We start from the raw sequence: 67,692 nt of genomic DNA on the forward strand, positions 1-67,692 counted from the left end.
TCCTCTCCTGGGGGGACGGAGAGTGCGAGCAGACTCTCTCAGGATCTGAGGTCAGGGCTGGGAGAGCCCTGGGCAAGTACATCCAAAGTTGTCCCTCATTTGGAAAACGAGTCTTTCATAGCCTAGAACTAAGCTCTGCTGGAGCCTGTGTCCCTCTGATAGGGAGAGGCTTGGCAGGCTCAGAGCACAAGCGCCAGGTGGTCCTGGAGTCTGGTCACAGGCTTCTGACGGGAAGGTCGAGCCCTGAGCAGTTCAGGGGCTTGTCCCCTGCAGTGACTCTGACCCCGTGTCTCCGCTCAGCCCGCTGGTCTGAGGAGGCCAGCGTCTCTGTGCTCGGTGAGACCTGTGCGCCTGCTCTGGGGTCCTCCTGTGTCTCCTGTCACTCTCTGGGACCCATCCTTCGAAGCCCGCAAACGTACCACAGTGCCACTGGCCTCCCACTCCCCGAGCAGCCCCCAATGTGTGGAAGCCCAGTTAGCGCTATCGACATGGGGCGTCTCCACAGCCGGAGCCACCAGGGCCTTGGACACCGGGCTTTGCCGGAGAGGACGCAGCCACGGAACGGCTGCTGGGCAGCTCTGATTCTGGCCTTGCTGTCCTCGGTGCTCCTGTGGGCCTCCCCTTCAGACCTGGGCGTGGGAGGGGAGAGGGGAGGCATCGCAGCTGGGGGTCCCTGTCTCTTCCCTAACCCTGCGTCATAGACACAACTGTGGGTTCAGCAGCGAAGCCGCAGAGTGGGAGTTGGGATGAAAACAGCTGTTTTCCCCGAGTTTTGGAGGGAGGGCAGCGGGGCGATTTCAGGAACCCTGTGCTATTTCTTCCCAGGGGGATGTGGGGAAGGGGGATGCAGTGAGATGCTACGTCGGGGGCCACGACCCTCTGCACCTCAGGGCACACAGGGATGCTGTGCGCGGGGCAGCTCAGGACGGCTGACCGGACAAGGCGCCACGCCCGCACGCGCGGCTGCACGTTCAAGGTTGTGCGGCAGGAGGAAGAGCCTGAGGACAGCATAGGACAACGCTCCCGGAGATCTGCAGGAGGCTCCCGAGAAAGAATATAGCCCTTAACTGGTGAGGAACGCTAGAGGCACTTGTGCAAGGGAGCAAGGACGACTCAGGACAGAGTGTCTGGTAAGGCACCACGTGTGTTTCCAAAAAACAGACCCGACCGCTATGCCCGGACACACCCAGAGCACCCCTGGAGGGCAACGCAGCAGAGGGGTGCGAGGTGGCTGGGGCTGGGGGGCCATGCGCATGTTTCCTGGTTTTTAAGTTCGCTTTTTCATTTGGGATATTTGCACATCCACATACAGTTGTAAGAAATCATACAGAAGGACCCGGTGCCCTCGAACCCAAACACCTTGCAAGCCAGGATTCGACACTGACACAGCCCACCAGTCCTGCCCAGATTCCTCCTGGGTGTGCGTGCGTGCGTGTGACTCTGTGATTGTGTCTCAGGGCACGCTCACGCGTCCACCCCGCAGTCCAGCTACAGAACCCTCGCACTCTCCTCCAACCCACGCCCCTTCCGGAGCCCCCACATCCACGTGCCATCCCAGTGAGGGTTAGGGTTTCAGCACAGGGATTTGGGGCAAACACAGGTGTTTGGTCCTTGGTACTAGAGTGGAAGGACCCGTTCGTTTACCCGTTCGCTGGAAAGACCTTGGAGTTATTGCTGATGTTTGACAATTATGAATAAAGCTGTTGTCGACACTTGTGTACAAGCCTCTATGCAAATGTAAACTTTTATTTCTGTGGGATAAATGTCCAAGAGTGCACAGTGCCGAGCATACTGTCGATTTTATTTTATTTTAAAGATTTTATTTATCCATTTGACAGACAGAGATCACAAGTAGGCAGAGAGGCAGGCAGAGAGAGGGGGGAAGCAGGCTCCCTGCCGAGCAGAGACCCTGATACAGAGCTCGGTCCCAGGACCCTGGGATCATGACCTGAGTCGAAGGCAGAGGCTTTAACCCACTGAGCCACCCAGGTGCCCCATACTGTCGATTTTAAAGCATTAATAATGGAAAAGAGGCCATGCAGAAAACAGACAGGATGCCCTCACATGTCCTGCCTGGAGGAGGGGCTCGAGCAGGGCAGGGGTAGGGAGCTGCTGCCCTGCCTCCCTTCCCCCCATGCCCGGCCTGCCTCCCCCACAGACTCTGCCACACGTTATCCTGAGCATCTCTCGCCCTGACTCACGTTGGAGGATTTGCTGAGTTCCTCCTCATGCGGGCACCTCGCTGTGTCTTCATCATCAGGTAGGCAGAGGGCGGCCCCGGTTTTTCCGCGAGTCACTATGACCTCCCATGTTTACACTGTGCCCACCAACTGCTTGTCCCCAGGCCGATTCCTTATCTCTGGCTCATGGAGCAACACGGGTCCGGAGCTACCTAGCCCGCAGGCCGGAGGGCAGAGGCCAGGCTGAGCTCCCAGCAGTGACAGGTCTGGACCCCAAAGCAAAGGACTCGGCCCGGGGAGGGCGATGAGACTCACGTGCTTGCCGGTGGCAGAGCTCTCCCGCCGGCCGGACCCCCCCACCGCGAACGTGTCCTGGGTTTGCCTCATGGACTGCTCCCTCCCATGCTGACTGACCGTGCAACCAGCGGAGGTCGCGGGGACGATGGAGCAGGGTTCCCGGGGTCAGGCGTAAAGGACCTCCCGACTCTGCCTTCCGAGGGGAGGCCGCTGCCGTGTGGTGAGGGCGCTCCCGCAGCACCCCCCGCTGCCCGTGTCAGGGCACAGAGGCCTCTTGTGGACGCCAGCGCCGTCTGGCTCTCCAGACGTGAGGACTGCCTGGGGAGCAAAGGCTGCGGCCCTGGGGAGTGCAGTCCCTGCTGACATGGTGACGGAAGCCCCAGCTGGCGGCCTCCGCCCTGCTGACATTCAGCGATGGTGCAAGGTCGTATTTCTCAGTGGCGTAAGCCAAGCGGTTTGGGGGAACCTGTGCCCCAGTAGAAGCTGATCCAAACCCCCGCCCTTCTGGGGTGACTTTCTGACCCACAGGCGGGCTGCCCTCCATCGTGTGGGAAGCGCATTGGAAAGCTTTCTGTCTGGCCCACCCCCGTGTCACGACGCGACCTTCCCGTCCCGGTGGTCTCAGGGTCCCCTGAGCGCCCACCAGACCGGGCTCCGGAGAGCGGGGGTTAAGCGCACAGATCTTGGCTGCCAGCGCCACAGCTGACGAGCCGGAACCTCAGGTGTGTCCCATGGCCGATCCAGGCCTCCGTGTCCCACCCCGAAGCGGAGGTGGTAAGGGCAGGCCAGACGGCTGGGATTGCAGTGAGGATCTGCCCACACAGGTCACGTCCCTGCGACTGTGCCCCAGTCACGCCAGGAGCGCAGCAGTTGGTGGCTGAAGGGCGGCAGCCCAGGTCCTGGGGCTGGGGACAGACCAGGGGCTGAGGCCTCCGAGTTTCACCCTCCCCGCTCGTGTGCTCGGGCCATGTGGGCGGCAGGTGAACAGAGTGAGGTGCTGATTGATAGTCTGTGCCTGGCATGTCCGTTCCACGAAGAAATGGAAGGCAGGGAGCCCTGAGATGAGCGTGCCAGGGAGGCCTCCCCTGGAGGGCCCTGGGGGTGTCTGGGCGGGGCTGCCGGCGGAGGGAGCACAGATCCGGTGCGGCGGAGGACCAGCGAGGCAGCTGGGGCACTGCAGATGTCCATGCCAGCAACCTTGGCTTTTAGTCTGAGAGGCGGTGACCTGATGGGACTCTGCTGAGACTCTGATGAGTCTGGCTATCGTGCTAAGAACACACTGGGTACGGCCGGGGAGACCAGAGGCGGGCGGGCCTCCGGGGGCTGGCGCTGCAGCTGTGGGGCGTGGGGCAGGGTGCTCAGGCCCCCGGACGGATGCAGTCTGCAGGCATAGCCCGTAGGACTTCCCTCCGACCAGGCGTGGATGGGAGAAGGGAGTCAGGGATGATTCCGTGTCTGGGTCCAGGGAACTCGAGTACAGACTTGCCATCCCCAGGGGGAAAATTCCAGGGGAGACAATAGGAGCTGCAGACATGTGGGGTTGGAGACGCCTTCCAGACAGAGGATGCATCTGGACATGGGGACAGGACTCAGGCCCAAGTGGTGTCAGGAGAGGGGCCTGTGGAATCGCCAATGTTTGGGAGATAATTAAAAAACCTCGAGATGCGTGAGGCCACTTGGTTACCTGCTTGTCACCAAGAGCCCTTTGGAAGAAGCCCTGTTTATCCAGGAGTTCAGACCAACCTCGGGGCAAACCTCCAACCTCACCTGCATTCTGGGGTGATGGGGAGCTGTCTGAGGTATGCAGGGCTCCCTGTGGGCCACTGGGGATGGGCCAGATGGGGGCACTGAGTTTCTGGGACCCATACCCACCCACACCCTGCCCATCCCCATCTCCCCTGACCTGCTTCCAAAAGATCCGTCCTGCAGACTAGAAAGGGAGATGCAGGAAGCCGACGAACCCACACCTGGGCCTCTGTCCCTCCCGGAGCCACTTTCTCCCCGGGCACGGCAGCACGGAAGCCAAGCCCCGTGGGCTGCTGGGTGCCCGTCTCCGGGGTGGAAACCAGCCCCTCTCCCCGAATTCCCTTTCCTCTCTGTCCCTGCCACATGCAGCATTCCTAGTCTGTAACGCAACCCTGTCGAGGGCTTCCTGAAAACCGATCTTGATACAGACATGGGGAGAATGACGATGAGACCCAGCCAGGGCCTCACCGACCCGGACACACGCTCTCAGCAGCTTCACATGGGGCTGCAGCGACGGCTTTCCGGCATGGGTTTCATTGAAAACCTACTTATGAATCATACTTGTAAGCTCCAGACTGAATGGGAGGGCGGTGGAGGAGGAAGTCTCGGAGCTCCCCTCCTCCCACAAGGCACCAAGCCTGCAGCAGCTCCACACGCGGGGCCAGTCTCTCCAGGAGGGGCCTGACTGCCAGCAGAACAGCTCGGCCACAGCGAAAGAAATGCCTGAAGCCACTTCCAGGAGCATAGCAGGGGCACAGATGTGAGTTCTTAGTAACCAAACCCGCAGCACGGGGACCCACGGGCAGAGGGATGTCTCAGCATCAAGGTCCTCCCTCCAAGGGTTCAAGCCCCGCTCTGGGCACCCTAGGGGGATCTGCACGGGGATATGAGCCCCCAGAATGCCTGGCTTTGAAAATCAGTGAGACTTCCCTCTGGGAGAGCTGGAGGGCTCCAGGAATGTAAGACCCCAGCCCCATAGTGCCAAGGTCCTATGTCAGTCAGTCCAAGACCCTGCACCAGAGACAGGGGATTGAAAGGACATCTATTTACTGACTCATTTTTGGACATGTGCCGGGGGCACAGGGATCCAGGGGAACTTTCTCTAGGAGCGGAAGTGTGGCCATCAGCATCTTCTCATCTGCCTTCCCCATGGCGGGTGCCGGCCTGTGCCTGCTGTGACCCGGTCTGTCTCCCTTGCCAGCACGGCTCGTCTTACCCTGGCGTTCTCCTGCAGATCTGTCCCGTCCAACCTGCCTGCTTCAGCAGACACCCCTCCAAGGCAGTAGTGGCCCCCGGGACCCATGTTTGGCTGAAATCCACCCATGGGACTAAAGTGACAAGAGTATGGCACAGTGTCAGCTTTTACTCCCTGAATCACTAGAAACAGCGACTCTTGGATCTTCCTGGTCCCTGCATTTCTTAGTAGCTGCCATTCGGGCTGGGGTGCTCAGCTTTGCGTCTGGGAACGTCTGTCATCTCACCCGTTAGAGACCGTGAGCCTTGGTCTGACGAGCACACAGGGAGACCTCTTCCTTAGACCTCTGTGTCTTCCTTTGGGGGATGGAGTTTAATTTCACAACAGGATTATTGCTTTAGGAGTGAGTAAAGGAGAGAAAGTGAGCAGACATGACAGAGGGTGGGGTGTCTGAGTATAGGGACCCCTAAGATGGCCACATCCTGACCTACAGAACCCGGGAATGCCTCCTCACGGAGCACAAGGCACAAGGGCAGCATGATTCCATCAATGACCCCAGGCCAGAGATCATGGATGGCCACGTGAGGTGGGGCACATGTGGCCGCAGGAGAGCAGGCAGGGGCTCGAGGGATCGGGCCAGGATCCTATGGACACCGGGAGCACCAGGAGATGGAGGAAGTGGCAGGACCCCTCCCGCCCCCCAGCAGTGTCCCTGGGGAGCACGGCCATGCTGACTGACGCCTTGAGTCTCCTAAGACTCATTTTGAATTCTTCACGCTGGAACCGTGAGAAAACAAACTGGTGTTGTGGCCGATCCCCCAGTGTGTGGCCACTGGTGACAGCAGGACTGCAAGGGAGCACCCCTGGCTTTGAGTGTGGCCTCTACCTCTTGCTGGTTGTGTCACGGGGGATGAGTTGCTTAAACCCTGATCCTGTTTCTTGGCAGGACCAGCCTCAAGAAGCAGGGCCAGCAGCCGGCCGGCCCTCAGGGGGCAGAGCGAGTGCTTACAGGTCCGCGGTCTCCGGCTGAAGATCAGAAACAGAGATTCCTGGAACAACGGCGGAGCCAGTAGGGTCGGCTCTGGGAGAGGGGCTCTTGTCTTCCAAGGCCCTGTGGGGAGGGGGCTGTGCCCCGCTTCAGCTCCCACTGGACAAGGGCCCCTCTGAACGTGGTCACGAGTTCCTGCAGCGGCCCTGTCCCGGGGGCTATGGACACCAGGGTGAGCCCGAGGGACAGAAGGAGCCTTGTCTAGAGTGGCACCACCTCCCTGCTTGACACCGGCCTCGAGCCTTCACCATCTCTGCTCTCCTGGCCCCTGGGGCCTGGTCCAGCCCACCTGGCTCTGAGGGTCCATGCGGCCCCTCTTCCGGGGAGGAGGCAGAAGGCAGGCCGTGTTCCCTGAGGCCCAGGGTCTGTGGCTTCACCCTTCCCTGAGCATTTCCCGGACTCTGTAACCAGCGCCTCACAGAGGCCCCCGTGTCCGATCTCACTGCGCATGGTGGGGCACCCGGGCTTACCCTGGCCTGCTCAGAGCTCGGCCTCTTCTGCATCCAGTGGGGGCAAGCCTGGCCTCGCATTTGCACACGGATCAACCCGCAGCCCAGCTGACACAAACACACAGCACTGAGCTCCTGGGCGGAGACAGGCCCAAGGTCTGAACCTAGAACTCTCCTACAAATTCAGCCTGAGGAGGCCTCTCAGAGCAAGGCAGGGAAATCATCACCGTCCTTACTTTCCAAATGGGAAAGCCAAGGCACAGAGCGGGCGCGTCCCCTGATCCAGGTCACACAGTTGTCCAAGGGCCGAGACTCACAACCGGCACGTCCAGCCTCACTGAAATGTGTTCTCTGCCTGTCTGAGAGAAGGCGGGGTCCACCCCACTCAGGGCCCGCCAGGACAGTGGTTCCCCAGACAGGCCGGTGTTCACATCGGTCACGCGACTTGTGCCTGGGACCCCGTCAGCCTGGGGGCTGGAATGAATGGGCAGAGGCAATCGCAGCGTGGGAAACCACCCTGCAAGCTGGCCTGGGTGGGGTCCGTGCTCTCATCCCCTGTGCTGTTCAGGAGGTCACCTACCTGTTCAGCCAGTGCCTACTGGAAGCAGAGACCCTGCCCGGCACCGCCCCGCCCTGCCCGCAGTTCCCTCCTTTCCAGTTTCTCCAGGTGGAAGGCAAGGCAGGGACCTGCTGTCTGGCATCTCGGCTCACTGCTGTGTGCAGGCAGCCAGGCTGGGATTTCTTCCTCAGGCGAACAGAACAGACGCCTGCTCCCGGTGTAAGAAAAGCTCCCCCAGAGGGCTGATGGAGGGGCAAGGCTGGCACCAGTCCCCCAAGCCCCCAAGCCCCCCCGGAAGCACCCACAGCTCTGAAGCAGGGTCCAGCAGCTCATCAAACGGGTCTCAGGCCCCCCTTCTGTGTACCAGAAACCGAACCCTTACGGACCGTAGGTCTGATCGGGAGACAGAAACCACACAGAACTTTGAACAGGGAAGGTTTAGTATAAAGAATGATTAAATCTACTAAGGCAGTGACGTTTAAAGAGAACTTTCAAGAAAATCCTAGGGTGGAGGGCAAATGCCCAGTGTAAACAAGTTCAGTTGAGATGCATCTCCTCCCCCAGGCTGGGATTTAGACCTTGTTGGAGATGGCCCCCCGGGGGGCGCACAAGTGTGCTGGGCCGCCGGAGCCAAGGTGCGTGGTCACCAGGCGAGCAGGAGGAAACCCTTGCAGAGGGCGGGCAGGCCCAGGCCGGCAGGTGGCTGGATCTCATGGGGTCGGACACCGGGAGCCATGGTCAGGGCTGTCTCCTCACGGCACCCCCGCAGCCATGGGCAGCAGGGAATTCAGTGTCACTGAAACTGGAAGGAGAAGCCCCCTCCTCCGTGCAGAGTCCTTCAAATTTAACAGCAGGCTGGCAGCCAAGGAGAGACGTCTGCGGGGTCCGGCCTGCCGTGGCAGGGCAGGTCGGAAAGAGGAAGAGCACGTCTGCAGCCGGAAGTCAAGAAACAGCTACCGGCGGCTCCGCTCGCATCCACGTCCCCCCTTGCATTGTGAGGATAAGTGGCAGTAAGCGGAAGAGGTCTGTGCCGTGACGGACACGGGTGCGTCTGGGCAGTGTGGCCGCTTGGGCCCCCAACACAGGAGAGACGCGGTCATCACGGGCTGTTGGCGTCGAGCCTTGGGCCGCCCCTGGGGGCGACGGGAGAGGAGGACACGCCGAGCACGAGGCTCTTGCCATTTCCGACGAGGGCTTGGAGGCTCCCGGGGGCCCCAGCAGAGCCGGCTGGTGGGCTCTTCGCGCCCCCTGGGGCTTCTCCCGGGGGCCGGGGCTCAGAAGACCCCGGGGAGCAAGCGGTGGGGCACAGCGGTGGCGTACCGCTCCCAGTCGCTGCCGTACTTGTTGGCACAGCGGTGCTCGTCCCGGAGGCAGCGGTGCGTCAGCAGGACGGCCATGTAGACGATGTAGAAGTAGGGCAGCAGGTGGCCGCCGCCGCAGGCCAGGCAGTACGCCAGGCTGCCCATCAGGTCGCCCGTGTAGTTGAGGTGGCGGGCCACGCCCCAGAAGCCCGACACCAGCAGCTTGCTGTGGTGCTTCTGCCCGTCGGCCGACGTGTACACGCACTCGATGACCTTGGGCTTCTTGCCCCAGATCAGGCAGCGGCCGTCCGTGCGGCGGAACAGGTCCTTCTGATGGTTGGCCGTCCGGAAGATGTAGTAGCCGAGCAGGCCGAGCAGCAGGACGCCCGCGGCGTAGGGGGTGGACAGCTGCACCGGGTGGTAGACTAGGTACAGGCCCTGCAGGGAGATGGAAGCACGGCCTGGGGTCTGACCCTGCTCCGCCCCAAGCAGCTTCCCCCACTCCGTGTGCTGCCGGGAGATGGGAAGCACGGCTGGGATGCAACCCTGCTCTGCCCCGACCAGCTGCCCCCTACCGTGTGCTACGGGGAGACGGGAGCATGGCCAGGGTGCGAACCTGCTGTGCCCCAACCTGCCGCCCCCGCCCCATGTGCCGCAGGGAGACGGGAGCACAGCCTGGGGTGTGACCCCGCTCTGCCCCGACCGGCCGCCCCCCACCGTATGTGCTGCAGGGAGACAAAAGCATGGCCGGGGTGCGACCCTGCCATGACCCCACCGGCCGCCCCCCAACCCCGTGTGCCAAGGGGAGACAGGGAGCACGGCCTGGGGTCCGACCCCGCTGCACCCCCACTGGCTGCCCCCCATCCCACGGAGCACCTGAGAGAGGGCCTGTAGTTGCCAACAGCATGGGGACCGAGCTCTGGTGCTGCCGTGGCTCTGCCCAGTCCTGTCTGAGGGGCTGCTGCCCTTGTTTTCCAGAGATGTCAGGGCTTGTGCTCAAGGCCGCCTCCCCTAACTGGTGTGAACCCAGGACTCTGTGATCCCCAGGCCGGCACTTCGACACCTGAACCCCATGGGGCTGGGGCTCTCCTGAGGACTCTGAGCCCCTTCTGAGCCTCCCCGTCTGTCTAGTCGTCCTCCCGTCCTGAGTTTTCTCACCAGTAAGACTTAGCAGGGGTCTGTCCACCTGTCTGTCTGGAATGTTCTCACCCCCAGCCTCGCCACTCTGCCCTCAGCCTGGCTGTGGTTATTTCTGGAGGTATCTGCCAGCCACCCAGGCAGGTGGGGGCTCCCCCTGGGCCCCGTCTCGGGAGCCGGGACTCCCACTACACCCCGAAGCACCCTCCCACCCCACACCAGGTCGCCTGTTCCCTGGGCTTTCCCTGCAGCCGGGAGCCCAAGGAGGCAGAGTCCGTGCAGGTCTCCTCTGTTCTTATCTCCCGCATGAGCGTGGTGCCCCGTGGACCCTCACCAAGTCTTGAAGGGATAAAGGGGAGAAAGAAAACCTCTCATCCTTCAACCATTACGATTTGCTATGAGCGTAAACACCGCCCTCCACCAACCCGGTTCAGGCAAATCACTCCTTTTTACCCAAAGTCTACCCCACGACCTCTTTTTCTTTAAGCGTCCCATGCTGAGCCGTGTTCCCCAAATTCATACATTAGAGCCTTAACCCCCATGACTCCAAAATGGATCTGTATCTGGAGATGGGGTCTTTAGAGGACAATCAAGGTAACACGGGGTCACCAGGGTAGCCCTGATCCCGTGTGACTGGGGTCCTTACAGGAAGAGGGGATCAGGACACAGATGCACACAGAGGGACGGCCCTGTGGGGAACCAGAGAGAGCACGGCGGTCCGCGCACGAGGACAGAAGCCTTGGGAGGACCCGGCCTGCCCACGCCTGCCTCCCGGGCATCGGCCTCCAGGCCGGGGAGAGCGTCTGTTGTCCAGGCCCCCTCCCTATTTGTTGCATCCGTGACGGAGCCCAGCTGACTAATCCATCGAGCCTTCCCTCCCTCCTGGAAACAGAGCGCGGTCCCCTAGCCCCCAGGGCCCCCCGGCCCACCCCTCTTGCGGAGCTCAGCATGTGCTCTGCTGTGTCTCCTGAGGGCACCCACGGCCTGCCTGGGGACCAACTGGCCAAGTGCTCTGTAGGGGCGCGTCCCGCGTGCGGAGGGGCCGGCCTCCTGGCCCTCACCTGCAGGGTGTACAGATAGGGCAGCCACACGCAGTCCCCCCAGCCCAAGTACCACCCGAAGTGGTCGTGACAGATGTCGATGGTCTTCAGGTACCAGGCTTCGTTCCAGAAGAAGTCCAGCACGTAGACGGCCTGCACAACAGGAAGGCTGTGTGTGGGCACGGGGTACCCGCGGGGCCCGCAGGAAAACCAGGCGGTCGTCCGTGAGGAGGCAGCACCAGGGATGTCTCTGCGCTCCTTGGTGACCTGCTCCGCAGGGCGGCTCCCAGGTTCCTGCCATGCCTGGGACACGGCGGGGGGTGGTTGCAGGGAAGGGGGCCTTTATGGGTAAGAGTCTACGGGAGGGGGGTACCCACAGAGCCTTAGGAGGTGACGCCCAGGCTGTGGGGTTCTGAGAAGAGTGAGGGTGCTCCTGGCAGAAGGGCCCGGGACAGCCCGTGGGGAAGGAGCCCCGCACTCCACAGTCCCTGCCAGCTGTCCCTGCAGCGCTGAGACACAGTGCGGCCGGCACGGCCAATGACCGCTGTCCTTCTACATCAACGGGGAAACGAGCAGATGAGTCCCCATTCCGTGTCCCTGCCTGAGAGCTGCGGGGACCATGCGGGGCCAACACTTCAGACACCTCGAACTGCGAACACAGCCGGGAGCACAGGCCGGCCGGAGTGGTTAACACGCGTGCCCTGGGAAAGAGGCCATGGGCCAAATGAGTCCCCAGGGAGGCCTGGGTCGGGGACCGGCTCCCTTCTCAACACAGCGGGCTCAGCTGTCTCAGGAGCCATCTGGCCTCCAGGTCTCCCTGGCCCCTGTCGGTGCCACTGGCCCCACCCCCGTCGGCCGCAGACTGGCTACCTGCAGGACGTTGACCAGGACCATGGCGTTGGTCACCTGGCCGTGTAGCTCCCGCTGCTTGGCCGCGAACGACAGGTTGATGAGGGTCCAGGCCACGATCCCAGGGCGTCCATTGAAGAACAGCTTGAAGTCGAACCACTTCCCAATTCGGGGGTTGAACTCAACACCCATCATGTAGTTGTAAAAGAAATTGCCTGTGAATTTGCTTGAAAACAGAAACGGTGTGTCCGTTCAGCCAGGGAGTGCGTCTCACCCGGGGGGACAGGGGCGGTGCCCCTGGCCTCAGTTGCAGAGGGCAGGTGGCCGGCACGCCGGGGACCCCCCGATTCCCACGGCCTCCCCAGCTCTCCCTGGGCACTCAGCCCCGGCTCGGCAAAGTCACCCAGACAAACAGGCACCCAAGCTGCCTGCTGCCTCCTGGTCCGGGTGGGGAGTCTCCCCTTGAACATCCAGGCTCTCCCCACCCTCCTCCCGGTGGCCTCGAGGCACGGCCCAGGAGAGCTACACAAACCAGCTCAGCCGTATGAACACCTTTGTTCACAGTCGGGCAGGTGGGGAGGTGACTCGCGGGGGGGCTTGGCCCCCACACATGAGTGAGATTATAAATCATGACCAGGTAAGGAGTGAGGAAAGCTGTGTGCTCAGAGCCAGGGGTCCAGCTCCAGGGCCCACCACGGACCCTTGCTGGACACTCATCCCCCTGGGTCCAGACCCCACAGCCCTCTCCAGAGGGGACCTGAGAATCAGCCAAGATGACTGACGGAGACCTTCCTCAGGGAGAACTGGTGGCCGCACGGATTTCTGCGCTCATGAGAAAAACATTTTCATGTCCATTTCCCTCAATTAGAGTAAGTACGAAAAAGGCAAAATATACAAAGTCTAGGACAGGTGATTAATTATAAAGCACGAAAATGAGTCACATGAGCCACAGAAGGCCGCGCCATTACCTAAGTGCCACACCAGCCACAAAGCACCAGCATCCAAAGATATTTCCCAAGAGCTAGAGTTAAAGGAAACACATAGTCTCGATCTGGGCTTCTGAATGCATCCGGGACCAACATGTGGGCACGCAAGCACGGGGACCTTATTCAGGACGGCTCACACCCATCTAGAGGAACCCAGCCAGCTTCTGTGGCTGGAGGGAGAGATGGACGTAGGGACTGAAGGAGGCAGGAAGGAAGGATGGGATGGAAAGGTGGGTGAGTGGGTGGGGTGCATGGACTGGATCGGTTGAATGGGGGATGGGAAGATGGGTCAGACGAAGGACGGAGGGGTGGGCAGACGGGTTAGATGGATGGGGGAGCGGGTGGGTGGGTGGGCGGATGGATGACCGTGTAGATGGGTGGACAGAAGGATGGGTGGGTGGACGGATAAAGAGCTAGGTGAGGACATGGCCGGCTGGGGGGCTCACAACTACCCACCGCAAAGCGTCCCTGAGAAGGCACCAACCAGGCAGGCTGTCCCTGGGAAGCTCTTACATTAAAGCCACCGAGGTAACAGGACCCTCCCTAGATCATTTCAGGCCTCACTCATATTGCAGAGATGGAGGCCATGGGCTGCCTTTCCCCCCTCCCTGCTCCCACAGCGGCCCTACAGGCGATGAGCCGGCCAGAGATGGACGTGGTATCTTCCGCTGCATTCTTCCTAAGGCCGCAGAAGCCCCCAGACATCCAGAAAGGAAGTTCCCCAGAATGAAACAAGATGCGCCAGGCACCCCCGCCCGGGACCCCAGTCCTCGGACTCTGCAGAGGAACGGTGAGGGACACGAGCACCCAAGCTTTAGGGCTTGGCCACTGCTGAAGGGCGTACCAGTCTTTGGCACAGGTGGGGAAGAAGTAGCCCTTGATCATGGCAAAGGTGGAAACAGCATAGCCGAGGCCGTTGGCGCACCACAGCAGCGGTATCCAGTTGTCGAAGATGATGGTGGGAGAGAACCAGTACAGGAAGTGCGAGTTTGCGAACCAGACAAGGTGCGTGATGAGCCACGCCTGCAGGCCGTTGATCTCGTACTTGTTGACCATGCCTGCGGAGGGAGGGCGCAAGGACGAAGTGTTCCCCCGACCCAAACAGCTGGCCTGGGCCCAGCCTGCTCCGGGCCTCTCTGGGGACACCCAGGCCGCAGTCTGGAAGCTGGGCCGTTCCTGCTCTAACCTGGGCCTCCAGGTCAAAATGCCCATAGCACACTGATGCGGTTAGCCACGGGGTTAACCGTTCCTGCTTTTGGGGTCCTGGAAGGAGGCAAAGGGTGCGGACCGTCCCTCCGGTTCTGACTCTCCTCGGCTAAGCACAGGCCGGGTCACCAGCCTGCCATCTGCTAGAGTGAGGATGCCCCCCCCAGCTACCTGTCGGGAAGCCCCCCCCACTGCCCTGGGGCCTCCCTGCAGGCAGGGGCAGGGCCCGTTCCACCTGCGGGGCTCTTCCTGGCTTCTTAGTGACTGTGGGCAGCTCTGCAGCGCCCCCACCCCCCCACCCCCAGGCCTCCCGCCTGGATGCAAGTGGCTGCTGCTGTGGCGTTCTCCGTGGGGAGAAGCCCCAGCAGCCCGGTGATGTCAGCAGCTGTGGGGTCAAGGGCCGCCCGGTCCCCTGGTCCCTCGAGAACGTGATCTCCAGCCTTCAGGCCAGCTCGGCCCTGGGCTGCCCTGGACACCAGCAGGGCCTGGGGCAGCGGTGATGCTTGAGCAAAGTTCACTTTCATTCTGTCGGGCGCACACCCGGGGGTGGAAGCAGCATGGGGCAGGGCAGACCCCATGAAACGACGACGAGGCAGGGAGCGGGGAAGGGAGGCGCGTGGGCTCGGGTTACCTGCGGGGGTCACGGCGCCCTCCTGGACACCTCCCACGTAGCCCGGCAGGAACTTGTGGCAGAAGTCAGGAAGGGCCACATACAAAAGCACCTGCAGTGGAGAGCGGAGGCGTGTGACCCGCCGCCAGGAGGGCCCGGCTCCTCCACACAAGCTTGCCTCTGTTCACGGACATCACTCAGGCACCAGCACCGTGCGGGGGGCAGGAATCCCGCGGTTTGGCCACTTGGATCTTCCCGGGGAGCTCGTGGCTCTGGGAGCCCTGGCTGCAGGCCCGGTGAGGCTCTGAGGGCCAGAAGCAGTCTCCCCCGGGAGAGCCCACGGGTCCTTGCCACTCACGTGTCTGGGGCCATTTAAAAAAGTGAGATTCACGCGCTGTACACTTCACCCTTTCAGACCCTTCCCGGGTCACTGAGCGTTTTCACAAAACGGAGCCACTGCCACCGCCATCCAGCCCCCAGCAGAGCCCTCGTGCACAAAGGGAGCCCCACCCCCAATTAGCCTCACTCCCTCTCCCCCTCCCCCACTGCCCCCAACAACCATTAAGCCACTTTCTATGTTTTCCATTCCAGGCGCTTCATAGAAACGTTGTCATGTACCACGTGGCCTTCCGGGCGTGGCTTCCTTCACTCTGCGGATTCCCAAGGTCCGTCCGGCCAGAGCACACGTGAGGCCCCCGCCCTTGTCCTAGCTGCCCACTGTTCCGCTGCAGGGACGGAGCGCGCTTTGTTGTAGCCACTCGTCCCCTGACGTTTCTACTCTTAAGCTATCATGACTCACGCTGTCCCTTCTCATTTTCCACCCAAAGGGACCAAGGGACAGGAAATGAGAGGGACCCTGGAGCCGAGAAGCTGGGACCCTGAGAAGGAACGGCTACTAAGGGTGGGAGCCTTCCTCCAGGGAGGAAACCTGGGGTGCGGGGGGAGCCTTCTCCCAGCTCTGTCTCCCTGGATTCAGATAACGAATGACCCTGCCTGTTCCCCGGGTTCTATGTGCAAACGGCCCCTTCCTGGTGAACTCGTTCTGGTCTCAAACGCCAGTGGGGTCACAACACAGCTGAGGACGTCCTTGGCCGGGAGCGTGCAGCCACGTGCTGGCAACACGGGCCCCGGCTTTGCCAAGTGGTGTCTCCTGTAACAGAGACCATCCCTCCGGGGGCAGCAAAGCTCCGGATGGTGCTCGGGTCTTCCCTGGGCCGGCCCTGCCTCACGGCCTCCCACAGCTTCTTGGTCCTGCAGGGCTGTGTGTGGAACTGCGGGGAGGCTCGCCCCACACGTGGCTCAGACACCATGTTGCCGCCAGGTGCCTTCTACCAGAGGACAGCGCTAGTAGGTCAGGCTCCAGTCCCTGGATGAACGGCCATCCCAGCAAGAGGGACCCTTGGCACCCACCGTTTCCCGACGGCAGTGGCCAGGGAGAGCTAACCTGGAACGTGACCCACAGGATGTAGAGCTGGGCTGCTTCCTTCGTCACGGATGGCGTCCTGGCCCAGATGTCCGAGAGCCGAGCACGCCCAGTGGTGACGTCCAGCACGGGGGCCATCAGAGAGCAGCTGTACTGGTCACACGCCATGATGAAGTAGTACACGAGGAAGGGCGCAAACAGCAGCAGACAGACAATGCTCGCCAGCGAGAACCAGTCCACCTCCCTGCAACGGGGATGGCAGATGCTCACCCAGGGCCGCCCGGCCCAGGACCTCACACACAAGGCTCAGTGCACCTGGACGGGTCCCGCTGTTCAAACCAGCCCGGGCCTCAGGGCTGGCTGTTCGCAGGGAGGCCTCCCCGTTGCCTGGAAGAACCACTCCACGGGTGCTCTACAGCGAGCTGCAGGGAGGCTAACGGACCCCTGGGCACCCCCAGAAAGCCCGGAGCCGGGAGGCCTTCTCTCACCCACAAGGTCAGAGGCTTCCCGGTTCTGGGCACCCACTCCCCAGTCCCCACTCTCTCTGGCCCAAGGAGAGCAGAGACAACAGGAAGCCACACAGCTAAGACCCGCCTGCTCTAGTCAGTGTTTCATTTCTTCTTCAATTCCTTACTTTATAAAATGGAAAATGGCTCGCCTATCATTAGTCTTGATGATAAGAATTGTGTTTAATAGGTCCCTAAAATCCCAGAGGCTGGCAACCTCTCTCCAAGACCTCACTTTACTCTCTAGCTGGGAACTGGCAAGATCCTTACCAGGCGCGGCCCCACTGCCCTTGAGTCGTGGGCCTGCTGTGGGCGATGCTGCCTGGACTCCTGGTTTTGGGGGCGTCATGTAGGGGTTTTGTAGCCATCGGGCCCTGAGGGAAGAAGACATATCCTGCTCAGACGGTCCCATGAAGAAAAGCCACCACATCTCCCGCCTGATCTGCCACCGTGCATAGACGCGGCCGGCCTGGCTCTCACTCACCGGCCCACCACCTCCTCCCGAACAGCAGCTTCCAGACGAGGAAGAGGCGACGGATTGTGCTTCAGTCTATCCTGTCTGAAGTCTGCAGTAAGCGCCCCCCGGCCCTCCGGTTGCTCTTGGTTCAGTCTCCAGATGGAGGCACAATGCCCCTCACCACGTGAACCAGGCCTTCCGTGTTCAGAAACCTCTTGTGATCTGCTCCCGCCTCCTACCCTCCCTACTCTCTCTCATACCTTCTAATCCAGACGCATGAGGTCTTTAATGATCCTTTAATATGGTTCATTTCATTCTGGATACCTGTTACTTCTGCTTAGAACACGCTCTGTACGTCTCTTTCAGGTCTTTTGCAAAATGTCCCCACCTCAGTATGACTTCTTATTTTTCCTGGCGTTAATTATGGCCCCACTTTTTCCATTTGCTAAGATTTCTATGCCTGTCACTAGTTTTTTTTCAGAGCTATTGTATATTTCAGGGCTTTTTCTAAACATCCTAACACAAAAAAGTTTATCATTTCCATTTTCCCTCTCCTCTATAACCATTCATCTTGAACCAATGTACAAGCCAATCAGCTAATCTACATTGCCTGCACCCTTGACCCCCTGCCAAGTCACTCTCCCTGCTACCCTTATTTTCTTAATAACTCTTCTCATCACGTAGAATGCTTTTTTAAAAAATTTCAGTGCATGTCTATTGTCTGTCTTCAGAATATAAGAACATATTTTATTAGAATATAAGCTCCCCCAGGGCAGGAATCATGTGTCCGATTCACTGCTCTACTACCAAGTCCTAAAACACAGTGTGGTAGACACAGTATCAAAAAATAATCACTCAAACAGAAAGGGTGTAAGACCTGAACTTGTCTCTGGGGGAAGCAATGACATTTACGCTTCCAGAACAAGTTCTAATTGTGAAGTTTTCCAAAATATCAAGGATAAGAAAGCACGATTTTAAAAACTTTTAGAGAAAAATCCAGAGTTAAGAATCATACATATTAGCAGCAAGTTGGATTCTGGAAGACAATGACGGAAAATTTTAAAAACTCTGAAGGAATCTGTTTTGCAACCTAGAATTCTATTCCCAGATTAACTATCATTCGGAGGAGACAACACAGGATCCAGAGAGCTGCTGAAGGAAAGCCCAGTGAAAAGACAAGGGGATGAGAACTGTGCAGCGCACCAGTCAGTAACCAGTCCGCACTGGTACTAAATGAACGGCTGTAGTAAGAGAGAGAATAGAAATGATGAATTTTACTGCGTTAGAGTGTGAAAAATTATTGATAGTCTGACAGTTCTGTTAGAGCATTCCGAAAGAAAATAGCAAAAGATATATAGAAACCTTAGTAAATAGGAAAAAAAGAAAGAAACCTTAGTGAATGGAAAAAGTGAGGCAACCACTAACTCCACGAACAATAAAAAATCATACAAGGGAAAAAACAACAAACTGTAATTGTAGTATATTACTTAGCTGAACAGTAAATAATAACAATTTTGTCCTAATAATGTATATCGAGGCATACGCTGACTGCTGGATAACGTGTATCGGGGCATACGCTGACTGCTGGATAACGTGTATCGGGGCATACGCTGACTGCTGGATAACGTGTATCGGGATATACGCTGACTGCTGGATAACGTGTATCGGGGTTATTATGTAAAAGTGGAGAGTGACAAAAGCAAATTATTTAAGAATAAGCAGGTAAACAACAACAACAGAAATCTTAAGGAAAAAAACAAAAACAAAAAACCTGGCAACACCAAAGTAACTAAGAGAATGAAAAGTATTTGCTTCTGGGAATTGAGACTATGGGGTGAAGCGGGGAACTGTTTATATATAAGCCTTAAAAGCCAGTGACTTGTTTAAAAATGTGGACATGACTTACTTTAATACAAATATACATTCATTAAAAAAATTTTCAGGGACAAAAGGCATTTTCATTGGCAATGTGGGAACTGTAGCCACATCGCTTGATTTAATTTTCACAGGTTAGTTTACGGAATGTCTGTCTATGATGTCCAAGGCAGGATGACGAGCTCCTTATGGACCAGCCAACCCTACAGCCCCGAAACGGAATACAGAGCTTGGTGTATGGCAGGCACGTTCATTGAACACCGCAGAAAACTGCGAAAGGGCAGGACACGGATAGGCTCCGAACTAAGTGTGGAAAAGCCAATGAGAAAATGCCACCAAAAGGAAAGTGTATCTTCTCCGGATTCAAAGAAGCCCAAATAAATATTTTGAGAGGACAGGGTTCATTCACCCAGGAGTCTCCTCTGTCATGAGCACTGAAACTAAATGTGTAAGTTATGTCTTTGGAAACAGGTAGCCAGAAACAGGGGAGAGGGAGGTGTTCAGGGTGTATTTTAATATATTCCTAAGACTGACAGATAGGAATTGATGTACCAGCCGTCTTTACTTTTCCAAAGCTAAATAGTCACTGTCCATGCCACGAACAACAGTGCTAAGACATAAGACACGCTTACCTCCAGTGTTTTGTCCCAGTGTTTCACAGCCGAATGGAAGTGTTTCTTCTCGAATGGGCCACTCTAAAATCTCTAGTCTCCCTGGATTCCAAAGGCACACTTGATCCTTCTCCACCCACTGAACAAAGTCCTGCAGGGACACAAAGATGAGGAAGACACTCAGGGAGCTGACATTTCAGGACTGAGGCAGATAAGGACCTAAATGGCATTTACTTGAGGCCCACGGCTGGAACCAAGTGAGACACGCGAGCTCAGTGCTTGGGGGTTCAAAAGTGGAAGACATCCCATGTGGGAGGGGAGAGGGGAAGGAATACTGCCACCCGGCTTCTCTGCCTGGCACGACAGTGTCTGGCAAATTGGAAGTACTTAGTGATAACGGCAGGACTGAATGGATGTCTCCATGGCAGCGGTGCTTTGGTCATGAGCGTTAGCGCAGGCAGGTGCAGACCCGACGAGCCCCAACCAACAGAAAGGCATTGTCTTTGAAGACTTACACCAAGCAGCCACACATGCACCTGAAACCTTTTTAGAAACTTGTTTGTGTCCCCAGCCCGAATCAAGCCCTCTGGAGTTGGCACATTCCACTGGTACATTCTAGGAGCCAGTGAGAGCCTAAGAACACGGGAGTGGTCTGGCTCTGGAGCCTGGCTCTTTGCAGACTCGCGGCACCCAGTGACCTTCCTGGGTGTCTTGGGTCATGAATGCCTGCACGTGTGAGGACATGCAGTCGTGGCTAAAGTTGGGTGAAGGAGAGTTAGTGTCCCACACCTAGGGATAGAGACCAGCCAGGTAAGGGGATGGGGCTTTCTGGCAGTGTGATCAGCAGCCTCGGCTGGTCTGAGTTCCAGGGAGCAAAGCTAAAGGAACATGGCCCCCGAGGGTTAGAGGATTATGTAGTACAAGTGCCTGATCCTAAGCTTCCGATTGCCAAGGCGTTCATGGCAAAGACGTCCATCTCAGACAAACATCCCGCCAGCTGCTGGACCTAGCTACCGCCAGCCAAACAGCCAGAGAAGGACCCAGGCCACTCCTACCCATGAGTCTCCTTTCAGAAAGCCCTAGGTAACCAAGAGAGCTGGCCACTGCCGGATCTCCCTTCTCACGCCCTCATGCCCACTCTTATGCTTTAAACTGGCTGATAAAGAGTAGATCCATGAACCCCAGGCCCCCACCTGACCCCATGGAGGCAGAGCCCCAGGCCCGCACCTCCTCTCTCTCTCCCATGACCTTACTGTGGCTCTGAGCTTTCTGTGTGCCCCCCAGGACCTGTGAGGAATAAACCTTGCATGTCGGAGCTCCAGGATTGTTGCTGAGGTGTGTCCTGCAATCCTAAGGCCCACTACTAGGGTCGGGCCAGCCATGATGACCCTGGGAGGGAAACTGGGGTAAGTCATCGAAGGGCCCTGCCCCCGTAATACGAGCCCAGGAGGTGCGTCAGGCATTCCCAGCCCACAGTACCGCTATCTACAGGCTGAGACCACCGCAACAGGTGACATATGCCCCATGGCAGCTTTTTGGCACCTTGAAAGTGTAGAAGTTTGGGGAGGCACTAGACGTCCAGGAACGTGGCAGAGACGTCTGGGGGCTGGCACCAGGAACGTCCTGGAGGCCCAAGGTCACCATCAAGGCTCTGAGTTGTCAGCGGGGCTGATTCCTGCCGCCCACTTGGAACCCAAGTCATGGGACCCCCTGCTAGGCCTCAGCTTCCTCACCTACACGCAGCGGTCACCCGGGTGCTCAAGGACACGAGGTCATGGCACCAAGGGCACAGAGCCCTCCCTGACCCCATCAGAGTTCACCTAAAAGTGAGCCAGCTCTGGCCGAAATGATCCCCAGCGCCCTCAGGCCTCGGGAGGGCTCGGCTGGGCTCATGCAGGCGATCAACGCGCACAGCTTCAGACTAGCAGAGCTCAAACAGCCATGCGTCCCCAAAGCCAGCCCCAGAGCATTCTGGGTATCCTCGTACCTAACCACACTGCTACCTGGTGGCTTAAAACAACAGTCTTTCCTCCTTTCTCATGGCTTCTGTGTCAGGGATCTGGGGGCACTGGGGGGCAGCTGGGGTGTACCGGAACACCTGTCTGTATTCACATGGCCTCCCCGTGTGGCCAGCGGGGGTGTCCTCACAGCCTGGGGGCTCGGCGCCATGGGAAGAGACTCCGGGAACCAGCAGGGGCTCCGGCAGAGTTGTACTGTCCCTTCTGAGGGTCCGAGAAGACACCCGACAACACTTCCAGCACATTGTGTCTGTTACAGGGAGTCCCGAGTCCACCTCCTTCCAAGGGGAAGGGAATCAGGCTCCAGACCTTGATGTGGGGATTGCAAGATATTAGAAGAACACAAGGGACTGTTGGGGCCATCCCTGGACGATTCAGCCTTTACAGACACTGGCTATTCACTGAGCATCTCCATAGTTCCAAGCATCCAATATCCTACTGGGTTCTCGCACCAACCCCAGAGGGCTGGCATCACGACGTCCATCTTACAGACGAGGAGGTGGTGTTCTCTGCTCACTCGGGCCTGTGCGGATGGAGGGTAAGTCTCCTGGGCGTGGACTGGAGGAACAAGAAAGGAAAGGACCTCTACCTTTGACTTCTAAACTTGCATTACAGCGAGCATATATTTGTGGCTCTTGGAGAGCGGAAGCCTGGAGCCATCGTCAAAGCCGCGGCTTACCCTTAGAATCAGGGCTCAGCGTCTCTGGGCATTTCTTTCCACCCAGGGCACATGCCTATTTCGGAAGCCCTCGGAAACCGCCCCAGGAGCAGCTCTCCTGGGCCCCTGCTGGGCCCTCAGTCCTCTCAAGGCAAGCCAGGCCGGAGCTTCCCAGCGCCAAGACCTCGGAGGGGCCACACATCTCCAAAGGAGCCCCTGCATTTGGAAATGAGGCTTGTGAACTGTACCTGTGAATTGAAGGAGTGGCCACTGCAGAAGGCCCAGGGTCAGCAGGCGGGGCTGGGTTGTAGAGAAGCTGCAGGTAAACCAAGAATCACCCCAAAGATCAGTCCCACCGCGCCTTGGGAATGGTGGGGGCATGCACAGGTGACCTCCCAGACCCCCATTACAGCCACAAACGTTCCCAGAATTGTGGCTCTTGGGACTCCAAGAGCTGCTTAAACACTCTTTTCGTTGTTGCTCAATTATTTTATTACATAAGTCTGTTTCCTGGAAAATAGGAAAAGAGCACCTGTATTCGCTTCCCTGTCTAAGGTTGGGGTGGATGGCTTTTCAAGCCGTCTTTGTAACGACGGACTATCTCCCTCCTGCCCCTTGGGCTGTGACATGCCAGGGACCCCTTTTCCACGCCGAGCTCATTGGTTTTACCGGTCGCCGTAAACTGGGTCATGATTTATCCGACCTTCTCACTGACAGTCACTGGTTGTTTCTGGGTTTTGCAAGTATAAACAGCGAGTCCTGATGGCATACTTGCACCTGCCTATGTCCCGGGATAAACTCCTACAGGAGGTCTTCTCCGATGTCTTCACAGCCAGGAGAGAGGCTGCCCACCCCGACCGGGATTCTGATGTTCAGGTCCGTCTTCCTCGTCTCGGGTGCGATTCGGCTCGTCTGTGTTCTTCCATCCCGGTGACTCTTGGATTCCCGGAGTCCCAAGCCAGGCCCCCCGCAGATCAGGTAAGGTCCGAGAGATGCTTCCTGGCCGACCGGAACTTGGCCCAGCCCCCAGAGGGACCAGCTGTCACCATCACAGCCAGGACGGGAGCGGTCGGCTGCAGGAACGAGGACAAGAACTACGCTCCTCTCTCTCTCTCCCTTCCTTCTTTCCGAACCTCGTGCCCGGCTCCCCTCCCCAGCTATCCACACATGCTTTTGGAGAAAATACACAAGATTCTCAACATTTTGTTCAAAAGGAACGAGCCAAACCGCGCTCAGAAAGAAGGGGCATCGTCTGCTCCTCCTGAGGACACGAAAGGTCTTTTCCGTGGCGCCGAGCAGCCCGGCTCCTCGCGGCCTCGTCTCAAGTCCGGGCACCGGGCGTGGCGCCCCGCGGGGCCCGGCTCCTTTCCCTCCCCGGGGCTGCAGGAAGGGCTCAGGTGGGCCCAGGAGGGCACGCGGTCCTCAGACCCGGGCGCCAGGCTTCTGGGAGGAGACCACCCCCGCCCGCTCACCCGGGCGCCCCCCGCCCCCCGCGCGCATCCTGCCCGCTCACCTGCGCGCCCGAGGCCGCAGCCACCGCGTCTCCGACTCCAGGCCCGCGGCCCACACCGCCGCCTAGAGGAGCCGCCCCGAGGCCCCGCCCCCAGAATGACGTGGGGCTACAGACGACCAATCGGCGGCGGGCCCTGCGCGGCCGGCATCCCTGCGCCCCGCGATTGGCCGCGCGCCTCGCCCCACCCCCTGAGCTGACTCCGGGCCACCAACCCAGCCCCCGCGCTGGGCTGGGGCGCGATACCGACCGCGAGGGCCCGCCCCGCGGATGGGGGAGGCGGGAGCGTGACCCCGCGCCCCTGTTGCCCCCCGCCCGGTGGCCGCCCGCGAGCTGCACCCCCTGCGCCCCTTCCCTCGTTCCGCTGGTGCGGCTTCCGAGGCGCGCAGCATCCCCTTGCTGAGCGTCTGATGTGTCTGGCGCCGGGTGCACAGCAACCCCCAGAACGGACAACGTCCCTGCTCCCAGGGGTCGGGTCTGTTAGGGGCGGGGGAGGGGAGCAGTAATCAATATGCAATAATCAAACAGGCTCAGATGGTGAAGGTGCTGCGCAGAAGACTGAAGCGGGCAGGGTGGGAGAGGGTGAGCGCGTGAATAGCGGTTTGACCTGGGGGTGTCAGGGAGGGCTCTGCTGGGAGGCCCGGGAGGCCTGCTTCCCCCAGAAGTGAGGGAGATGGAGTTTCGGGTGAGGGTCCCGCCGTGCAGACAGACATGAGAGGGAAAGGAGCAGCGGCGCTGGAAAGAGGGAGAGGTTGAACTGCCAGGCAAGCGTGGGCCAGATCCGGTGATAACAACCCACGACCGTCATCCCGCTTGCCAGGGATGCCCAAGGAGCATACATACTCCTACCTCCGGAGATCAGCCACTAGACAGCGCCACCCCGGCAGAGGCCTGACCTTGGGCAGCTGACCTTGGGCAGCTTTGCCAACCGAGCAGGCCCTGGAGGGGAGGGCAATTGGAGGTGTCTGCTGGCCCCACTCCCCGCGTTCGGACAAAGTTCTTGTTTGCATCGGGATCTGGCTGGCACAGCTCTGTGTCCCTCACAGACATTTTTTCCCCTGCAGTTTTCTATTTTTAAAAATGTCAAACATACAAGCCAGTTGAATCCTTACTAAGCGAGCACCCACATACCTAGATTCAGCAGCTTCCAACAGTTTGCCACCTTTCATTTCTTTCTCCCCCACTCAGTCTGTGTCCACCCCGCACCCCCGCTTCTGTTCCCTGCGGGTGATGTCTTCTTCCTAAATACTTCAGCAGCCACTTCTTACGTTACCAAAACAAGACACATTAGGCTTTGGACATTCTGCGTCAACGCAATGCCATTATCTAACCTATCGTCCGCATTCAGTTTCCCCCATCACCCCACTCATATCTTTCACAGCTGTTCGTTACAAGTCCGGACCCAGTCAGGAAGCCGCGCTGCACCAGGGGTCAGGGCTCTGTAGCCTTAATCTAGCGCAAGGCCCGGACCTGCCTGCCTCCTTTCCTTTCCCCTCCCTTCCTCCCTTCCTCCCTTCCCTCCCTCCCTCCCTCCCTTCCTCCCTTCCCTCCCTTTCTTTCCTGCCCTTTCTCCTTCCTTCCTTCCTTCCTTTTCCAGCTGTCCGCCACGAACAAGTGGTACTTTAGAGACGGGGGATGTACTTCGGGTGTGAAAGTGCGTGTGACAGAAGCAGCACCGCAGGTCGGGAGAAGACGACGGACTGTCCGGCCCGTGGCAGGCAGAGTAACTCACACGGGAAACCGGATCCTGCCCTAAATGCGCTGAAGAACGACCTGGGTTAAGGAAATGTGAAAACTTGCTCAGTGGCTCGTCCCCAGCGCTCCGGGCAAGAGCAGTGGCACCAAGCGGGCCCAGCGGCCCGGCTGACCGCTGACCGCTGCGGGCGGGACGCTCGCCGCGAGCGCATGCGCGGTGCTGGCCCGGGCCGCCCCGCCGCGCAGAAGCAGGAGCTCTCGTCCTCCCGTGCGGCAGCCGCTGCGGAAAAGAATGAAAACAACGAGTCTTACACGACGAGGGAAGAAGTCCGGCTGCCCAGGCACCCCGGGGGCAGCTCGTGCGGAGGCGGGGCACACAGCAGAGCGCGGCGCGGCGGGCTCCGGGGACCGCGCTCGCGTTGGGGCTGGGGGCCGGGCCTCCCTCCTGCGCAGGCGCGGCCGCGAGCTCCGCGCGCGGGGCGGGGCGTGGGCGGGGCCTGTTGCCGCGGCTGGGCTGTCCACCGCCAGCCAGACCCGCCGGGCGACCCGGAAGAGCCGCTGCGGTCAGGATGGGCCGGAAGGTGACCGTGGCCACCTGCGCGCTCAACCAATGGGCCCTGGACTTCGAGGGCAATTTGCAGAGGATTTTAAAGAGTGAGTCTGGGGGCGGCGGGGTGGGGGGAGTGGGAGGACAGGGTAGGGTGGGGGGGGTGTCCCGGGTAGCGGAGCCGGGGTCCGGGGCGGGACAGGTGCGAGTGGGGACTGGGTGCGGCGGGCACAGGTGCTGGGGGAGCGGAGGGATGGGGTGGGGCAGGGGCGGGCGGGGTGGCGGGGTCACGGGGTGGGGGCGGGCCGAGGTCCAGGCCGGCCCCTGCTTGCTTGTGATGTACACAAGTCCCTGTTTTGGAAGGTCGCAGCCCACCTGGGGGCAGATGAGATGATGCATAATGACTGCCCCCTCGCGGGCCACTCCTGAATTGGGGTGGCTTCCCGGGCCTGGGGGGACCCCTGGTGTACACTCGTGGTAGGGAAATCCTGGCTGCAGAGGTAGGGACGGGGATCAGAGGCTGAGGCTTACCTGTCTTCATACCTCTGGGGTCGAGTGTGGCTCAGCCAGGGCCCAGCTGCTGAGAGGTGCTGAGTTGCCCATGTTTAGAGGCATTTAAGGGGAGAGCGTGGCCAACCACCAGCGAGGAGGATGTCGTGAAGAAGTGTCCCAGGAAACATGGTTTTGTAACCAGAGAACTGGTTCCCAACTCAGGCCCGGCAGCTTGCCATCCACACTCGAGCAACCAGTGATGGGGGGTGGGTTAAGGAGAAAGTTGCTTTATTCAGGAACCAGGCAGCCTGGGAAGATGGTGGGCTAACGTGTCAAAGGCCATCTAACCCCTGTCCAGGGGGAGCCTGAGGGTTTCAAAGGGGAAGGTTCTGGAAGAGGGAGGGGGCTGTGTGCGGGAGGAGCAGGTGCCTAGACGGCAGTCGGATGTGGTCGCGACCCTGAATGGACTCACTGGCATCCCCCCACCCCCTGAGCTGCTCTCGATGCGGTCAGGGTGCATCATCTGGGAGAGCCAGGTCCCTCACCCCGGGAGGCCAGTGGTCTGACGATCTCAAGGAGAGCAGGTTGGTCCTGCGGCAGATCCAGGGACTTAGGTCAGCAAGCGAGGAGCACGTGAGCTTGAAGCACGTCAGACTTCAAGACAGGTGGGAGCGCTGTTCCTGTGTCTGGTGCCTGGAGACCATCCCGATGGGTAGACTGCGGGAGAAGCCGGCCCCAGGAGGGGAGCAGAGTGAGGGACAAGCCTGGGAGCTTAGAGACTAGGGTGTGGTTGTTGCGAGGGTCCCCATATGGGAGCCTCGGCACCAGCTCATCTGTGAGTGGAAAAGGTCCAACTACTCATAAGTACCGCTGGAGCGGGGCGGTCCTGGGCAGCCCCATAGCTGTGCTCACGCCAGGCCGTCTTGCTCGGAGCCACTCCTTGCAAGAGGGTTTGCTAAGAGCAGTAAGAACAGGAGGTGCACGCGAGGGCATCTGTTCAGCAGCGCCCTGGACCCTCACCCTCAACTTGCTTTCATCTCATCGAGCGCAGAGCAGTCGTTGGAGCGAGGCGGTCAGTGGCCAGAGCTGAGTCTCTGCTCCGGTGGCCTTTCCCCGGCAGGTGGGCCCTGGGCCCGCTGTCCCAAACCGGAGGTTGCTGGTGCCCAGTGGTGCCGCTGTAGGCTGCGGTCCCTTGAATCCCGCCCTCTCACTGCACTCCGTCTTCCACACCTGCCGGTTAATGAGCGACCAGGCTGTGGCTTCCTCCCCGTCCCCCATGCTAAGGGTCAGTCCTGCAGGCCCCGTGTCTTGTTTGCTGCCGGTGTAAGCTGCGTCTGTGGGACAGCCGCTCCTCGGCCGTGTGGGTCGGGGTCCGGGAGACCCCTGAGTGCTCTGGTTCGTGGTCTGTTTTTTCATCCCACCTGATGCAGCAGTGTTTCATCCGCCTCCGACCGCGGTGTGAGTACTGAAACTGCTCTTCTCTCTCTTTCTCAGGTATCGACATTGCCAAACGCAAAGGAGCGAGATACAGGCTGGGACCGGAACTGGAAATATGGTGAGAGCTGAACACGGACCCCGCAGGGCAGGGGGGTGGAGGGCGCGGCATCAGCTCCCTGCGGCGGAAACGCAGCGGAGGGGGTGGGCACAGAGAGGTGCGGCTGTGCAGGCCTGCCGAGGGCCATTGGAAGCCGGCGAGCCTGCTGGTGGCCTGGAGTCCCGGCCGCCGGCTGATGGCCAAGCCCACCACCCCTCCCAGGCCCTCGCTTTCACGTGTGGCCGTCGCTTCCTGGTCTCGGTGTGTCTCCACAAGCGAGTGTGAGTGGTCATTTCCACTCTGCCTTCTCGCAGCGATCGGGAAGCCGGGTCCTCCTCGTCCCTTATGCAGAAGTAAGCAAGCGGTCGTCGCGTTTAAGTGTCTTACGAACTACGGTGGTTTCGTGACAGATGTCAGCGGCCCTCTGGGTTCCCACATGCGCAAGTCCTGGCCATTCGTGGGATCGGAAGTCCCTGCTCGGGCCATGACCCCGCCTCAGTTTCTGGGCTTTGTGTAAACAGAAAGCGTTTCTTTGCTAGTGTCTTTGTATCTGTCCTTAAGGCCACTCCTGTCCTTCTCCTCGCAAGCTGGACTTCTGTGCTTGGAACCCCAGCTTCAGCTCAGGCTGTGTCTCCCACAGTAGCCAAGGGCTTTTGTACCCTCACTTAACGTGCTCTTCAAGACACTCCTCGGGCCCTTGGGGTCCTGGTGTGTCTATGTGACCTCTACCCCCGGGGTCCTGGCTCTGTCTTTATATTTTGTCTGTTCTTCCCACTGCAGGGCTGCCCTCAATAGCCCTGTCCCCCAGAGTTATCGTGGCCCAGACACTTCCAGGGTAGGTCCTTGCCCCTTTCTTTGTCCTGTGCTCTCCCCACACCTGGCCCCCAAATCTGGACCTGTCATTTTAAGAGACGGAGGATTTTAGCTATGGGATCCCAGGATGGTATAGTTGTATCATGTCATTTTTAGCCCGCTGAGCAGGCCCCCCCCTTTATTACTTGCCACAGTTTGCAGAGAGGAAGCTGGGGCAGGAGGGGAGCCAAGCCCGTTCACAGAGCACGCCCACTTCCTGTCCCTGGTGGTCAGGGCTCCAGCTCCGCCCCAAAAGGGGCACTGGAAGGGCAATGAGGGGCCGGTGCCCCTGAGACGGGCTGACTTGCGGACCTAGAGGTCCTTTGCCAGAAAGGCTGTCTGTGTTCTTCGGGCCAATTTGGTAGACTTTGCGGATGGACGATTGCTGCCTAAACTGGGCGGGGGGCACTTACAGCCCCCGTTACAGAATGCCCCTTCGGCTGTTGGCCAGCCCCAGGGCCAAGGGGCCCGCTGATGCCTGCACGTTGGCATGTGTTACCGTCCGGTATCCCATGTGGCGCGGGGGCCACCAGGGCACGAGACCCCCGGAACAGGACTCTGCCCAGGAAAAGGCCAGCCCAGGTCTTGAGCCCTCCCCAGGGGCATCTCCTTGATCTTGTTTTCCTCTGAGAACCTGGACTTTCCTTCTCAGAGCCCAAGGCCGAGAGGCCTGCCTTCTAGACGTTAACCACGCAAATGCCCGTTTGTGGAGGTCTGCGTCCGCCTGCACAAGCTTTGCTCAGCACCTGCGACATCACTCCCAGGCCGCTGCACCGGAGGAAGGACACGTTTTTGAAGATTTGAAAGTAGCTTATCGACGCTCTCTGCTCTGTTCCTGGCACACACGTGCCAGGAGACTGACCGCAAGCCTGTCTTCACGTTTCATGACGTCCTGGAGCTCTGAGTTTCCTGGGGCTGCTGGAAACACAGTCCCACAGGCTGGGTGACTTCAGGCAGCTGGTTCTGGAGGCCAGAAACCCCAAATCAGGGTGTTGACAGGGCCCTGCTTCCTCCAGAAGCTCCAGGGGAGGACCTGTCCTGTCTCGTCTAGCTGTCACTCCCAGTCCCTTGTCCTGCGGCCGCATGCCTCCCGTCTCCATTTTCCCGTGCCCCCCCCTCCATGTCGTGTCCTCCTCCTGTTGGATTCAGACCTGCCCAAGTCGTTCAGGCTCCTCTCCTCCTTAGATCCTTAATTACCTCTGTAGAGACCCTTCCCCCAAGTGCGGTCATGTTCCCGGGCTCTGGAGGGTGGGAGGGGACGCAGGTTTCTGGGGGACGCCGTCCAGCCTGCTACCAGCATGACCCACAGCCGGAGCTAGGAGTTGCTCTGTGAGCGGTAATGGAAGGATGTTAACGATGCCCCTTGCCTGAGGAGCGTCTTCCTGTGGGTCCGGCTCTGTAGATCCATGGGATTTTGGCTGCGTTTACAGTTAAAAAAAAAAAAAACAAAACCCATAGGTAGACATATTGACACAAGTGAGAATTTCTCACTGTAATTTAAAGCTAGAAGAAAGAGCCTGGGGCCACAGGTTTCTTCATTTCTGGGGAAACACATCTTCTGTGTTAGCAGTGATCCTAGCTTGGGTTAGAGAGGGCAGTCTTGGGCTGCACTCCCGCACGCCTGACCCCGATGGCCCGTGGGCCCCTGCTGTCCCCCCAGTGTCTCCCGGGATCCCCTGCCCCCCTGCTCGCCTTCCCTGGGGCAGCTCCAGGGCTCACCCGCCTGCTCCCTTCCTCTGCAGTGGCTACGGGTGTTGGGATCATTACTACGAGTCGGACACCCTCTTGCATTCGCTTCAAGTCCTGGCTGCCCTTCTCGAATCTCCGGTCACTCGGGATATCATCTGTGACGTGGGAATGTAAGTGCCAACGCGAGCGTCGGGAAGGCAAACTCCGAAAATGAGAAAGAGTCAGGGTGCGAGCTCTCCTACGGGAGGTGTGGAGTCCGCACATTCCAGATACAAAAGGCCTTCTGTTGAAAAGTGGGTTTTGTTCCCTCCCTGGCCTGTAGACCCCTAAGTCCCCCTCGGAGGCAGCTCTAGGAAGCGGTTTTGCAGATTCCCCCAGAAGCGCCTGTGCGTGTGGGAGCGCAGGGTGCACAGTGGGAGCACAGCGTTCTCCCTCCCGCGCGCAGACGCACATGGTACTTTCTTCACTTAATGGTAAGTTCTGGGATGATGCCATGTTACTCCCCATCAGCGCGCGGACCCCATGGTTCCATAGGTGCAGGTGTACACGGCACGGGTATGTAGGGGGCGGGGTCCAGAGATGCTGTGTATGTGGTGTGGGTATGTAGGGGGCGGAGTCCAGAGACGCAGTTGCATACGGCGCAGGTACGTAGTGGTCCCCTGCGTATCCGCTTCCTTGCTCACAGCTCCTGCTCTGATCCCCTCCTCCCTCCTGTAAGGACCTGGTGGCTTTAGTGCGCGGCCCCAGGTAGTCCGGGATAGTCTCCCCATCTCGGGGTCTGTAACTTAGTCATCGCATCTGCAAAGCCCCTCTCGCTACGTAAGGTGGTCAGTTCACAGGCTCCAGAAATTAGGACCTGGACGTTCCTGCGTGTCCTGATTCAGGCCGCACAGGGTCTCGGTCCTGCTCTGGTCCTGTTGTCTCCCTCTGGTTTGCCCTTGTCCTTGGTAGCTCTCCTGTGCTCCGCTTTCTTCTGTGGGCTTGGAGTCTATAATCCTATTTTTTAAAGATTTATTTATTTATTTGAGAGAGAGAGCAGGGAGGGGGCAGAGGGAGTGGGAGAGAAGCAGGGAGTCGAATGTGGGGCCTGAGATCATGACCCAAGCCGAAATCAAGTGCCAGACACCCACCGGACTCAGCCGCCCAGGCGCCCCATAATCCTATTTTTATTTTTCTACTTTTTACTCTTAAAGTGTTAACAGTCATATTTATAAAGATATTTTCTTTTCAGATCCAGCGTTTATCTGGGCCTATAAGCTTCTGAACAAAACAATAATTATATTCTGACATCCTTGATGCCTGCCCAGCTTTGCCCTAGCAGAGCACATGGCTTCCCATGGAGGGGGAGGACACGGACGGGAAGTGCACTGTCTGTGGGACGGGTCCAGGCAGAGTGGGGGACACATGTGCTCAGCACCCCCAGCCCCTAAAAGGCCCGCCTCCTAGAAGGGGCACGGGCCGCAGGTCAGGAGGTGTGCTGAAGGAGAACCGGGAAGGCACAGGGGCTGGTGCCTGAGGCCAGTAGGGGACAGAGAGGTGACACAGTGACAGGGCTGTGTGCAGATGGGGGGACAGCCCGTGGAAGGTCTGAGAATGTCCCAGGAGAGAGGGAGAGTCGGAGAGGGAATGACTGCTGCGTTAGAAGAGTTTCTTCTCTTTGGAGCTCCCGCCAGGGCAGGAGCCCCCTGCGGAAGCTGCCACGGAGCCTCGTGCTTCCCTCCCAGGCCCGAGGACGCTTCTTACAGAAACGGACATGGGGTCTTGCTGTTCACAGACATGCGTGTGTCCCCTCTCTCCGCAGGCCTGTCATGCACAAAAATGTCCGCTACAACTGCAGGGTGATATTTCTCAATGGGTAAGTGGCGGCCGCCTCCCCCAGGCTCTGCGGCCCTGGGCAAGCCCCCCGGGAGCTGGGTGGTCCCTGGAACCGCACGGTCTGTGGGAGCTGTGTGCTGGGCGGCAGCTCCAGAAACGCCCGGTCCTTTATGTCACTGCTTCTGGTCTCTGCCCACCGTAGACCCTTCGGGGTGAGGAGAGAGACCGTGGGGTGGGGCCGCTGGCTGGAAGTTGTTCGAGGGAGGGTGGTGTACCTGTTTCCCCGGCAGACACCGCACTTCAGCTGCCCGCACAGCACACCTGCTGGGTCTTGCCGACTCGGTCGTCGTCCATTGTCGGGAGGGCAAACCCGTGGGCTGTCCCTGGCTGCCAGACGTTCATCTCAGGCACCGTCCTGTTCTCCTGCCCGCAGGAAGATCCTGCTCATCAGACCCAAAATGGCCTTGGCCAATGAGGGCAACTACCGGGAGCTGCGCTGGTTCACCCCGTGGTCCCGGAGCCGGTGAGTCCCGCTGCCCCAAGCAGGGACGCACGGGTCGTGGCCACTCCGTGGACGCTCGTGTCATGTCTTCCCTGGGCAGATCCGCGGTCCGCGTCCTGGGGGAGGTGCGTGAGAACCCGGGGCACGTTCCCGCCGTTTCGGGCACAACACTCTGGAGGCTGCTGGTTACAGGGTGGCTGCTTTAGTGCAGAAGCTCGTCGACTGTGGCCCCTCGAGCAGCTGGTGTCTGGGGGGCCCAGCCCGAGGCTTCGGGCTGTCCTCTGCACAGCACACGGTGCGGCAGCACCCCCGGCCTCCCCCACAGGCAGCCCATTTGTGACAGCCTCCGATGTGTCCTGACTTTGCCAGGTATGCCCTGGGGGGCATGGTTACCCCGGGATGAGAGACCCGCCCAGTGTGCTTGCCGGGCGCTGCTGCTGCTGCAGGTCGAGCTTCCAGTGACGTATCTTCGAATGCTCCATAGTCTTATGTAGGAAGACTTTGGGGTTTTGTGTATTTTGGGCATACACCCCCTTGCACAGCTCTGGGGGACTTCTCCTCCCTGCCCTGGGCTGACCCACGCGTCACTGTCTCTGAAGAGTTGCTCATTTGCAGGCACATGGCTTCTAGTAGGTTCCAGAGGTTCCCATCACCCCTCCTGAGGTTGATTCTAGACCACGGTTTGCTCTAAGAGGATGTGATCAGGACAGCCAGGTGGGAAAGATGCACGGGGCTGGGTCTGGGGGTGCACCGCTCTCCCCAGATCTTCACGTGGTCGCCAACCCGAGAGCTCCCCGAACCTCCTTGTTCTCTGCGGTGTTCTGGAGGCTTCGTGACAAGCATGACTGATGGAATCATTGGCCTTTGGCCACTGAACTCCACCCCAGCTAGTGGTCCCTCCCCAGTCCTGGATGTGGGTCTGAAAGCTCCAACTCCTGGGTTGGCCCCCGGCAACCAGCGGGCCTTTCCCTCTGACACCATTAACATAAAAACACCTTTAGGGCCAGCTCAGTGCTGGGAAGACCAAGTCCACTTCTTTTTTTTTTAAGATTTTTATTTATTTATTTGACAGACAGAGATCACAAGCAGGCAGAGAGACAGTCAGAGAGAGGAGGAAGCAGGCTCCCTGCTGAGCAGAGAGCCCGATGCGGGGCTCGATCCCAGGACCCTGGGATCATGACCTGAGCTGAAGGCAGAGGCTTTAACCCACTGAGCCACCCAGGCGCCCCCCAAGTCCACTTCTTATGGTAAATTCCAACTTTCTAAGCAAGGATCACCGAGGGGGGTTTCTGATACCTTGCCTGCCTGCAGATGTCTTTATGGGGCTCTTATGTGTGATGGATAGCTTTGCAGACTTTTAAAAAACCCTAGGTTAAACAGAACTTTTTTGCATAGTTTTCAATGTGTCCCTTGAAGGATTGTCTTTGGCTTGTGCCCTCGCTGGGGAGAAGCCTGCCACTACTCCCGAGTTTTCTTCTCGCCAGGGCTGGTGGACAAGCTTCTTGTTATCGTTGGTCTCTTAACATTTTGTTCTACAGGCCTTGGTGTGGGTCTTTTGGCCCTTGTGTGAGGCCCTCTGTGGCCCTGTGACCCTTGGCTTCGGGAAAGGTCATCCTTTCTGGGCGAGTTTCCGTTCTGGGTTCTGTTTCTGGAACGTCTCTTGATTGGGGATCCGATTTCCTGGGCCATCTTCTCTGGTGGTCTTAGCTCTGATTTCCCACATTCCAGAAGATTCCATCCTCCGACCCTCCATCTCTGCTGGAACCCGCATGTGGCCGTCTTCTGAGAGCGCTTTCCCGTTTTCTCTGCTTGCTTAGGTGAAGCACGAGCCGCACGGAGGGCTTGATTGCGGCTCTTACAGAGCAGGCGGCTCTGGCGGTGGGAGGTCGAACCCTGCCTCTGCCACCTGGCTGGGCCCCTTGGGGCCAGGACAGCGACCCGACCTCTGTGCACCTTGGGGCCCTTCATGGCGGTGACCCCGTAGGGCTGTGGTTGCGGGGCTGACGCGAGTCAGTGTGTGAGGTGCTGAACGCAGCATGTGGCCGGCGCCAGCGTGGCCTGTCCCTGTCCTCGTGGTCTCCTTAGCTCTGAGAAGGGTGCCGGCGGGCGGTGGGGACGCAGCCCTGCTTGCCGAGTGCCCGCAGGTGCTGCTCAGGGCGGATGAGGGACTCCTGAATCAGTAAAAACCAGAAAACGTTCTTGTCCGCGAAACTTAAACGGGCAACTAAAGGTACAAAGAACAATGGCAGAATTTGACGGAAGCGCTAGATGGGCGAGCCGATGCTGGAGAGTGCAGAACGGCGGCCCGTGGGAGCCGGTGGCACCGTCGGGATGCACCAGGTCCCGGCAAGGGCGCCAGACCAGGGGCGACTTTGCAGAACAGTTGGGAATGGCCTTATGGGGGGGCAGCACCCCCCCCCCCGTGCTCTGAACCTGTGGGCACCTCGCGGGGATGAGGCAGGACGCCCGCAGAGAGCCGCAGGCTGGGGACAATGGGGACCGTGTGAGGCACGTCGAAGCCGGGGGCAGGTGCACCGGCCGGTGGCCGTCAGGGCGCACAGCTGTCGGCCAGGCCGTGCCTCGAGGGCACAGCTTCCAGCTGCCGGGCTCCTCCTGCCGTCCCCGTGTGCACCCAGCAGTGTTAACATGACCGTTGGGACTTCAATTTTTTTAAAGATTTATTTGTTCACTTGAGAGAGAGTGAGAGAGCACGAGCTGGGGACGGGCAGGGGACAAGCAGGCTCCCCGCTGAGCAGGGAGCCCGATGCGGGACTCGATCCCAGGGCCCTGAGACCATGACCTGAGCCGAAGCAGACGCTTCACCCGCTACGCCCCCCCGGCCCCCTGCTGTCGGGGCTGTGATCTGGGGAACATTTTCTATCTCTCGCTCTCAGATGCTTTCGTTCTGTTGCCTTCGCCATCGGGCGCCACGAGTCCGGGTCTTTGGTCCTCTCTCCGCCCACGTACCTGTATTTTCTCTTGGGGCCTCATTCCTCTAACCCCGTCCTCTGTGCTGTGCCTGGCCGGAGACTCTGTTCTTCAGATCTGTGCAGGTCCCGGGTTTCAGACCCTTTTCCTCGCGCACAGGCTCTCCTGTCTTCCACCGTCTGATCACCTCTTCTCCGGGATCTGTTCCTGGGGCGTGCTGTCTCTGGATTTCCTGGGAGTCTGGTGTCGCCCGTCCCTGTCATGTGGACATGTGGGTCTTGCGGTGGCTCCTTCAGACGGGCGCTCGCGTGATGAGGCCTGTGGCGGGGTCGCGGCAGACACCGAGCTAGATCCGCCACTCTCTCTTTGGCACCATTGAAACGACAGAGGTTTTTACCCATAGGCGCCGTGCCAAAATGGTCTCGACGATTGGGCACATCCCTGTGTCCCTACCATAGTGATGACCGCATGACAGCTTCAGGCCTGAGGAAACGAGAGAAAACAATCCGGTTCTTGACGGCAGAGAACTCGAGAATCTACTCGTTGTCGTTATGTTCTCGGTTGTGCCCCCAGATTTAAGTGCGGTGAGGCAGGCGTCACGGGGGCTCTGTAGCTGCTCGGGGCAGAGAAGGCTTATGGTGGCCAGGCCAAAACGGGTCTCTTGGTGGGAGTCCGCAGCTAGGTTTTTCCAGAGGGTGTTGGCTGGGAGGAAAGGGCATCCAGCCAGAGAAGGGCATGGGCTGTGCACAGGAGTCAGGTATGGGGTCCGTGGGAGAAGGTCGGGCCAGCCTGAGCCAAGCTCCGATGACAGGCTACAGTGCAGGGCCTGTACTCACGATGTCTGCTCTGGATGAAGCCCGGCGAGTTTCACCGGCTGGGTACAAGGTGATCGCTGGCCTTGGAGCAGAGACTGAGCGCGGCGGTGACCGCATACCGTCTCCCGGTGGTTTGCTTTGGTCTCGTCCTCAGTGGGTCCTGGTGGGGGTGGCGGGGAAGGAGGGGAAGGGACAAACCTTGGGGTGGGGGGACTCTTCCCTTTAATGAGCGTTTTGACGCAGTGACATCACCATCAGCAGAGTTGCCCATGGTGGATAGAGAGCTCGCTGTGGGACGGCAGGGTGTCTCGGAGGTCAGCAGGGTCACGTGTCCCCGTCCCCGTCCTTAGCGCAGGACAGAAGGCAGCACCCTCCAATTTCCCAGCATTATGATTTACTTAAGTAAATGCTGCTGCCGCCATCCCAGAAGGTTCTTGTGAATTCTCAGAAAAAAGAAATACACGTAACTCCGTGTCTTTGTGGTGCGTCTTGTAACAGCCCATTTGGGGTTGGATCTGTGAACTATTTTTTACATTCAGGCTCTCTGCGTAGCCCTTGGCGAGGCGGGTCACCCAAGTTCTGTGTTAGACTGTCCGTCTCGTCCCGCTGGGAGACCATTCGGTCTTCTCGGCGATGACAGGGTTCGCAGTCGTGTTGGCTAATGCGCTGTGCTGTTCTGGGCTCAGAGACCGGTCGGGATGTCCAGCTGGATTTCTCCTGGGGGAAGCGGGACGGCTCTGCAGAGAACAGCTGTGACATGTGTCTCAGGAGCGCTGGACCACAAGGCGCGGGGAAGCCAAGTCAGTCGGAGCCCCCGGGTACCATGGTGTCCGCGAGGAGAACGCACCAGAGTTTCCTCTGTTCACCCTACGTGCTTCTCTTCCCCCAACGGGGACGGTTAAGGCGCGTGTGCAGCTGACTGTCCTCCACCGAGCCATGGGTTTGAAGCTCGGGGCGGGTCTTTGCTCACGCTGGGACGCTGTCGTCTTGCTTTCTGAGGTGCTCATCCTCAGGTCTGTGGTGCTTCCCTCCCCAGGCAGACAGAGGAGTATTTTCTCCCCCGGATGATACAGGATGTAACGAAGCAGGTGAGTGTGACTGGATCTCATTTTCCAGCCAGATGTCCCTGTTCTGGGCTAACGTGCACCACATGGGGCAGGACCCTAACCCACCCGTCAGGTACGAGCAGGGAGGCTGGAGCCCTGGGGGTGCTGGGTGCCTCCTTTCTCTTACGTCAGTGATGCTCTGCCCGTTCGTGCCTCCCCCTCTCCTCCGGCTCACCTGCCGGGGTACCAGGGGAGCTGGGGGAGGGGTCCCCACCCCACATCAGTGAGCTCCTTCTTGCTGGGGCTGCTGCCTGGGCCAAGGGACCACCCAAGCAGCCAACTGTGGGGTTGGGGAAGGAGGGTTGCAAAACTCAAGGAAGACTTTATGAGGCTGCCTGTTCAGTGTGTGACGACCCAGCGTCCAGCATCTGTCGTGTCTTTTGGACCTGGCCGGCCTGGCCTTCTGAGCTGGGATCGTCTGGTCTGATCCGGGGGCTGCGTCCACCCTCTTCCTATGGGAAGCCTCTGGGGTGATGGCTGGAGCCCTGCTCTGTCCACTTCCCACAGGTGGTCGGAAGTTGGGACACAGAGGGTGCTGCGGGGGGCCGTGCCTTCTCAGGGCTCTGCCTGCGGTCCCGTTCTGCTTGCCGGGGTGTCACTTGGTTCTGGCTGCCATAAGACAGCACCACAGATGGAGGGGACGGTGCTGAATGAGAGATGCTTGCCTCTCGGCCCTGGAGGCTGATGCCCGGGAGGCAGGGGCGGGCAGGGCGGGTCCTCCCGAGGCCTCTCTCCTTGTGTGTGGACGGCCATGCTCTCCCTGGGTCCTCACGGCATCGTCCCTCGTGCGTGTCTGTGTCCTGATTCCTTCTTCCTGTGAGGACCCTGGTCACCCTGGATCAGGGCCACCCCGGTGACCTCATGTTACCTTAACCACGTCCTCTAAGGCCCCTGCTCCAGATACGGTCGGGTTCTGAAGTGCGGGCAGCACTCCAACAGGCACAGTTCAGCTCGTGACACTGAGTTCTCTGTCCCCCGATGACTATACTCCAGGTGGCTCATGGCCATTTACAGACTCCCTCCAGCAGACGGCTTGGCCGGGATTCATCAGGGTCTTAGGGACGGGCTTGAGCCACAGCGGGGTCCCTCTCCCCTGATTCCCACGAGGTTCCGCCTCCATTGGCCTCTTCGCCATCAACGGCTTCCTCTGCCTTGTCCCTGGAGGACAGTGGGACGGTTGGAGGTTATCTCCACCTGGGAGCCAGACTACGCCTCTGGCACGGGCTTTGATTCGTGAGCGAGGCCCTTCGAGGGGCCAGCTTGGGCTCAGTGCCTTCTGCACGGACAGTCAGGGACGGGCATGGCTGAGGTGACGGCAGGTCTGGTCACCTCCCAAGTGACCTGGACACTCCTTTGACCCTGAACTGCAGCAGTGAGCACATTCTAAAGTCTTTGTGACCCAGAACAGACTCCGTGGGTGTTTGTATGTGTCCGTGTGTCTGTGTCTGAAACAGACGTGTCTACTGCAGTCTGGAGAGTGGGGTGCTCCCCATTTCATTCTTATGGGATCATAGTAGATCCTAAAATCCATCTCAGGGGAGACACACGGGGCTGACATGGGACAGAATTTGCTGTTGGAAGGATTTTGCGGGGTCGCTGCTTGAAGGTGGTTCCCTGAATTGGCTTGAGTAACTGTGGGTGAAGGTTGAGGGACGTGTCCAGGAAGAGGGTGAGGACTGCCCAGGACCTGCTGTGCGTGGACAGTTCAGGCCCCCGGAGGAGGGGCAGTGCATGAGCCCGGCTTTAGATACGTGGTTCACCAGCCTGTCACTCTGACCGTGGCCTTCTCACGATGGGGTGTGGATTCCAGCCATGCCCACGTGCTCACGTTTGCCACGTGGCCGTCGTGCAGGGGTGCAGTGGTCCCATGGCAGCCAGCGGGGGTCCTGGGTGAGGCTGTCCTCACAGCCACAGTGAACAGTGACCTTGTCCGTCCGTGGCAGGAGGCATCAGAGAAGAAAGGGCCACGTTTACACTGTGGCTCTTGCCGTGGGCAGTATGGGTGTCGCACTCACACGCATATGCACACACACAGATCAGGGAGCCCAGCCAGGTGTTCTAGGATGTGCTCCAGGCCTCAGGATCATTTCTTGGCTGAACAAAGTCACACCTTTTCCGTAACTTTGGGATTACGGGTGGTAGCCAAGTTGGACCCATGCCGGCATGTAGCAGTGGCGTCAGCATGACCTGTCAGCATGTGGGGGGCTCAGGGCCTCCACGCCCCCGCCTGGTAGCCCAGGGGAGGCTCTGCGCCTTCCTGGGGAGCTCCTGCCATGTGTGGTTGGTGAATGTGGCTCTTGGTGACGGACACGCTGGGCCTCCGGCCCTGCCCCTTGGGCTATGGGCGATCTTTCTTAGGTTTCTTGAATGAGCCTCGGGTCCTTCTGGGCACAGGGGTGGGACCACCGGGTCAGACCGGCGAAAGCATGGGTGACGCAGAAAGGTGCACGGTGCCACGGCTGGCATAGAGTGGCCCTTGCTAAATGAGACCCTTTATTCTTAATAACGAGGATGACTGGGAATTTGTGCCAACGGAAGCTTCAAGTGCAGAGTGACACAGTGAGCCTCGCGGCCACACAGAGCACAGCCCCCAGCTAGTGAGATGCCTGCTGGTGCCAGGCCGTGTGGGCTGGGACTGCTTCACACTGGGATGGGGAGGAAAAGGGTGGTGAGGTCAGGACACAGCCCAGATGGGCCACGGCCAAGGGGTCTCATGGGCCCTGTCCTCTGGCTGCAGGAGACCGTGCCCTTTGGGGACGCAGTGCTGGCCACCCGGGACACCTGCATCGGGAGTGAGATCTGTGAGGAGCTCTGGACGCCCCACAGGTCAGGCCCGGCCCCGTGCGCGGCAGCCCTGGTGGTGTGGCCTGGAGACCTTGGGGCTGGGGAGGGTGGGGCGGGCGCGTAGCCTGTCTCTTCCTGTCAACCGCCTCTGCCTGCAGCCCACACGTGGACATGGGCCTGGACGGTGTGGAGATCTTCACCAATGCCTCGGGCAGCCACCACGTGCTGCGCAAAGCCCACACCAGGGTTGATCTGGTGACCATGGCCACCGCCAAGGTAGGCACTAGGCTGCGATGCCGGGGTGTGCGCACTGTGGGCCGGTGCTGCGTCCCCCATACCTGAACCCCCGGAGCCCAGGTGGACAAGGCCTGCATGGCAGGTGCCGGTGCCCGTGGTTATGGCCAGGGCTCAGCAACTGTGCACGGACTCTTCTCCTGGGGGCCCACCCGCCTGACCTCATTAAACCCGGGCAGCCGGGGAGGCAGGCGCTGCCATCCCTGCTCCCTGGAGCAGGACACCTGGCTTATGGTGTCCAGTGGCCGCAGGCTCACTCCCCAGCATCCGGACCTGTCCCCAGGGTCGCGACGCTGGCCGCAGGAGTGCCGCGGGCTGGTTGGTACTGAGCCAGAGCACGGGGAGTGCCCTCGAGGGGGCCTCTCTCACTGGGCAGCACGGCACAGTCACGGGATAGGCTTGGGGTCAGTGAAGCCAGCTTGGGGTCTCGGCTTTGCCGTATGGAGTTTGTCTTCCCTGGACTCCCACCTCCTCTGGTCATGTGAGGGTACTGGGGGGCTGGGGGCTGGGGGTGGTGACGGGCATCGGAAGGGCCCGCGGCGAGCGTGCAGTTTCCATGCAGGGGTGCTCTCTCTGGTGTGGCGGGAGGGCTGAGGACAGGGAGGTGAGGTCCCGCTGCCGCGCGTGTTCTCCAGAATGGTGGGATCTACTTGCTGGCCAACCAGAAGGGCTGTGACGGGGACCGGCTCTACTATGACGGCTGCGCCCTGATCGCCATGAATGGCTGCATTTTCGCACAGGGGTCCCAGTTCTCCCTGGATGACGTGGTAAGCAAGCGCGTGTGTGCCCCTGGGGGTGACCGCACTGGGGCAGAGGGGTGGCTGTGCTGTCAGCAGTTGGGGACCCTGGGGCCCCAGGGAGGATGTGGAACCAGAGCTTCCTCGGGATTAAGCAGGCGTCAGTCCTGGTCCCCGCAGCGAGGGGGGTCGTTGGCGGGGGACCCGCGTCCGCAGGAGCGGAGCACAGGGGAGCTCGGTAGGGAGCTCGAGACCCGCTCACTGTTCCCCATGTGACCAGGCACGCGTGTGTCTGTGCTAGCTGTAGGCCCAATGCCACCCGGCCCCCACATCCCCCTGCCCCCATGTCCTGGGAGCCCCGATGCTCCTCTAGGGGGGCCTGTCGCCGTGGGGCTATGTGGCTCACTGGACGCAGCCAGCCGGCCGTGGGCGGGCATGTCTGCACGGGAGCTGTGGGTGCGCTCAGAGGGGTGTCACCACAGTCCGGGGTGGGTCAGGGACCAGGGGGTTGAGCCAAGGGGGCCTATACAGAGCTGGTGGACACTCGGCCTCCTCCAGAGGACGTGGGTCTGGGCACCGTCTGTCCCGCTAGCCCATCTGGCCACGTTGGACGTGAATGTCCTTCTCAGTGGAGGCGGCTGAGAGAAAGTCCTTGTGGAGAACTGTTTGCTCTTGCTTTTGTTTTTGGGTTTTTGCTTTTAAATTCAAAACAAAAGGAAATGGCTATTATTGCAAAAATGGACACAAGCGTGGGTCCCGCCACAGGCCCGGAAAGTCAGCCCCGGGTTCCTAGCGGGCCCTCCCACGGCATCTGCCATCTTCACTCGGAAGACACCTGCCTGTGGGGATGAGGGACACGCTGATTCAGAGGGAGGGGTACCTCCGCGGCCTTGCTGGGGTTGTGGGCAGGGCAGTGGTTATAAAACTGCTCTGGGTTTCGGAGCGGAGCCAGCAAGTTCCACGATGCCTCCTGGCCGGTGCAGGGCGGGAGCTCGGCTGCAGGGGCGCTCCCTGCCTCCAAGCTGACCCTCGGGCCGCGATTGCTGTGTAACACTGTCCCCAGAGGCCTGCAGGTGTCTGCACTGGTCACAATGGAGACGGGAGGGTTTGACAGAAAGGTCAAGTGCTTGCAGAAGGCAGTGTGTCATCTTCTGTCCCGCCGGAATGCCCAGCTGTCTTCAGGCCAGGTCGACGCGGCCAAGATGCTGAGCCGCACATCAGAGCCGCAGGCACCTGACCTGGGACTGACTGGCAGCGCACGGGGGGTCACCTGCACCAGGAACACCAGGTGTGCGGGTCCCTGCAGGCTCTGGGCCTCAGCCAGGCCTCACGGTTGGACCCTGGGGACCCTGTGTTTTAAGCACACGCCCAGCTGATTCGTAAGCGCACAAGAACCCGAGGGCCGTTGCCTCCTGTCTCCCCAAGGGGGCTCTTGGGCTGGAATTCTCTGATTCTGTCCAAGCGTGCAGGGAGAGAGGCCATCGCAGTCCTTGGGCCAAAGGCCGTGCCGCCTGCCACTTCCTCCGTGATCCACCTAAAATGATCTGAAGAAATTGTGTGGCACACAGGGCCATCGCACAGAGCGGCAGAGCTGCTGCCCCTCCCCAGGACGCGCTTCTCGGGCTCTTCCAAACCTCGCGGGCTGGCTGGCTCCTTGGACGCCTCCCTCAGGCGTTTCTGTGGACGCTGACCCGTCCTGGGGAAGGTGGAGTGGAGGCGTCTTCTCACGAAAACGTTCACATCATCTGGCCTCTCTTTGTTTTCTGTGGCCTCACACGTCCCTTGGCTTTGTCCTGTGGAGAGCCCGGTGGCCTTGGTGGCCCATCACTTTGGGAAATGACAGGGAGACCATTTTCTCTTTCTCTTCGTGGGTGTGTCCAGCTGGGGTCAGGCCTGGTGTTGACGACAGCAGCTGCCCACAGGCCCGTTCGCACGAGTGTGGGGGGCCACAGCCCCCCGTGTCATGCGGCGCACAGGACTGGCTCTCGCTGCCCCAACTTGCCTGTAGTGACGATGTTTTAGTGACGCGCTTTGACAAGGAGGTGTTTTTCATAAAGAAAGACATAAATGAGGGACGCCTGGGTGGCTCATTTGGTTAAGCAGCTGCCTTCGGCTCAGGTCATGATCCCAGCGTCCTGGGATCGAGTCCCACATCGGGCTCCTTGCTTGGCGGGGAGCCTGCTTCTCCCTCTGCCTCTGCCTGTCATTCTGTCCGCCTGTGCTCACTCTCTCTCCCTCTCTCTCTGACCAAAAAAAAAAAAAAAAGACATAAATGAATCAAAACTTTTTTTTTTTTGCTGTTTTTTGAAATGTAATTTTTTTTCCGTTTTGTAGTATTTTTGTATTCTTAACACTCCTGTCTCATCTGGGTTTGAGGGCAGGGACACGTCCCCATGATCACACAGGCAGCACCTCCCGGCCTCGCGCGTGGCTCGCCGGGGCTCTGGTCCAGCTCCCTGCCGTCCTCCAGCCTGGCTTTCTCTAGGTGGGCTTGGATCTGGGGTCGCCTCTCCTTCTGGGTGCGGGGCAGCGGCAGCGGCTCCCGCCGTCTCCTCTCCGCGCAGCCCGTGGGAAGCAGGGAAGGAACCCTTGCTCCTGAGCATCTCAAAAGTCTGTGGCAGACGTGGCAGACGTGGCCCTGTGCCGTGACGGAGGCAGCACTGACGCGTGTCTGAGTTCACTGGAGGCTGTGGCGGCAACAGTGAGAGGGGACGGCGTCGGGTCAGCCGCAGCACCGGCTGTCCCCTCTCCCTGGGCTGCCGGGAACGTCCCTGCCTTGGAAGGTGTGACTCTCGTGTGCGATGTGGCGCACCTGTGAGCACGGCCAAGTGTGCTGCGTGAGTGGGGGGAGCGGGAATCACGCTTTCTCTTTGACCCCTTCTCCAGGAGGTCCTCGCCGCCACGTTGGACTTGGAGGACGTTCGAAGCTACAGGGCGGAAATTTCATCTCGAAACCTGGCGGTGAGTCCACGGAGGCCCACGGGTGCTCCGTGGCGCCCCCAGGACTCTTCCTGAGCACTGGACCGAGCTGTCATGGCCGCACCACACCGTGGTGCGGGGCTTCTGGCACGTTCACGGGGAGGCACAGCCCTCGGCTCGGGCCAGCAGCACGAACAAACCTGGAGCCGCGAGGCTCCCTCTGCGTCCCCTCTGCCCCCGCACAGCCGCCAGCCTGCTTTTGGCCTCTGGGTTTGCCCGTGGTGGGCGGGTGCACGGATGGGATCGTGTCTGGCTTGAGTCACGGAGCAGCACGTCTAGAGGATGTGCCTGTGGTGATGACTGGCCCCTGCGGAGGGCATGTGGCCCGTGTGTCCTTCTGTCTGATGAACGGACGCTCCGCGAACGTGTACGGGTTTCTGTGCGAGCGGCTTCTCTTGGGCCTGCGCTCGGGCGGGGAGCTGCTGGGCCGTGCGGTCACTCCGTGCCTTCGTCTCTGAGGGATTTCCAGACTGTCCACAGCAGCGGCCCCTCGACGCACGAGGGTTCCAACGCCAGTCGGTCCTGACTGCTTCCAACTCCAGCCGTCCCGCTGGGAGCGAAGGCTCGGCCGAGGTCCGACATGCACTCCTGCGGGCCTGCTGCTGCACTGGTGTCACATTGTCATGACTGTCCCTCCGCAGGCCAGCAAGGTGAGCCCCTACCCCCGTGTGAAGGTGGACTTCGCCCTCTCGTGCCGTGAGGACCTGCTGGAGCCACCGTCGGAGCCCATCGAGTGGACGTACCATAGTCCCGAGGAGGAGATCAGGTGGGCTGCCCGTGTGAGCTCAGGGCGGGGGTGCTGGTCCCGGGGTGCCTCCTGCGCCCGCTATAGTGGTTTGCACCTTGTGGGGGGGGGCGGGGGCCAGAGCCGTGTGGGCAGCTGGTTCCAACACCGTGCCCAGGGTGACCACTCCGCGGGGAGGCCAGGCGGCGGCGGGGTGGAACGCATGGGGGGCACAGTCAGACGGCCTGGCTTCCTCGCCCAGCTGGGCCGCTTCCTTGTGCCGGGGCCTTGGGCCCGGACGCCCTGCCTGGCCTTTCCTTTTTGTGTCTCAGTTTTTCTGTTTGAAAACGGGGCCAAAAGATAATCACCTACTTCCCAGGGCGGTTTGGAGAAACAATGTGTTCATTCCCATGAAGTGCTTATCACAGAGGCTTGGTGAATCGGGGGCCCCTCCCCCGGCAGCTCTCCCGGCGCTGCTCCTACCGCGGCACATGGCCCAGGTGAACTGCTGACCGGGTCAGCGGCTCCCGACCTCACGCACCCCCTTGCTCTGCAGCCTCGGACCCGCTTGCTGGCTCTGGGACTTTCTGAGACGCAGCCGGCAGGTAAGCTTCCCCGTGTTTGTGTCTGAGTCTGGCAGGCTGGGACTCTGTCCGTCCCGCTGCCTCCGTCAGCTGCTTAGTCTGCGCGAGGCAAAGGCCAAAGGGCCTCTGGAGGTTTGGTTCCGTCTTTGGGGTCCTGTCTGGTGACACTGAGCGCGACGGGACAGCATCTCCCAGTGGTTCCGTGCATCTGCCGTCTGCCTGAGGAGGACGCGTCCTACGTGCCCGTCGCACTGAGAGGTCCCTTCCCTCTGGAAGATCCGTCGGAGACGTGCGCCTTTCTCCCCCGCGTCTGTGGGGGGACGAGGCTAAGTTCAGGGTGTGCTGCCCCGCCAAGGCTCTGCTCAGCCTGCCTGTGGTCGGTCCGTTCCAGGCCGGGTTCTTCTTGCCCCTGAGTGGTGGCGTGGACAGCGCGGCCACCGCCTGCCTCGTCTACTCCATGTGCCGCGAGGTCTGCGAGGCCGTGAAGCAGGGAAGTAGGTAGCATCCTGTGGCCCGAGCGAGGCTCCGGGGTGGGGACCGGGCTGAGGGGGACCTCGGGTCCCCGCCATCGCGGGTGAAGGGGGCTCTGCAGACGCGCTCAGGTGGGGACAGGAGGCCATGAGAGCCCCTCCCTGGGGCTCGGGCCCACGTGGCCGTGGCCATCTAGGCTGCTGTTGCTGCTGGGCACTGGCCGTGTGGCCTGGGCCTTGGGCTCAGGCAGACCCAGGTCGAGATCCTCCCCCGTGCACCCTGCGTCGACTGTCCCCTTAATGTGTACGCCGGAAACATGAGGGGGAAGCTCCACGTGGGGAGACGTTGCCCGGGCGAAGGGAGGGCCTGGGCTCTGAGCACTGCGCAGCGGGGAGCCGCCACCCACTTCCCATCATCTGGTGGTTTGTAGACCAGGAAGTGCTGGCTGATGTCCGGACCATCGTGGACGAGCTCAGCTACACCCCCCAGGACCCCCGGGACCTCTGCGGGCGCGTGCTGACCACCTGCTACATGGCCAGTGAGAACTCATCTCAGGAGACGTGTGGCAGAGCCAGGGAGCTGGCCCAGCAGATCGGCAGGTACAGGAGGCGGCGGGCGTGCGGTGGGGGCTCTGGGGCGGGACCGGTGCCACTGGAAGCCTTGCCGAAGCCCACGCTCCTGGCTAGACACGCGTCTGGGTTTGAACAGGTTCCTAGGGCGTGCCGTGAGCCAGGGCTTAGAGAGACTATTCCAGATCCCCCAGACCCTCGCTGTGTCTGATCACACCCCTCCTTCCCATCGTCCTCACGTCCCGGGCGCTGGTGCATTCTGGAACTGGATGCGGCCCCCAGAGCTCACCCACGGAGCGCACACTTTCACGTGGTCGGACGGTGAACCCGGGGTTGCGTGTGTTACGTGTGCGCACACACGCCCCATGCACACCTGCCCTTTCCCTGGCAGCCACCACATCGGTCTCAACATCGAGCCCGCAGTGACGGCCGTCGTGGGCATCTTTAGCCTGGTGACAGGTCGAAGGCCTCTGTTCGCAGCTCACGGCGGGAGCAGCAGAGAGAACCTGGCCCTGCAGAACGTGCAGGTGAGCCTTCCGGCCGGGCGCTCGTCCCCACACGGGAGCTGCAGGGAGCACGGGGACCTCGTGCACCAGGCGGAGGTTGCGCCTGCCCTCGTGTGTGGGTGTGCGAGAGCAGGAGGCTGCGGGGTTGTCTGTGAGGGCTGCCTGGGTGGACGCATGGACGTGCGTGTGTGCGAGTGCACAAGCATGTGTGTGCAAGTTGGTGAGACGTGACGCGCATGTGTGTGAGTTTCCTGCATCTCCAGGGAGTGGCTCCCCGTGTCCCCTCCCGGGCTGCTTCGGGGGGGCCCAGCCGGCCGGTTGGTGGAGAGTCCCTTGGCTCTAGCTGCTGCGCTCTATCCCATCTCTGTCCCTTCCTTCTGGCCACAGCGGCCTTCCCTCCGCCTGAAATGCCGGCTGTGAAGGGGGTGCGACAAGGGGCCCATTCCGCCCCGAGCACTCTCGGCCCCCCGGCTCGGGCTCCGGCTCCATCCATCTCGCCCGTCATGCCTGCATGAGTGATGTGGCGGCAGTCAGGCCCGGAGGACTCTGCTTCCTCTGCACGCTAGAAAACTTCTACACTACTTGGAGCCCCTTTCCCTGTAGCTGTACGGGGGCTGGGGGGAGCCAGTATGTCCCCACCATGTCCAGCACAGGGTGACATTTCCTGTCGTGGCTCCCAGGCTCGGCTAAGGATGGTCGTGGCGTATCTGTTTGCTCAGCTGAGCCTCTGGGCCCGGGGCGCTCGCGGAGGACTGCTGGTGCTCGGATCGGCCAACGTGGACGAGAGGTGCGTGTGCCCGACTCCTGAGTGCCCCAGATTTCCGAGGGTGCGTGCTCCCCAAGATGGTGTTTCCAGGGCCCTGCCTGTTCTCACTGAGTCTGTGAGATGCATGGTATGGGGGTCACATCACCCCACGTACAGGCCACGTCTGGTGCCCATGGGATGTCATTGCTCCAGAGCTTCCCAATGACTCGGGTATGGAGACAGGTCCACACCGTTTCCCTCCGGCTCCCTGACCACCAGCCCAGCCCTGCACCCGGCTTGGGGCCCTTCGCTCTGGGTCTGGAATCTGTCTCCCCATCCCACCTTGCTGGGTCTCACCCGTCTCTTTTCCTGGGCAGTTCCAGCATGTTCTAGGTCCTTGCTCTGGGTCCCGTTCTCACTCCCAAGCAGATAGCTTGTCTCTGACGGGGACTTGACATACTTCCTCATATTGTTTGCTGCTCAGAAACACTCAGAGCCTCCCTGTTGTTCTTCAGATAAATTTCAGCTGAACCTTCGTGTGCGCGGCGGAGGCCGGGAGCACTGCTCCAGCCTCGTCTCCCGGTTGTCTTAGGCGGGGCTTCGCTCAGGTGTTCTCACTGCTCCTTGTTAGCAGAGGACGTCAGGAGCTTTCTCTGTCATTTATTCGTCTGTTCCTCTGTGTCAGTCCATCTGTCCATCCGCCCACCCATCCGTCCTTCCATCCATCCATCTGTCCATCCCTCCATCCGTCCATCTGCCCATCTGTCCATCAGTCTGTCCACTCACCTGTTCATCCATCCATCTTCCTATCTGTGGCGTGAAGGTCTTAAATCTTCCTATGTCCTTGAATGTCCGCAGATGTGTTCTCTGTTAAACGCTACTTTGGACTTTTGGATCCTGTTTCCTAATTACGACAAATTGAGGTTAGCACTCTCTAGCTGGTGAAAAATATTCTCACCGTTCTCATGCACGTTTTGTCAAGTTTCATTGCTTTTCTGTTACCATCAGTGTTTCTGTCAGGAAGTGATGTTTCAGGAGGGTGGACAGCTGCTGCATGTCCTGAACCCCGTGGAGTGGGGAATGGTGGTGTGTTTTGCTCTGTTGGCCTTTGTGGTGGGTTTGACTTGTCATCGTTGATATGGTGCTGCTGCTGGAACGAGTTTATTGCACATTCCCTATCACAACGCTTACCGTTGTCTCCTGGGATTTAATATCAAAGCAAACAACAACAGTGATTTCTTTCTGGCGGCGGGGGGCGGGGGGAATGGGCTTCCGGGGCCTTAAAGGTTCTCCATGGTGCCTATTTACATATTTATCTTTTTCATCACTTTTTGCTGCCAGGCCTCTTACGGATCACAGAAGTCTGTCTACACCCACAGACACGTTTCAGTTCTCCTTCCTCTGTTGTTTGCTTCCTGTCCCTGCTGGACAACTATCCCTCATTGTGTCCCCATCTACGATCTCCCCGTTGCTCGCATCCTGGGGGGGACCTCCGGTCTACAGTCTCTGCCGTGTTGGTTCTCGGTTAAATGTGACTTTTCATCCTAACTTCACTTCCATTATGTTCTGATTTGCTCACTCTTTGAGGAACTGATAAAACGTGGGTCACATGTCAGGTGTCTTCTTGGTGCCATGAACAAAACAGAAAAGTAATTCCCATTTTACTCTAGTGGAAGGAGGCAGGTAATAGGAAAACTAATCGTGTGTATAGGAAGTGGAATGTCTACAGAGAAAACCAGGTCAGGCACGGGGGCAGTTTGGGAATTGGGGCTTCTAAGTAGGGTGGCCAGGGAAGGCCAGAGAAGTTGGTTTATAAAGGAGGAAGGGAAATGCAGTCAGGAGAACGGCCTGTGCAAATGTCCTGTGGTGAGAGCCCACCAGGACAGAGAGCAATTGTCACTTCTCTGCATAGCCCGTCTTGTCGGAGGGAGGTACTGGGAACTCAGTTGGGGCAGGTCGGAGAGTAGCGGGTGAGGGGACCGGGGGCCAGCTCTTTCTAGAAGTTTCACACTGCCAGAGAGAGGAGGTGTGGGGTGGTAGCTGGCAGGAGCAGTGAGACGGGGAGGGTGTTTTCTTAAGGTACAATGAGAGAGGTCTAGCAGGTATAATGAGAGAGGTCTAGCAGGTGTGATGAGAGAGGTCTAGCAGGGAGGGAACAGACTGATGAGGAAGGGGGACGTGGGTGGACAGCTGTTCAGTGTCACGAGGAGATGAGAGCAGGTGGCTGAGTGGCGGCTGGCTTTACTGGGAGCCCGACTTCTGCGTCCACGGAAGGCTGCAGAGAAGACGGCACAGACGTGGGTTGGGGTGGCATACGGTCAGGGCCCATGACCCTCCTTGGCGAGACAGGAGGTGGTCACCAGCCGAGAGAGGGCGCAGGACAGGCGTTGGATGGAGGGGAGTGGTGACAAGTGAGCGAGATGGGTCGGGGAGCCAGGCCGGGAGCCCTGGTGCCAAGGCCGCGCCAGAGGTGGGGTCACGCTCTCCCGCCAGCCGTGCCCAGCTGCATCCTCGGATGGAGCCGGGGGCCAGGTGACGGTGGCAGAGAGGGACGTGGGAGCTGGGCAGCCGCAAGGACAGGTGATGAGGGGTGAACACGAGGCAGAGGACAGGTGACCCGCAGACTCTGGGTCCTGGTGCCGTGAGCTGCCAGCCCTGTGTCTTGTGCTCGCTGGGAGACAGACGGAGCCTCGGAGCCATGCTACTCATGGCTGTGGTCGAGTCCAGCCAAGGACGCAGAGCAGAAGGCATGCGGGGAAAACCAGGCCCAGGCTTCCAGATTGTCTCCCAGGGGGGCGTCCCTGACGGGCGTCCTTCCCCAGCAACACCTGTGACGACAGGGAGGTGTGTCAGAGGCTCAGTGCCTGGGGCTGGTCCCACGGGCGCCTTCCCCCTGGCACAAACTGAGCTTCCGCTCCCAGAAGGAGAGCAGTGGGCAGCACACACCAGTGTTTGAACAAAGAAGTTCCAAACAGGGAAGCCCTGTTTCTTGTTAGGGGACGGGTGGGGACACTCCCCACACCTGGGTGCCAGCTGGGTCCGATGCTGCAAGCAGTCCCCCCCACCAGGACGCAGTGTGCACGCTCCTCCGCACAGAGCACGGCCCACAGGAGGCACTGAGGTCTCTAGGCTTTTCTGTCCCCCACGCAGGAGGCTGAGGGGAGGTCAGGGCCCTGGTGGGCCAGCGGCAGAGTGGAAGTGATGGGTGAGTGCACAAGAGCGGCTGGGGGAGCCCCGAGGCCTCACGGGGAGGGCGGTCTGCCCTGTAGGAGGTGCCGGTGGGTCGGGGATGCACAGACACTGTAGGTGCGCCTCCTGTCCGTCCAGTTCCTGCGGCCTGGCAGGGTGGGGCTGGTGGCCAGGCGGGCTTGGCTCCTGGTGTTTTGGCATCCGAGGGGAGCCGACAGGATTTGCTGGTGGACCAGACGTGTGGGGAGGACATCCACGCCGACCGGAGCCCCTGGAGGCTGGACCAGCATTTGGCGCAGGAAGTGGGTGGGGACGTCAGGGTCCCGAGTAGGGAATGTCAGCTTTGACACTTCTCCAGACGCCCCGTGGACGTGTGTGGGCAGTTAGACGGAGACTCTGGAGTCCAGAGGCGAGCCGCACCCCTAATCTGGAGCCTGTAGATGGCGAAATGCTGCTTAAGGTACAGGAGTATCTGGGCCCTGGGGCTGAACGTTGATGGAGAAGGGAGTGGGTGTGGGGCCCAGATTCCTGGTAGGAGGGGAGCAGCCCGCCGGGGCTGCAGACCCGAGAGGACGGGCGCCCAGAGTGGGTGGGGGGGCTGCTCTACTTGTTGCTCCCGTTCGGGGAGGCATGGCGGGGGGCTGGCAGCCAAGGCTTGAGCCCGAGCCGGAGGGGAGCGGAGGCGGCCCCAGCAGGTGCGGCCTAGGGGGCAGGGGAGCGTGGGCCCGGGAGAGCGGGAAGGCAGGGGCCGTAGGGTGGTACCTGGGCTCACATGCGTGCGAGGGGTTGGTCGTTGGAGCTTGTGAACCCGCCTGTTAGTGGACTGTCCCCGCCTGCGGGTGCCACAGCGGGACAGCGAGCTGGGGTGAGAGCCCGGCCCTCCGGGGCAGCAGCCGGCCATCAGCGCTCCCCCACTCCATCCCTGGCGACGCCCCTCCCCGGCCCGCGGATGCGCCTCCTCCCAGCACCCTCATGCAGCAGCCTGGGAGAAGCCTGACGTCCCTCCTGGTGAGGACGCCGGGCCTCGGGGGTCAGGGCCTCACCCTCGTGACCTCCATTAGCCACGTGACCTCCCGAGGACCCACGTCTAGATGGTCACACTGAGGGGCGGGCTTCAGCCTGTGACTTTGGGGGAAGCCCAGACATTCAGTCCAGGACAGGGCCGCCTTGAGCAAAGCCGTCCTGAGGTCCAGCCTGTGTGCTAACGGGACTTACCTCCAGGCTTTTGTGCTAAGACCCAGACCAGGCCAGAGCCTTGCCCTGAGGGGTCTCACCCGCAGGGTCTGTCCCCAACATGGTCATCTCCCAGTGCGTCTTGGGGCGGGCGGGCAGAGGCATGTGGTAGAATGGAGCCCATTGGCCAGAAGACCCTGTCCCCACTCAGCCACCCTTTCAACAGGGCAGGGAGCACCTCGGGGTCAGGGGGAGCCCCATTCAAGGAGGCACCAGGTTTTACCCGCCCCTCTGCTTGGTGCCCTGGAGCTCTTACGCCCGAGGCCCTGCTCTCCGGGAGGAGTCCGGAGGAACGAGAGCTGGATCTTTCTCTTGAGCAGCAGGAGAGGGTCAGATATGTGGGTGGAGGGACCCCGTGCTCGTGGGACAGCTGTGTTTGCAGCCAGACCGAATGCGGGATGGTCAGGCGGAACCAGCGGCTGTGTCCGTGCTGGAGTTGAACTGTGAGCTAGGGTGATACAGGCAGAGGCTAGGCCCAGAAGGGCACCAGCAAGGGGGTTCGGGGGCATGTGGCGGGGTTAGGAAACACTTTGTGGGGTGGGGGTAGGGGCGGTGGGGGCGCTGGGGATAGGGTGGAGACCTGCCATCCAGGGGTGGCTACAGAGGGAGGCGTCCGCTGGAGGGCGTGGGTCACGACTGACTAGGAGTCCCTGGGTCGAGCCCACAGTGCCCTCTCGCCGATCCATGGGGCCCAAGCTCAGTGCGGATCTCACCGGGCTAAACTCAAGGTGTTGGCAGGGCAGCGTCTCCACCTTCCTCTCGGCTCCCGACTCTGCCCCCCGCCTCCTAGCTAGACCTGTAAGGATGCTTGTGAGTGCACTTGCCCCCCCCTACCCAGACAGTCCAGGATAAGGACCTCACCTGTAGTCCTCAGCTGAGTCCCTGATGCCCTCGGGGTCCCGAGTTCACAGGTTCTGGGCAGAGGATGAGGGTGTGTTTCGGGACTACCCTGCCCCACAGGAGACATCTGACGGGGGGCGGGGGGCTGCTGACGGGCGTGGAGACCTGGCCAGGCCCCCACGGGCTCCTAAGGACTCAGCCCTCAGCACCTCCCCATGCCCTCCCGTTCTGCCGCCCGCCCTTCAGATGTGCTGCTCCCAGCCGGGGGCTCAGCGTTCCCAGGCCCATCTCCCGGCCCCCACGCCTTCTCGGGGCTGCTGAGTACTGCCCTGCGGTCATCTGCTGGCTCTGCCCATTTGCGGACGGCTCTGAGCGGCCGAGCTCCGGCTCTGGGCATGGACGAGGGGCCGGAGCCCAGGCAGGATCTGTGGCCCCTCAGGTCAGCCCTGTGGAAACCCTGTGCTCACTCCCACAGCCTCCTCGGCTACCTGACCAAGTACGACTGCTCCAGTGCAGACATCAATCCCATTGGTGGCATCAGCAAGACAGACCTGAAGGCCTTTGTCCAGTTCTGCGTGGAACGCTTCCAGCTTCCCGCCCTGCAGGGGTGAGTGCCTCCCACGTGACGTGGTCGTGCCCCCCCATCACCCCATGCCGCAGCTCCCTCCTGCCTGATGGAAACAGCTTCGCCCTTCAGTGGGCATGTGGGGTCTCGTGACCAGGTGGCCCCCAGGGACACTGGGCAATGTCTCGAGACCTTGTTGGTGACGGCGGCCGAGTGTGCCCCTGGCACCTAGTGGGAAGGTGCCCCCAGGACGGCCCTGCATGGACGCATGACCTGCCCTGAATGTGGACGGTGCTTGGGCAGGGAAGCCCCGTGGGGCAGCCTCTGCCGGCGGGTCCTGCCCCCCGTGTGAACCCCCCGACATCCACGTCCGGCTCCCCAGGAAAGCCCAGCCCAACCAGCCCGCTCAGGGTCGGCAGGGGAGTTGCAGGAGGCTGGCCCGTGAGCGTGGGCAGCTGGTGTGGGGGTCATCTCCCTGTGCCCACAAGCACTGTGGCAGCCGTGACGACTGACCTGTGTGTCTTGGCTGCAGCATCCTGGCAGCGCCGGCCACCGCAGAGCTGGAGCCCTTGACTGACGGCCGGGTGTCCCAGACGGACGAGGTAGTGCTGGCGGCTCTGTCCCCGTTCCCCATGTCCCTGCATCCTCAAGTCCGAGCTGGGCTCCCCCATGGCCTCCTTACTGCCCCGAGCAACCAGGGAGCCCAGGGCTTGGTGCCTGTCCCACTGCTGCTTTGGGCCTTCTTGAGGCGGATGCCCTGGAGGAGGGGCGAGTGGGGAAGGTCTCTCGCAGGTGGGAGGCGTGCGAGCTCGAACCGTTCTTGTCCCCTCCATTCGAAGCTGGCCTGCGAGCCGGGAGGGGCAGTCGGGGCCATCGGCAGGGGGGCGCCGCTTCCGTGGCTGTGGGCCGTCGCAGTCTGTTGCAACTGACCGTCCTACTGCCACCGCCTGCGGCCACTGAGACTCACCTGTGCTCCTCCCGAGAGTTTGTCGTGTGACTCGCATTTTGAAGTCTGTGACCTGGTTGGTTTGTCTCAGTGTGTGGTGTGAGGAAGGGATCACACTTGACCGTCTGGCACCCGGCGCTGTTTGCTGCTGGGACGGTCTTTCTCCCGCAAGCGTCTCGGCATCCGGGTGGAAATCAGGGGTCTGTGTGTGGATCCAGTTCCAGACTCCGCTAACCCGCGGGTCCGTCCCCCCCAGGGCCGCACCCCCTGGGCCACCGCAGCTTGGTAGGAAGTTCTGACGTCGGCAAGTGGGAGTCCTCCCGTTTCGTCCCTCTCTTTCAACATATTCCAGCTGCTCTGGCCCCCTGGATGCCCGTTTGAGTGTCGTCTTCTGCCGCACACACGGCGCCAGCTTGGGTCTCCACGGCAGGTGTGCCGAGAGCACAGCTGGGCTTGGCGGGTGTCGCCCCCAGAGAACGCGGCCTCTGAGGCCTGGTGTGGCGTCTCCCTCCTCACTCTGGGCTTCTTATGGCCTCAAGGTCTTGCAGTTTTCAGAGCGTGAATGTGCACTTGTTTCGTTATTCATTTCTAAGCACGTTTTCTCCTTTGCCCTCCCTTGAACGGAATTGTTTTCCAGGTTTCCTGAGCCGCTGGCTTGTCTCCAGTGTCGGGAAGCACCTGACGTCCTGCAGCCCCTTTCCATCTTCTTTTTCTCGTCTCCCACCACGTGCTTGACAGTCAGCTCGCGCTTCTCCCCGTGGGGCACGAGGAGCGAAGTGAGGGCTTCTCTCTGAATAAATCCCCCCTTACAGATGTGTCCCTGCGCCCCGGATGCCGTGCTATGCCTCGTAGTCATTTTTGTGCACCTCCGGGCGAGGTCTGACTTCCCCCGTGATTTCTTCTCACCTGTTGGCTACTCGAGAGTATGCAGTTGGAGTCCTGCGTATTTGGGGGTTTCTGAACTTCCCGTGTGTCCCCAAGCCTGTCGCCCTTTTCCTTTACGGTTGGGAGCAGGCTTTTCCAGTGTTCTGAAATTCATAGAGGCCGGTTTTATGGCCTGGCATCTGGTCTGTCCTGGAGAACGTCCTGTGTGCCTCGAGGAGAACGTGTGCTCTGTGGTCGTGGGCAGAATGTTCTAGAGAGGTTGCTTAGGGCTCGTTGGTTTGTAGGGTTGGAGTTTTCCATCCCCTTGTCGGTTTTCTGGTTCAGTTCTGTGCCTCACTGAAAAGGGTGTTAAAGCTTCCAAGTGCTACTGTTGAATCTAGAGAATTCAAGTGTCACGCTGGCAAACATTCACGTAGAAGCGGGCGCTGAAGGAGGTCCCTGACGGGACCCGCTGGGCCCTGGAGCTCGGCATTGAGCTAGCTGGTCCTGCCATCTGTGTGAGTCTCCGGGACAGATGAGTGGGAGGTAACCATAAGAGCCCCAGGTGTTTCCTGGTATTGCCCACACATGGACCTGGGTGCCCCGAAGGTGACTGTGTCCCTCTGATAGGGGCAGGACAGGCCTCCCCAAGGAAGTGACATTGGACCTGAGGCCTGAGGAAGACTAGGTGGGCGGTGGGGAGCAGGAAGGAGGGCCTGGTTACTGGGGGTTCTGCAGACCCTGGATGGAGGTGAGGGCTGTCCTGCTGTTCCCCGGAAAGGCCAGTGCCACCGTCGGTCTGTCGTCAGCTCTGGTTGCATATTCTGGGGCACAGTGGGAGTTGAGAGGGGATTAGAGCAAATACTCAGAAATGCAAGAGGAGTTTATGTGAGCCTCCGTGTGAGGCTGGCTCTTTCACACCGTGCTAGGGACGTCTCGTGGCCGGCATGACCCAGGAGTCTGTGCTGAGCCGTTCATCCTTAGGGACAGCAGGATCCCTGAGGCAGGGCGCAGGGCTGGTCTGTCGGGCTGCACCGCCTGACCTTGGTCCTGGCATCAGCCTCCTGGGGATGCTGGAGCCAAACCCCCAGGCCAGCAGCTTAAACGACGGACCGCTACCCTCTCGTTGTGCTGGAGGCCGAAATCAGGTCATCTGCAGGCCCTGCTCCCTGCCGGGACACTCCAAGGGGGGTCCTTCGTCCAGCTCCCAGGGCTTCCTGGGCTGCGGCCACATCCCCCATCCTGTCTTCATGCAACTTCTCCCCGTGCGTCCCGTTCCATCTCATACAAAAGCTCCCTACGTCCAGGGCCAGCTCATCTCCAGCTCCTTCACTCCGTTACATCTACAAAAACCTTTATTTTCCCAAATAAACCCACAGTTTGTAGGTTCTGGGGCTTGAAACGTGGACAGACCTCAGTCCCCCAGCCCTCAGAACCAGGCCATTCCTTTCTCCAAATGCGAGCTCCATGGCACTGGGTGGTGAGGGGGAGTGAGACCTCACGTCTGCTCCTGGCCTTGTGGGGACCCGCCCCCCAGCCCCAGGCCCACCGGCCACGGGAACCCCAAGCTTGCCTCCAGCACCAGCCCGCTGCCTCTCCCTCCTTGGCAGGAAGACATGGGCATGACGTACGCAGAGCTATCCGTCTACGGCCGGCTCCGGAAGGTCGCGAAGGCCGGGCCCTACAGCATGTTCTGCAGACTCGTCACCATGTGGAAGGACGTGTGCTCCCCGCGGCAGGTAGGGCACGCATGGATCCGCAGAGGGAGCCACAGACTCGGTCCCCACGGGGATGGTCTGGCTAGGGGCAGCGAGTCGGCCTGCATGGCCTGAAATGGTGGTGCTCTGTCTCCCGTGACACCAGCGCCCAGTTGTCAGGTCCTCTGCGTGGGGCCATGGCCCGCTGTCTGGCGCACATGGTGGTCCCCACAGAATCGCTTGGAATCTTCTCGCCGCGTGTCCTCCCGCGTGTCCTGCTCAGCTCCACTGATACAGCATCCTGGGGCTACGTGGGACCCCCCCAGCCACCCTGGGACGGGGACATTCGTCTGTGGCTGCCGGGGGGTAGCTGGAACACGGGGGGTGCTAGTGTGTGCGGTGTGAAGTGAGCGGGAGTCCCGGCTTGGGTCCCTACATCCCGCGGCCCCGTCTGTCCTCGCCCACCAGGTGGCTGACAGGGTGAGGTGCTTCTTCTCCAAGTACGCGGCGAACAGACACAAAATGACCACGCTGACGCCCGCCTACCACGCGGAGAGCTACAGCCCCGATGACAACAGGTTTGACCTCCGGCCATTCCTGTATCGCACGGGCTGGCCCTGGCAGTTCCGGTGCGTGGAGGATGCGGTGAGTTGGACGCAGGTGCTTCCCCACTTCTGGTGTCCGTCCGGGAGATGCTGGCTGTCTCCCGCTGAGGGCTGGAAAGCTTTCTGTGGGCGGCGGTGTCGTGACTGTCCTTGTGTCCGCCAAGGGACGAGCGTTGGGCGTGTGCTGTTCCTACTGTGTTACTCACAGGAGCAGCCATGGGGACAGGGGGCCCTCGCTGTCGCTTCCAGACAGCTCCGGCATCCGGCCAGGCTCATGTCTTGTAAGCTGCCCGGTCTCGCCGTTCCTCTTCTGGTTAGTGATTATGTGGCGAAGGAGGGATTAGTAAGACCAGCTTACAAGGCAAGGCCCGCCTGCCCTTTCCAAGCCCAGTGCTGCAGTCCGGTGACCGTGGGTCGCACCCCCTGGTACAGGTAGTGTAGCCGATGGGAGGGAGGCTGGCCTGCGGGGAGCCCCAATACACTGACCATGATGAGCAGAGACGAGGGCCGTGTTGCGCCAGCGATCGCAACGGACTCAATGGACGCACCGTCTATCTGGTGATTGAGGGAGGCATCTGCATAGATGACATGGATGCAGAGGAGTCACCCCGAGTCAGACTCATGTCCAGCCCGCAGTTCTCAGGGGCGGGGTCACGCCGGGGGACAGCAGGCCTTGTCTGGAGACGTTCCCGGGGATCACGCCTGGGGGGTTGTCTGTGTCACTGGCCTCTGGTGGGCAGAGTGCAGGGATGACACTGGCTTCCAGCAGTGCCCAGGATGGCCCCGATGGGTTCCCCCAAATCAGGAATGGGGTTCAGAGGTCGTGCAGGTGTCGACGCCTCAGAAGACACACGTGGGCAGAGATACAGTCCACTGTGGTCTCGTGCCGCAGGGACCGTTGCCCAGACTCGTCCAGCGCATGTGCTCCGTGTCCTTCCCGCACCCTCGCGGATCATGGGGACGGCTCACGGCTGCTTATCCAGTCCCGTGACCGCCACCTCATTCAGGGAGAACCGCTGGGTTTCGACCGTGTGGACACTCACGTGACCTCTCCTTCTAGGTTGTCCAGCTTGAGAGCAGAGGCCAGCAGGACCTGGACGGGGTGGACTGACGCCGATCCTGCCCAGAGGGCCCCTCCCGTGAGGCGGCCGTGTGCTACTCGGGCCTCACTGGGGACCGTGGGTGGGGGCCCAGCCACCCGGGCTGGAAGACCACGCCAGCCTCTTGTTTCCTATCTCCCGGGAGAGGGATCTGTCTGTTCTAGTGCCTTCGAGAAAGGCTCCAATAAAGACACTGTTGTTTCTGGAGCAGACTCTGCGTATGTGGAGAGACGAAGAGCCCGCCTCGTCCATCCCCTCCAAGTCTCCCTCGGTTCTCCGAATCCTCTCTCTGGGCCCTAAGCCCCAGAGGATCATAGCCTCCCTGCTGCAGAGTGAAGCTGAGATGGGGTGGGCCACACACCCTCATAGTCCCCCGCAGGGCTGGGGAGGGGGTAGTCGGGGGTCTGTGCTGCTCTCCCTGCCCAGAAGCCGTCCCTAAGAAAAGAAACTTGTAAGCAAGGAGAGGAATTTATTGGTTAACATGGAGGATAGTACAGGGCTCTGACTGGCTTCAGGTCTGGCTGGATCCAGGGTATGCCCGTGTCCTTAGAACTTGGTCCTCTCTTCCCCCTACCCTGCTCGGCTCCTCAGCCTCTGCTGGCTCCCTTCCTGATCCACGTCAGGGCCCTATGGCCTCCGCCTTGCCAAGTCCCTGGTTTCAATGCAGCAGGAAACCAGTGCCTGTGTCTTCTTGCTGGGTCCTATCGCCCATCCCTGAACCAGTTAGCTGCAGCCTGGGGGCCCCCCACAGAGGAGGACCAGGAGGTGTTTGAGAGGCAGTAAGAGCGGAGAGGGAGTCCCCAAGCAACACACAGCCCTCCTGCACGCTCTGGTCCAGGCCTGCGCCCTGGGAGGGCTCGCCCTCCTGTCCCAGGCAGACTCTCCTCAGGGTGCAGCCACAGGCTCCACCGTCAGCTTCCCACAGTGACAGCAAGGTCCCCGCAACATGAATTGGGTTGCGCCCAAGATGTGGGCCCAAGCAGAGGGAGGGACACGTTTCTCTCCTTCCCCACAGGCTGGCCCATAAGAGGGTGTCCATCCCTGGAGTCCAGGACCGCCCCCCCACAAGCCAGGAGCAAAACCAGTTCTCATCCCCCAGCCCCAGAGGCCTGTTACTTCCCGACCCAAGCCACCCTGAAGATGGCCTTTTCCACAGGAAGCAAAGCCATTTTACTGCTCTTTCCCAAAAAGCTGTAGCCCCGGAGAACCCCAGAAGCCTGTTGCTATGGTCTGAGTGTCTGAGCCCCCCCAAAACCGGTGGTTGAAATGCTGACCCCAAGGTGACGGCATGAGGAGGTGGGGCCTCAGGGGGGCGGCCCCCAGGAGCGGGCTTCATGGCCTAGAAAGAGGCCCCAGAGAGCCCCTCCCAGGGCCCCACCTGAGCACACCGGCGCCCCGGTCTCCCCCTGCCCAGCTCTGGTGCTGCTGCCAGAGCCGTTTCCTAAAGCCACGAAGCAGTTGACTCTTGGAGGAGAATTCGATTCCCCACCTGTGGGCCCAGAGATAAAGACCCGACAGTCCCAGCTGCTCTGTGAGCCGATGTGGCCCTGGGGTCCCAGGGAGGTCCTTCTCTAAGGATGGTTTCTGGATGCGCCAGAGGTGCTGGCCCTGACCCCGTTGGCAGCCCCCCAGCTTTGGCCTGTGGAGTTCACAACCAGGGAGATCCAGGAGATGTGAGCATGGGGTCCAGCAGCTGGATGCGGAGGGACAACAGCAGGCTGGACATGCCCATGAACGAGAGGAGGACAGTCCACACGCTGGGGATGGTGACAATTGCAGAGCGGAAACCAGCCATCTGGAGGGACGGTGGATGGCAGCATAGCCTCACAGAATACACATCCAAAAGGTCAGGAGCCAGAGGAAGACGCTCGCCGTGGCTGGTGCTTAGGACAAGGGCACCGGTACCAGCTAGGGAAGAGGACAGACAGACAATGCTGGAAGCTGATGGCTCTCACGATACCCAAACCAGTGAAATAGGACAAGCTCAGTTTCCTACAGATCCTGGAGGGACAAGAGCAGCGATGGAGGGAAGTCTTGCGGATCCGTCCCACACGGAACACGGTCTGCAAGCCTGGATGCATGGGGTCCGCCGTGGAAAGACTGAGGTTGTAGACAAAGAAGGAGTTTTTCCTGATGGACCAAAGGACAAGCCAGATGACGATTCCCTCCTCCTGGCTCCTCCGTCTGCCTCCGCCTTCCCCTTCCCTCTAGTCCACCCCTCCCACATGTCCCGAGTGAGCGGCCTCCTGCTCTTCTCGGTGCTAGGCGGGTGACAGAGAGGAGACATTATCTCGTCCTCTCCTCCTCACCCTCCTGGGCTGGGCCCCGTGAGCATCCCCGTGGTTCACTCCTGTCTGCCTCCCGCAAACTGATTTGCTGGACGTCCCCTCTGGGTCAGGCTCTGAGCTGAATGCACAGGTGGTGGGAGTTGGGGAGACCCAGTCTCTGCCCTCTAGGAACCTCGGGTATCCACAGCTTATGGAATCGGGGATAGAGCTCTGGGACTCTGCAGGAAGAAAGGCCCACCACTTGAGGCAAAGACATAGAAGGTATGGGGGCACCTGGGTGCTTGAGTGGGTGAAGCTTCTGCCTTCGGCTCAGGTGATGGTCTCGGGGTCCTGGGATCGAGCCCCGCTTTGAGCTCTCTGCTCAGCAGGGAACCTGCTTCCCCCACCCCGCCTGCCTGTCCTCCTACTTGTGATCTCTCTCTGTCAAATGAGTAAATAAAATCTTGAAAACAATGTGGTAAAGACAGAAGTTGTTGGGAGAAGGGAGGCACGAAACACAGAAACCACCCGAGGAAGGGTCTAGGGTGTGGGGAGCCAGGCGCCCCCAAGGGCCGAGCTCTGAGTGTAGCCGGGCCAGGAAGAGCAGTTCGGGACACCAGGGAAGGACAGCGGGCAGTGTCAGTGTGGGCTGGGTCGTCTGGTCTACCTCCTTCCTTGGGTCTTGTGGTGAGCCGCCTGAGCCGAGTGGCATCCTGCGTGCACTGGTGCCGCTGTGGGAGCCGTGCCCCAGCCCCTGAGGGGTTTCATGCGCGGCCTCTGCTTCAGCACCACCCACGTGACCATGACCCCAAACACAGCCGGCCCCCAGAGGTGCTCTGCGGGCCCCTAGGGTTGTGAATTTGAGCGTCCCAGGAGCTGCAGTAGACAGAAGACCGGCTCTTGTCTAGATGCTCGTGTCCTAATCCCCGGAATCTGTGACTATGTTAGGTTGACAAGAGGGAGTGAAGGTTGTGAATCAGCTGGGCTTGAAACAGGGGGGTGGTCCTGGATTATCCAGGTGGGCCCTCCATGGAACCACGGGGTCCTTGTGAGGAGGAGGCTTCTAAGGACGGGATCGTGACAGCTGAGGTTGGAGTCATGTACTCTTGGCCCTGAAGATGGTGGCCTCCAGGAGACCGGGGATGCTGGCGGCCTCCAGAAGTTATGATAAGGCAAGGGAACACGTCCTCCCCTAGAGCCTCCAGAAGGAACGCAGGCCTCCCGGGAAACGTAGCCTAGTGAGACCTCCTACAGAATGGGGGCCTCTAGGACCGCAAGGTGACAACGAAGTGACAAATGGGAATTGTTTGAGGCAGCTAAATCTGGTGGGATTTCTCGACGGGGTGTGGGGTCCTGGCCGTGACCATCCTGCTGCTGGAAGGTTGGGCTTCTGCCTTAGGATGCCATATTTCCTGGCTTTCCCTCCCTCAGTTCCCAGCGTTTCTTAATCTGTCACTTGGACCTCTTCAGCCCCTCTCCTTATTTCTTCCCTGGAGGAAGACACCTCCATGGCCAGTGTCTTCCAGGACACTCTCCTTGGCATTCATGTTCTTTTCTCTTTAAACCATGTCCCTGTGTTCCGACCTCATCTGGTCCCAGAGCTTCCCGTTCGTTCCCCCGTCCCCAAATGAGACGCCGTTTGCCCCTGACTTATTATTCAGAATGTCTACTGGTAACACCAAGTAGAAGACCCCCCGCCCCCCATGTGTGCTCCTCATGGCTCGGCCGTTCCAGCCAAAAGCGGCCACAGATGACACCTAATGCGTGATCACCTCACTCACAAAGCTGATATTTGAATTTCATGTAATTCTCACTGTCACGGGTTATTACTTTTTAAGAAGTGTCTAGGCGTTTAAAAATGTGAAAGCCGTTCTTGGCTCACAGGTGATACAGAGACCAATCAGGGCAGGATTTGGTGGACAGCCAAAAAGAAGCCCACGTGACAGGTCGTGCCCCTGGAGCATCTCAGGCATTTTCCCAAGTGCCCAGAGATCGGGACGTCCAGGGACAAGCTTTGCTGAAGGGAGATGGATCACAGGACGTGGCGAGTCCAGACCCGGGGCCAGAGGCAGGCAAAAGGGTGTCAGGGCTTCTGAAGGCGTCTGTCCCCGACTCCTGCTTCCGTGACTGTATCACTCATGGTCAGCTTTCCCTGGGCCATCGGCCCACGTTTTTAAACTCTATTTTTATTTGAGAGAGAGAGCATGAGTGAGAGGGGCAGAGGGAGATGGAGAGACAATGTCAGCAGACGCCAGGGTGAGCGTGAATCTGGAAGCAGCGCTGGCATCCGTGACCCTGAGACCATGAGCTGAGCTGGAACCGTGAGTCGGAGGCCCCCCAGGCGGAGCCCCGCAAGCCCCCCCAATGTGTTGGGAACACAGCGGTTTCAGAGGCCGCATGCCTGGGACCTGAGTCTCCTGCAGCTCAAGAGAGGCATGCCCCTCTACTTCCCAGGTCTTGTCCTACCCTCCGTGGAGACAACCCTGAGCACTGGGATCCTGGCTGAGCCTCACCCGCCCCACTCACACTGCCCTATGGGGCTCAACGAGGATGCCGCAGACATTCGTCTGCAAGACACCATGTAGTTGTTCAGAGCAAAGCCTGGTTCAGGAAGAGAGCTCAAGCCTGAACCCTGAGGACTCCAGCATTGCCCCACGAACCAAATGATCAGTCTGGACAGGCTAAGGCTTCCACCCACAGCAGGACGGGCCTTGGAACGGGGAGGGGTAAGACAGACGACCAAGTCAGGCATCCCCTTAGTGGAGGGGATGCTCTGCTCCACTCTGATATGTAGGGAATTTTCCGTTTCCCATAAAGAAGGCACCCAACAACAGAGGCTGATCTAGCCCAAGACCAAGGTGGGAGGAGGTCCGAAGCCCAAGGTCAGGACGAGGGAGACCGTTGCTGGAACCCACACACCTTGTGTCCCCCATGAGACCCACCCCAGTGAGCCCTTGGTCTCGGGGAAGCTTCATCGTGGGTCGTGCCTCTTTGGCCCTACAGTGGGAGACCCGAAGCCCAGCCTGGGAGACCGTGGGCTACTGCTCGTGCCCCAAACCTCAGTCCTGACTGGGAAATGAAAGAAGCATTAAAAAATTCTTGGAAACAAATGAAAAGGACAACAGATTTCTTCAAACATTCGTGATGCAGCAAGGACAGTCTTCGCAGGGAAGTGCAGAGGGATACAAGGCTTTCAGAAGGAATAAGGAAAGTCTCAAATACACAACCTCACCGTCCACCTACAGGAGCCAGAGAAAGAACCACAAACAAAGCTGCATTCCAGCAGGACAGAGAATTAATAAAGGTTAGAGCAAACATCAATAAACAGAAACCAGAAGAACAGAACAACAGACAACGAAGCCAAGAGCTGATTCCTTGAAGGATTCGTAAGATCTATAAGACCGTAGCCAGATGTAGCAGAAAGGAAAGAAGAGGACCCAGATCGATAAAATCAGGATGGAGAGACAAGAGATCACAACCGATGTCAAAGAAACACAAGCAATTCTAAGAACATACGATGAGCAACCATAGGCCAACAGTGAGGCAATCTGGAAGAAATGCAGGCACCCCTAGAAACATAGAAACGACCAAAACGGACACCAAAGAAGAAAGAGAAAACCTGAACAGACCCACAACCACCAAAAAGAGAAATGGAAACGAGTGATCAAAACTCTCCCAGCAAACAAGAATAGAGCAGTGGACGGCCTCCCAGAAGGTGACCTCACTCCAAATCCTCTCTTTTTCCATGATGACGACATTGTCCTGCCGCTCCACACCTTTCCCTTCCCTCGCCCTTTGTAGCCCTCCTGCACCCGCTCGCCGGGAGGCCGCCCGGTCAGGAACGGTGTCCGAAACCCCTTAGATCTGCAGACCGCCTCATCCGTCGATTTGGAAAACAGCAAGACCCTCCCAAGAGAAGTGCCTCCGTGCCCCGCGTCGGTCCCTTTCCCTGGCCAGGAGAGCCCATCCTCTGGCTCCAAGCTTCCGTGCAGTTCAGATGGGGCAGGAACTTGCTCGCAGAGATGGCTTCCCCTCCATGGAGGCCTGGGCCAAGCCGGGCCAGGTGAGCCGGCTTCCGACCCCACCGAGAGCCAGCGACCCATCCCGCCCTGCCCTGCCCCTCCCCTGCCAGCCAGCAGTGCTCCCCGTCCCCTCTCCTCCCACACAGGGCAGCCAAACTGGCTCTCACTCCAGCTCTAGCACCCTCTCCAACACTCCGGGAGCCCTGCAACCCAGCAGCCCCTAGCGCTTTAAGTGTCCCTGGACCCCAGGGTGGTGGACAATACCAGAGCTCAGGGTCTAGTCTGAACCAGCTCCAGGAAGAGGGGGAGCTCCCTGGACAGAGCTGCACTGAGGCGGGCCGTAACGGCAACCTTGGGGCCCTGGTCCCTAGGTCCGCAGAGCTTCCTGTGGGCCTTGTTGTCCCTGCCCCTTTCATGGGCTGGTGGGGACAAGGTCGTTGGTCAGACGGGAGTGGGACACGGGGTGTTTAAGCCGGGAGCCAGACCCCAGGTACGCCCTGTGGAGCGGGGGAGGGACCTGAGGAGCGAGCTGCCTGGTGTGGGCAGGCCTGGGGCTGTGGAGTGAGTAGGACCCGGCGCCCCTTGTGTGGCAGCCTGGGAGGGCAGAGGGGAGGTGGACGAGCTTGGCACAGACTGAGGTGACCTGAGGCCACCGACACCCGGCTGTCACTCTGCTCCCACCACTCTCCGGGCCCTTGGGCACAGGCTGGGTCACAGTCCATTATTTCAGGGTATGGACGCTGGTGTCTGGCCGAGATGGGAAGGGCCCCAGGTCCCTCAGCATTGTCTGCCTGGAGGCCCCTCTGCGGGGAGCCCTGCAGAGACTGGGGAGGCGGCCTGGGCTGAGCCACCCTCTTCTGTCTGGGCGTCTGTCTGGCGCGTCTCGCAGAGAGTCTGGGCACCGCAGGACCGGCGGCTTTGCGTTCGACCACGACAACACTTTATTCAACTTCCCAGCATTCAACAGGGGCTCAGAACCAAGGGTGCCAGCCTTCCCCTGGGGACGGAGACCTGCTTCTCCTTCAGGGGAAGGGGGTAATCCCACGGAGGCCTGGACACTGGTGTCCCCCACTCAGCGCCTCTGCTGACTGCGGGCGTGGGCACGTTTCCCGAGTTTGGGACCCTGAGAGGCAGGTGCTGAGGCCGGTGAACCTGAGCCTGGGATGCAGCGTCCGGGTTCCTGGACAGGGTCCCGACACATCTGCCTGGCCACGGCCATAGCCCCAGGGCTGCAAGGTGACCGCTGGAGACTCGCGCTCTGGTGGCTCCTGCCTCCTACGGTGGGGACGCGGAGGGCGGGCCCCACCGGCCCGTCCCTGCTGCCCCCAGGCTGGGGTGACCTGTGATCCCCAGCGCTGCCCTTGGTGGGACTTGTGGATCCATGGGGCATGCCCAGGCCACAGGCAGACACAGAGAGTTCTTCAAGCACTTGACCAGCTTTGGGTCAGAACTCAGGACTGCCCAAGGCCATGGGGACTGGGACCCCTCAGTTTTCCTAATGGTTGTGGTGGGGCTCGTGTCGTCTGTGCTCCCGGGGGCATTCTGGCAATGTTGTGAGTCAGAGCAGAGGGGCGCCTCCCCACCGTCCCAGGATCCTGCCCTGAGACAGCGGTTGGGCATCCGGCTGTTCTCAGGAGCACCACGGACAGAGCCGGGCAGGGGAGGGCCCATGGGTGCTGTTCCTCTGCAGCGGGGTCCGAAGCCACCTGCCGGCCGGTGTCCCTGCACCAAGGTCTGCCTGCTCCTTGTTCCTGGGTGCAGGGGCCATCTCTCCCCAACCCCACATCTGCATGGGGCATACTGGTGCTCCCGCGCGGTCCCTTACTTCGGTGCAGCCTGAGGACGGTGTAGGCTATTGCTGTGAGGGCGCGCTCTCTGTCCAGCATGTAGGCATCCCAGCTGCAGGGTAAGCACGAAGGGGGTCTGCGGGGAGAGCGGGTGTGGGAGGAGCCGCCTCAGGATGGCCCAAGGGGGGCTCCACAGGGTGAAGGCCTCCCCTCTGCCTAGCCCCAGACGCCCCCCAGACTGGGTCGGATGTGCCCCCGCAGCTAGCTGAGTGGGTGGCCCCGCAGTGCAGAAGGGCCACCACACCCAGCGCAACACGTGGGAGATGCCACCGCCTGGGCTTCGTCAGGCCGTGGGCTGCCAGAGGCACCGGGCGGGAAAGGCGGCAGCCAGACAGGAGGCTCAAGGCCCCTTGGGTATGGAGCATGGTCGGCAAACGCTGGGGCCAGTGGCCATGGCTACAGACGCCCTGAGAAGGCAGTGCCCTTTGCTGGTGGGGAGGCGGGCTGGCTGGGATCCTGGCCTGTGCCTCTGCTGCGGCCGCCCAGCA

At 60.3% G+C, this 67,692-nt stretch overlaps 2 protein-coding genes and 1 pseudogene across 7 annotated transcripts; 1 reads left to right on the forward strand and 2 right to left on the reverse strand.

Annotated features, from left to right (window-relative positions):
• Positions 1 to 7,900: 7,900 nt before the first annotated feature.
• DHCR7 (7-dehydrocholesterol reductase) lies at positions 7,901 to 25,787 on the reverse strand. Of its 3 annotated transcripts, none has more exons than XM_047747447.1 (9): positions 25,669 to 25,787; positions 19,497 to 19,626; positions 16,803 to 16,906; positions 16,048 to 16,270; positions 14,625 to 14,715; positions 13,632 to 13,845; positions 11,823 to 12,027; positions 10,974 to 11,105; positions 7,901 to 9,213 (listed from the first exon to the last, which is right to left on the reverse strand). In XM_047747447.1, exons 3-9 carry the CDS (start codon positions 16,898 to 16,900, stop codon positions 8,749 to 8,751), a joined length of 1,428 nt encoding a protein of 475 aa, XP_047603403.1. In that variant the 5' UTR covers positions 16,901 to 16,906; positions 19,497 to 19,626; positions 25,669 to 25,787; the 3' UTR covers positions 7,901 to 8,748. The 3 variants fall into 3 exon arrangements, with proteins under 3 accessions (XP_047603403.1, XP_047603402.1, XP_047603401.1); XM_047747446.1 differs by lacking the exon at positions 25,669 to 25,787 and adding an exon at positions 25,458 to 25,559; XM_047747445.1 differs by lacking the exon at positions 25,669 to 25,787 and adding an exon at positions 23,665 to 23,765.
• A 37-nt stretch (positions 25,788 to 25,824) lies between these two features.
• NADSYN1 (NAD synthetase 1) lies at positions 25,825 to 59,275 on the forward strand. Of its 4 annotated transcripts, XM_047747442.1 has the most exons (22): positions 25,828 to 26,010; positions 27,447 to 27,680; positions 27,890 to 27,950; positions 30,524 to 30,640; positions 32,272 to 32,325; positions 32,719 to 32,808; positions 37,567 to 37,618; positions 40,374 to 40,462; positions 40,579 to 40,696; positions 41,350 to 41,481; positions 44,338 to 44,412; positions 45,072 to 45,196; positions 45,711 to 45,759; positions 46,130 to 46,232; positions 46,640 to 46,808; positions 47,170 to 47,305; positions 47,965 to 48,071; positions 53,767 to 53,898; positions 54,389 to 54,458; positions 57,277 to 57,405; positions 57,832 to 58,008; positions 59,029 to 59,275. In XM_047747442.1, the coding sequence occupies exons 1-22, from the start codon at positions 25,926 to 25,928 to the stop codon at positions 59,077 to 59,079; spliced, it is 2,355 nt and encodes a 784-aa protein (XP_047603398.1). In that variant the 5' UTR covers positions 25,828 to 25,925; the 3' UTR covers positions 59,080 to 59,275. The 4 variants fall into 4 exon arrangements, 3 of the variants coding, with proteins under 3 accessions (XP_047603400.1, XP_047603398.1, XP_047603399.1); XM_047747443.1 differs by lacking the exon at positions 27,447 to 27,680 and having other exon boundaries at positions 25,831 to 26,010; XR_007130562.1 differs by lacking the exons at positions 54,389 to 54,458; positions 59,029 to 59,275 and having other exon boundaries at positions 25,825 to 26,010; positions 57,832 to 57,968.
• A 7,283-nt stretch (positions 59,276 to 66,558) lies between these two features.
• The window catches only part of LOC125079905 (uncharacterized), a 7,378-nt pseudogene continuing 6,244 nt past the window's right edge, over positions 66,559 to 67,692 (reverse strand).

Source organism: Lutra lutra, chromosome 10 (genome assembly GCF_902655055.1).
Source record: "Lutra lutra chromosome 10, mLutLut1.2, whole genome shotgun sequence".
NCBI lineage: Eukaryota > Metazoa > Chordata > Mammalia > Carnivora > Mustelidae > Lutra > Lutra lutra.

What these genes read in the sequence shown, in the direction of transcription:
- DHCR7 (XM_047747447.1), bottom strand. Translation starts at nt 16,900, where the DNA reads ATGGCTACAAAACCCCTACATGACGCCCCCAAAACCAGGAGTCCAGGC. An exon ending in TCCTGGTCAACGTCCTGCAG is followed by an intron (nt 11,106 to 11,822) that starts GTAGCCAGTCTG and finishes CCTGTTGTGCAG; the next exon opens with GCCGTCTACGTGCTGGACTT. An exon ending in CCTATCTGTACACCCTGCAG is followed by an intron (nt 9,214 to 10,973) that starts GTGAGGGCCAGG and finishes ATCTCCCTGCAG; the next exon opens with GGCCTGTACCTAGTCTACCA.
- NADSYN1 (XM_047747442.1), top strand. Translation starts at nt 25,926, where the DNA reads ATGGGCCGGAAGGTGACCGTGGCCACCTGCGCGCTCAACCAATGGGCC. An exon ending in TCGGCCAACGTGGACGAGAG is followed by an intron (nt 48,072 to 53,766) that starts GTGCGTGTGCCC and finishes TCACTCCCACAG; the next exon opens with CCTCCTCGGCTACCTGACCA. An exon ending in CAGCTTCCCGCCCTGCAGGG is followed by an intron (nt 53,899 to 54,388) that starts GTGAGTGCCTCC and finishes TCTTGGCTGCAG; the next exon opens with CATCCTGGCAGCGCCGGCCA.